At 37.7% G+C, this 72,089-nt stretch overlaps 3 protein-coding genes, 1 non-coding gene and 1 pseudogene across 5 annotated transcripts; 3 read left to right on the top strand and 2 right to left on the bottom strand.

Annotated features, from left to right (window-relative positions):
- Positions 1-15,428: 15,428 nt before the first annotated feature.
- Positions 15,429-17,345, top strand: LOC140880402 (3-ketoacyl-CoA synthase 6-like). The gene has a single exon (XM_073284800.1). The coding sequence runs from the start codon at positions 15,751-15,753 to the stop codon at positions 17,239-17,241; it is 1,491 nt and encodes a 496-aa protein (XP_073140901.1). The 5' UTR covers positions 15,429-15,750; the 3' UTR covers positions 17,242-17,345.
- Positions 17,346-20,494: 3,149 nt separating this feature from the next.
- Positions 20,495-22,383, top strand: LOC140884641 (tetraketide alpha-pyrone reductase 2-like). 2 transcript variants are annotated; one of them, XM_073291458.1, is made up of 6 exons: positions 20,495-20,627; positions 20,721-20,893; positions 21,010-21,198; positions 21,309-21,471; positions 21,595-21,784; positions 22,020-22,383. In XM_073291458.1, the coding sequence occupies exons 1-6, from the start codon at positions 20,522-20,524 to the stop codon at positions 22,159-22,161; spliced, it is 963 nt and encodes a 320-aa protein (XP_073147559.1). In that variant the 5' UTR covers positions 20,495-20,521; the 3' UTR covers positions 22,162-22,383. The 2 variants fall into 2 exon arrangements, with proteins under 2 accessions (XP_073147559.1, XP_073147560.1); XM_073291459.1 differs by lacking the exon at positions 20,495-20,627 and having other exon boundaries at positions 20,729-20,897.
- A 226-nt stretch (positions 22,384-22,609) lies between these two features.
- On the bottom strand, positions 22,610-23,654 carry LOC140884309 (ethylene-responsive transcription factor ERF118-like; annotated as a pseudogene).
- A 19,511-nt stretch (positions 23,655-43,165) lies between these two features.
- LOC140885817 (small nucleolar RNA R71) lies at positions 43,166-43,272 on the bottom strand. Its single transcript, XR_012151232.1, has one exon. It is a non-coding gene; the product is annotated as a small nucleolar RNA R71 (small nucleolar RNA).
- A 130-nt stretch (positions 43,273-43,402) lies between these two features.
- LOC140878250 (uncharacterized) lies at positions 43,403-47,779 on the top strand. Its single transcript, XM_073281852.1, has 4 exons — positions 43,403-45,711; positions 45,835-46,464; positions 46,549-46,644; positions 47,434-47,779. The coding sequence occupies exons 1-4, from the start codon at positions 43,403-43,405 to the stop codon at positions 47,777-47,779; spliced, it is 3,381 nt and encodes a 1,126-aa protein (XP_073137953.1).
- Positions 47,780-72,089: the final 24,310 nt, after the last annotated feature.

Genomic DNA, 72,089 nt, shown 5'->3' with positions numbered 1-72,089 from the left:
CTTAACTGTCGCCTGATTCAGTTGGCGGTAGTCAATGCAGAGACGCATCGAGCCATCTTTTTTTCTAACAAACAGGACAGGAGAACCCCAAGGCGATATAATGGGTCGAATGTATCCCTTGGAAATCAAGTCTTCCAACTGCTCCTTCAGATCCTTCAATTCGATCGGAGCCATTCGGTACGGAGCTTTTGAAATTGGCTGAGTACCTGTCGTCAAGTCAATGCTAAATTCCATCTCCCTAATCGGCGGCAATCTCGGAATTTCATCTGCAAACACATCAGGAAATTTTCTAACCACTGGTATATCGTTCAACTCAGGGCTAGACTTCAGAATATCGATCGCATAAACAAGAAATCCTTCGGCTCCTCTCTGTAATAATCTAGTCATAGATAAGACAGATATCAAAAGAATTTTAGAACGAGAACCCTTACCAAAGAATCTCCACTCCTCTGACATCTCTGGTCTGAAACGGACTATCTTCTGAAAACAATCTACTGAAGCCCTGTACTTAGTCAAAACATCTATGCCAACTATGCAGTCAAAGTCAGACAAAACCAAGTACAATACAGTCAAACTCGATCAAATTTCCTTCAAAACTCAATCCACAATTTCTAACAAAATTCTTTGAAACAATTCCTCCACCCAAAGGTGAAGTAACAGCAACTACATCAGGTAAAGGCTCAAAAGGCAAGGCATGCATCGACACAAATTTCTCAGATATGAAAGAGTGAGAAGCACCTGTATCTATCAGAATATTAGCAAGATAATCAAAGATCATAAAATTACCTGCAATAACATCATCAGGTGCAGCCTGAGCCTGATCCTCATTCAGAACATAAACTCTCGCCTGCTGTCTAGGAGGTTGGTTCAAACTTTGATTACCTCCCTGACGGTTCTGTTGCTGAGGTTGGAATGAGTGAACTGCAGTAGCCTGTCTCCCAGGCTGAGATGACTGTCGAGAGGTATTCCCACTCTGAGTCTGGTCAGAAGCTTTCTGTGGACACTGTCTGGCATAATGCCCTGTCTGCTGGCAGATGTAACAGTTCCCAAAGATTCCTCTGCATTGCTCACTGGAGTGTCGTCCTCCACACTTGCTACACAAAGCTCCAGATGATCCTGAACCCTGTCCAGAACTGAACTGTCTCGAGCCACTCGAGCTCGAAGAAGTGCTTCCCGACTTCTTGAACTGTTTTTCTTTGGGACAAAAATAGTTCTTCTTGCTACCACCACTGCTACTACCCTCATTCATCGGCAGTTGATTCTGATACTGCCTCCGCTGTTGCTGTTGAGGCTGGTACTGATTCTCCCTCTTCCTCATCAGTCCCACTTCTGCTCCCTTTGCCTGATCCATCGCATCAGAAAAGTTATCTGTCCTCCCAGTATTCACCAGAATAAAGATGTCAGGGTGCAAACCGTTAATGAACTGGTCTGCTTTTGCCTCCTCATTGTCGGAAATATGCGGAGCGAACCTCAATAAACTGTCAAACTTCGCAACGTAGTCCTCGATACTCATACTACCTTGCCTCAAATTTGCAAACTCGGCACCTTTATCCTTTCGATAGGAAACTGGAAAGAATCTCTTATAGAACTCTGCTCTAAAAAGTGCCCAAGTAATTGCCGTACCTTTATTCTCTTTGGCTCTTTTGGTAGTCATCCACCAACTCTTTGCCACTCCCTGAAGTTGATGCATAATCAATCTAACCCTACGGTCGTCAGAGTAGTCAAGCGACTCAAAGAGCTGATCAATATCTTCCAACCAACTCTCGCAATCGACAGGATTTTCCTTTCCATTCAAATACGGCGGCCTAAAAGATTGGAACCTCTTCAGTAAGGCTTCCATAGGCGTGATCGTGTCATCCATCTGTACCACCGGAGGAGTCATAACCGGAGGAGTTTCCGTCGTAGGAATAATCGGTGGAGTATTCATGTCTAGCCTTCTTCGAGTACCCATCTAAATTGACAGGGGTTAGAACATGGATAATACAATACACACTCACCATTACAGTGTCACGAACCTCAGATCATCTTCCCAAATCGATAGATGGAACTCAGATCAATGCATGAATACAGTTCATATTTCAATCAAGTCATGCTTTATTAATTTGAATCATCAAGTCACGTAATTCAAATAAATTTTCAATTCATAAAGCATGCTCGCATATTCTGTAATCATAGAATTAATCAATCACATGCGAGAATTTAAGGTCAAGCGGACTCGATCTACCCCGCTCACTTCTAGAACAAATTCCAGAAACTTATCGCTTTGATACAACTTAATGTGAGACCTCGGTTCTAAATATCAATTAAAGGAGTAATTAAAATAAGCAAGCATTAAAAGCCAACACATTTTTTTTTAAAAAACAGGGCCTGCGCGGGCGCGCACGGCGCCCTGGCTCATGCATGGCCGCGCCCTTTCGAGGCGTGGGCGCGCATGACGCCCTGCCCGAAAAGGGGCGCAGGCGCGCGGGCACGCCTCCCTGGCTGCTTTGGTGCTAGAATCGCCAAAAACAAGAACATCAAGCCATACAATACTCCGAAACATAAACATGCGTTACAAACTTGATTCCTCCATTAAAAACAGGAGTTCTGGAGTTCAACAACCAAACCTAAGTCAAGAACATGCAACAACAATATAAAGATGAAGTTCGATAACTAAACATGTTCTAACATAAACTAGATTGACATGCTGGAATCGACTTCTAGACCGAGTCTCACTTCTACATCTTTCCCTCGAAGCTAACCATGCCTCTTCTGACTTGGTCCTGTCCCACCTGTTGCCAAGTACACATACAAACAAAGACAACAGCCGGATAAATCGATGAGAATAATATTCCCAGTAAAAGAGACTAACATGCAATCGAATAAACATATCAAATCATACTATGAATTCATTCCTCATATTATCAATTAATCTATTCAAGTACTGAATTAAAATGATATGCATGTCTTTAAAACTTCTGGATTATCAGACTCAGATAATCAATTGGAATTCTTCTTTCTTTCTTTGGTTTGGGATCCCGACGTTAAAACATCCTACAATCACACCGACTTCCCTCTCGAGGTGGATGTGGCATGCTTTAATCCTCTAGACTCAAGAGCATTATAGTGAGCTACTCGACAAGGTAGTAAATCACCTACCAAGCTACTCGACTACAATCCCTAGATCGTCTAATTCAATCTGAATAAATCAAGTCTCAATATAAATGCATGTGTAATCTCATGCACTCAATATAAATTCAATCATATAATCAAATAAGCAGTCAAAACATGCAGTATGTGATTTCTTCTAGGACACTCGAATCAATCCGGATTCGAGTTAATCGTCCTATTCCATTCCAAAGTCATCTTATACCTCTTCTTTGACGTTCCAAAACTTCAATCTGAAAACAACAATTCCTCAATCAATATCCAAGTCAAGTTAAATCAATCGATAAAGAAGGACATCGATACTATACCGGCTCAACTCTTCCAAACTGATCAAGAATGCAAAACTCGCAATTCCAAAGACTTCAAATCAATCTATTAGAAGAAGTCATAGCGATCAAAATCGATATCAAAACTCATACTAAGCTCGGTATAACTCAAAACATTGAAATGATATCCAAAACTCAAACTGACGGCATAACGGCTGTAAACTGACCAAACCGAAAATGCATACAGCAAAACAACAACTCAACAAACTCATTCCAATCCTCAAACATCAAACCCAACACAAAATCAACACATCTCAAAATCAAGATTTTCGAAAATGACAAGAAAAATCATAACAATTCCGATCGTCGTTAGATTTTCGAACCGTCTTAGATATACGATCACTGCTAACTCATAATCATCCTCTCTGAATATAAACAAATTCTGACAACATCGATAAATTCAAACTTCTCAGAATTAAGATAAACTTACTTCCAAACGAAGCACTCGTCGCTGTGATCGTAGATATCAAGTCAGAAATCAATTCTATCGGACGGATCGAGCTCGAACTGAAATCACAAAAGCTTGGAATGCTATGAGGCATCTTCAATGGAGGGAAACCGAGTTGGAGGGGATGAAGAAGCAATGAGAAAGACTTAGTCAAAGTCCAATAATATAACAAATCCCATATTTGCATTTCAGTCCCTGAAAATTCCAAAAATTGTAAATTAGACCCTGTTCCCTAAAAAGTCGGCTCTTGAATTCTGAAATCACTGTTTATCTCAAATAACATCAATTACGATAAAAACGGGGCGTTACAGCATATATAGAAAATTGAGGGGCTGGAACTACTTGCGAAGTCAGAAGACGAAGGCTTGAGTGGCTGCAGGCAAGATCGTGGGGTATTATATGACTTATTTGCTTATATACTTTTATAATTTATCAAGAGAGTGAATTGTCCTAAAATCCCTAATACCCTTCCTAACTTTATTATAACTCCCTAGGCAAAAGATTCTTTACTATAACTTCCTAGGACCACCAAACTTGAATATTTTAATATTTAATTCTTGTGCTGGATTTATGCTAATCTATGCTTGAAATATATAGGTTCTATGCTTAACTTGTAAAGGTTTTATGCTTGCATCTGGAGATTTTGTGCTCATTTGCAGTATAAAGAATTATGCGGAAAAATGGTATCAAAGCCTTAGGTTAATTATTCAGACATAATATTATTCGTTAATTCATGTTTTTCTTTGTTGAGGAGAAGATTTTACAAAAAGATGACTTCAAACGAAGGTTTGAATTAAGAGGATTTTATTCATACGAAATCCTATAAACAAGTTAATCTATTCATAATAGATTACTTACAACAGGTTGCGACTAATGCTCTCAAATTTGAAGAGATAAAGAAAAATGATTTTTAACTCTAAATTTTTAGAGATTACCCCAGATTCCTCTAAACTCTCTAGAGATCTTAGAGAAATTCAAAAGACGATACAATATTACAGCACTCAGTTGTATGAAATACCTCGGAAAATTGAAGAATCCTTAAGAAACAAGAATAAATTCTTGGAACTCTAAAGGATCTTCAAAATAAAATCCTAAACCTAGAACATACGTCTGGTTCTAGAAAAGAAAATACAAGAGGAAGGTTACCACTCTTGTTTGGTACCGAACCTTTGTTACATCAGAAAGGTAAAACCAAAATGATTCAAAAACCTTTAACTAATGATGAAATGGTGATTAATCTTATAAAAGCAGTATCAGAGAAAAACACTATCTGATGACTACTTTAGAAAGATTAAATCTCGAGGATCTACAAGATCTTGCGGATTCTTTTGCGAATCTCAAAGTTGTAGATCTAAAAATGAATTCCCCTGAGGGTGAACAACCCATGGGAAATCCCCCAAGATATGTGGTAAAAACAGAAGAACCACATAGTGAGTTCCATGTGGGAGAAAATTCACATCCAGCAGGAACCAGATCAAGAAGGAGTAAAATACCACTACATCAAACTCCTTATGGAAAAACTGTTTTAGACCCGGTACATCCTTATGGGGTTATGTTAAACCTTGATGTTTTGGACTTCAAAAACAGAGAAGATCTTATAGATGATTGGACGTCAGCTATGAGAATTGCAGCAGGGACATTAGATCTTAATAAAAAAGGATTCATTAAACTTCTAGAAATGAGTCTAATGGGATCTGTCAAGATCGCATGGGAGATGACTATGCCAGATACGAAGGAATCAATCTTAGCAGGAGAATCCCTCAGCGAGATTGGAGAAAGAATGACCACCCTATTTAAAGCACAATTCATAGGAGTAGACTATTTCAATAATCAAGATACAGAGAAAAAGAGAAGATATACTCAAGCTTTGTATAACCTCGAGTTACATGATATTTGTTTAGTTGATGAATACATTATGTTATTCATTAAATACAGATGGAATTCGGGAGTCGAGAAAAATGTAGCTATTCAGCTATTTTTCGCAAAAATGCCAAGTCCCTGGAGAGAAATGCTGATTAAAGAATACGTTCCAGGTAATCTTGATACATTGGCAAGACGCGCGTTCTTTTTAAAAAGAAAATTGGCAGAATGGTGTCATATGGCAGCATTACAAAAGAACTACAAGAAAATAAGGGGTATAGATAAGCGTACACCTTTGTGTTGTAGAGAAAATGATCTTCCAACGATCATTGAAAACAAAACACAGGGATTTAAAAGGAAGAAATTCAGAAATAATCCCTATAATAAAAGAAATGAAGAGTTCTTGGAAACCAAGAACATTTTGGTCCAAACAAAAAGCCAGATCCTATAGATCAGGTAGAATAAGTGGACCTACAAGAACGTCCTCAGCAACAGGCTCATCACAAAGCAGGGGAAGAACACCATCAAGAAGAACTTTCAGAAGAACTCATACAAGGGCAAGTGAAAGTTTCAAGGATTGCAACTGCTGGACATATGGAGCAAAAGGACATATATCTAAAAATTGTCTAGAAAACGAGAAAAAAGGAGTCAAACTCTTTGAATCAACACCAGATATGGATGATGCGGTTTTCTTTCAAGATCTAGTCCAAGTATATTAATTTGAGGATATCCCTCATATGAAAGCATATACGAAGAAGAGATATTATTTAGTCAAGAAGTTTCTGAGGATGAATCAGAATCAGAATCAGAGTAAAGAGGAGGTGTTTCGACATGAAACACATGAAAGTTTGGCTGGGTTCTTTAGTCAAACCACGATATCTCATAATATGGTTCAAAGGATTATGAGAGAAAATCCAACACTACAGAAGTATCAAGGATTTTCGGCAGGACAAGTTGAAAGAGTTTTAGGAAACCTAGGGCTAAGACAAAGAAGACATAATTTGATTTATAGGGTATCCAGAAGGGAAATGGCGATTCCTATGGAATTGACCAGTAATCAAATTGAGATGCAGTTTATTCCCTTTGAAGAAATTCGAAAGGAATTACAGAAATTAAAAGCAGAAGTAGCAAAGACAATGTCTTGGATTCATATTGGAGCAATCCAGATTATGATCAAAGCTACTTTTAAAGAAGGAATAGATTCACCCATAGATATCGTAGTATGCGATAAAAGAATGGGGAATATACAAGATGCGGTTCTAGGAACTATCTCAGGAAATTTGTGCGCAGGAAAAATTGTGGGAGTTATTTATCCAAGAATAGCCTACAATTTAGCTGATAGAGATTTCAGTCGAGCCTTGACGTTGCATCAAAACTTCAAGGAAAAAAGACTAATGAAGGAAGGTAATAGGTCATATTCTATTACATATCAAATTTCATATGCTCTTTCTAATACTCACCATTCTGAATTATTTATTAGAAATGAGTTCATTGAAATTCCAGAGATATTTGGGAAAGTTGCTCATGCAATATACTCGAAAAGAATCGAGTTTCCTTTAATTCAGGAAACAGACATTCAAATTCAAGACAGACCTGTTCTATACAGAGACCATAAAATAGAACCCCGAAGGTTATCTTTCCAAGGAGACCGAATGACAAGTAGGAGATGAGACAAATCTCCTATTCAAGAAATATTGAAGAATTGAAAGTTCAAATCTGTGGAATTCCAGAAAAAGAAATGGATCAGCTCATTCTTGGCCTAGAATTTTTGGAGGACCATAAACCATGGAAACGCCTTGAAAAAAGAATAGAGTTTATGGCAAAAGAGAAGACTTGGAGGATTCAATAAAAATTCTACGAGATGGAAAACCAAGAGAATTGGATAAGGGACAATCCCTTAAACAGATTCGAAAACTCTGTTTACAAACAGAGGAAGAAGCAACTATTGAAATTAGTAAGTCATGAACATGATTTACTAGGACGCATCGAAGAAGTAGAGAGAAGTAACCATACTCTACCTTCTGAAGCCTTAGGAAAACTAAAGGTGAAAAGTCTTAATCGGATTACTGAGTTGCAACACAGTCTGTTAAAAATGGCAGAACCATTTAGTAATCCCTTTAAAAAATGACAACAAGTCCTTTCTCCATATACATTCCAATAGGAATGTTGTATGAACAATATAAGGCTGAATACTTTGCAGCTTATATTGACTCGAGAGCAGAAATTTGTACAGCAAAAAAAGGAGTCTTCCCTGAAAAATGTGAAGAAGAATTGCCAAAAATTGCTGGACGAGATTTCTCTAGAAGAATTTTAATTCTTTGCAAAGGAATAAAACAAGCAGAAATCCTCATGGGAGGAGCAGGTCAAACACCTTGGTACAAGGTAAAGACACCATCAATCTATTTCCATGATACAGGAGCTGATATCCTGTTAGGAAATAACTTCTTACAAATGTTTAAGAAGTACACACAAGACAATGAGTCAAGAAGACTTATGTTCACTACAATTTGTGATCATAAAATTATCGTTCAAAGACTCAAAGTTGCTTTTTATCGACAATTGCCGATAATATTTCGCAGCCAACATGGTGATAAAGAACAATTTTTTCATCCAAAAATGAAAGATCCAAGAAGGTTTGGAAAAACCATGTTGAAAATAACAACAGAACAAGAACTCCAAACATAGGATATGGAGCTTCTCAAGGTAACTCTAAATCACAGAGATATAAAGTTAGAAAATAAGGTATCCCTTGAAGATGTCAAAAAGAGGCTCAAAGAAAGTTACAACGAGCATCCTTTGGCATGGTGGGATAGAAATCAACTCAAAGCTAGTCTTAATCTAAAGGAAGGCAAAGAGTATTAATTCGTCAGATATAAGCCTATCCCGATGAACATAACAGATCAAAGGGATATGAGAATAATTATCAAGGAACATTTGGACCTTGTTCTAATCAAAAAAGGAGTTTCACCATATATCAGCCCAGGATTTCTGGTCAGAAATCATGGTGAAATAAAAATAGGAAAACCCAGGTTAGTTATTAACTACCAAGGTATTAATAAAATTATGGAGTTTGATGGGTACTTCATACCGAGTAGAGAACACCTAATTAGCTGTGTACGAAATGCTAGAGTGTTCTCAAAATTTGATTGTAAGTCTGGATTTTATCAGATTCGAATGGAAGAAGGCATAAGAAATTCACAGCATTCTCTACTCCACAAGGACATTATATTTGGAAAGTTATGCCTATGTGATTGGCTAATGCACCCCAGATATTTCAAAGAAAGATGGATAACCTTTTTAAAGATTATTTCAACTTTATATTTGTTTATATTGATTATATTCTTATAGCATCAAAAAATATAGACGAACACGTTAAACACTAAGAGATTTTCTCTAAAATTTGTAAACAAGAGAGACTGGTCTTATCTGAAAAGAAAGCAGTCATAGCAACAAGAAAAATTGAATTCCTTGGTATTGAGATTGATGAAACTGGAATAATTCTACAAACCCATATTGTGGAAAAGGTAAAGAATTTTCCAGATAAACTCAAAGACATAAAACAACTCCAGAGTTTTCTTGGAGTAGTTAATTTCGCAGGGATGTTCATTAACAACCTAGCAATGTACAAAAAAGTGTTCAGTCATTTGTTAAAAAAGGATGCTAGGTTTATATGGACTGAAGACCATACTCAAGGGGTAAACCAATTAAAGGAGATATGTAAGAATCTCCCAAAAATGGCTATACCCAAAGATGAAGATGATCTGGTTTTATTTACGGATACTAGTAATGATTGGTGGGCAGCAGTCCTTACCAAGATCACTCCGGATGGAGAAATACCATTCAGATACTGTAGCGGTCTTTTTTCAGAATCAGAGGCCATCAAATGGCATATCAACGAAAAGGAATTTTATGCAGTTAAAAGGGCTTTCGAAAAATGACCATTATTTTTACTTGCTAAAAAATTCACGCTAAAGGTTGATAACACCCAGGTAAAAGCTTTCTTAAAAAATAAGATAAGATTGAATCTAAACCTGAGAAAGCTAGGTTATTAAGATGACAAGCATTATGTCAAAATTATATTTTTGATATTGTTATTATTAAATCTCATGAAAATATTCTTGCAGATTTTTTAACAAGAGATGGAAGGCAGTGACGTAGATTCCATCATGAAAATGCAGAGGCATCTCAGGGAACACCTTGGGTTGCTTCAAACCGAGTTCAACAAGTTAGTCATTAATGCAAAAATGGCCGGCAGGTTATAACAAGCTGATTGGATCAAAGTATCTAATCGAATTATAGGATGTATGCAAGCTCAAACACAACTATGAGATGTTATTCAAGGACCAATTGTGAAGGCCATAGAGAAATCATTGGTTTCTCATAAACAAGATATGCTAAAACCATTCGTTTTACAAAAACAAGAAATACAACCACTGGTTGAAAAACAAGATGTTGAGGAAGCTAAAACTCAAGAAACAAATGCTAATCTATCATCAACTTTTGATGATCTAGATGAAGCAACAATTGATGAGGATTCCTCATCAAGTAAACCCTCCGCCTCTGGGATAAAAGAGAAAGAGATCAATATTAGGCCCAACACTGACAAGGGAAAATCTAAGATCGATACTAATCCAGATATTATTTCTTCATTTCAGGTTTATCAACAAAGTTGGGAGAAATTAAGTACAAGAAGTGAAATTAACCCTAACACTTGCAGGGTTGATGCTGCAGGGATATATCCAAGGGTATGGCTAAAAAACAACGTCAATCCTAAGGATGTAAAGCTTTGGTATGAATTTGGAGCCTTGGCCTCAGTTTTTACAACGTCACCAAGCTTTCCGGAGATATCACAGTTACCCAAATGGATTCAGGAAGCAGTCCAAGAAACATGGGCAAATAACGACCATTTGTCAAGAGGAGATGTGCTTGAATTATATTTCTTTAGTGCAGTTCCAGAACCAACAGGGAAAGGATCATACGAACTCTTTCATTTAATCAAGCTAAGGAGACCTGACATGAATAATCAAAGATTCATTAAGGACCCTATTCCTGAGGAAATACCTTTAGTGTCAACTTTTGGAGAAAATGAAATCTCAACCAGAAGGGCATGGGGTATTTGGGTTTGTCTCACCGAGATGGACAAGGTCAAGTTTTCGTTCAAATTTTATCATAATTCTGTGAACGGATCATTCTTGTTAAACACAATGACAGGAAAAACTACGGCTTTTGTGGAAGAACTCTTCGAAAAGAAGAGAAACTTTTTATGGAACAACAAGCTGCCAGGGAGTAAAGAGACTCGCCGAAAATTTTGTAACATGACTCATATCGAAAGATGGTCAGAGAACATCTGCCCAGAGTGTCCTAACCAAAAAGAGCCAGAATTCGGAAAAAACTTCAGACCCGAACGGATCGAAAAGATTTTTCCGAGATAAGCAAAGGTGGACAAGGACCACCAAAGATGCATTTTCACAGGGGCCTACTTCAAAAGCAAAAGATGCCCCGACAACAATAAAGCAGGCATGTGAGGAGAATAAAGCAAAAAGAAAGTGGCAGACATGTGATTCCTCCACTAGTAAAAGATGTCATCAATAATGACATAAAAAATATAAGACAACTGCCTCCTCCACTAGTAAAAGATGACATCAATAATGACATAAAGAAATAAAAGATAGCTGTAAGATTCCCTGAAAGTTTTTCGGTAAAACGAGTGGAACCTCAGCTATAAATACTTGCGTTCAAGGAAGCTGAAGACATCGATCATTCCCTTAAGTTTTCTTACAAATAAATTGTTGTAATATTTCTCTCTCTATTGTATTAAGTTTTCTTTATGTATTACAAGAACAAAGCTACTATGAGTAGCTAAACAAGTTGTCTTCTCCTCTTCAAAGGTGTTGATTTATGTAATAATATCATGTCTGAATAATTTCTTTAAAGCCTCTTGTTCTTTCATGCTCATATTTTATAATTAAATTTATATACCATACGCCTTAAGGTAGAAAACGAATTAAGGCTGTGCTGGGTGTCGTTGAAGGTGCTTGTGCAGAAACCGTTGCACGTGGTTGGAGTGTGAGGAGCACTTCGTAAAACTCGGCAGGTATGACCCGACGACATTTGGTCAAAGAGGTATTTAAATTTATTTCATCTTACGGAAGCATGTTGGACCCTAATTCGGAGTATATCGACTGGAAACCTTGCATAACTGATAGTCTTGCATGGCCGGGACTGGTTCGATAGGTTAACAATGTCACGTACAAAGGATTAGTTGCTAAATAATATTTAATTGATCAAAAATGAGGACCACTAGGGAGTTGAAATAAAGAAAATTGTGGTTAAGGAGTTAAGATAAAGTTTGAAGGGTTGATAGGGATTTTTAAATCATTTACCCTTATCAAGAAAGGTATCTTTAGATTTTACGGGGAAAAAAAATGTTTTTACTGATTGAAATGATTGACACTCCCTCTTCGTACATTTCATTCGTCGTAATAATAATACAATATTTTTCATATTTAATATTGTCTTACCTATTGTTTTACCGATTTATCTTAATAACATTGACTACTTTCAATAAGTTTTTTTTCTTTCCAAAAACCGTCTGTTATGACGGGGGGTTTGGCAGGCCCCTACCTATTTATTAGAATAAAAAGAAAGTACAAGAGAGGAGGGCAAAACCAAAGCCTCTCAATAAATTTCAAATTATATAAAAGCAATTAAACCAAAACCGTCTTAACTCTAATATAAGGTAGACTAGACTTGTCTAATCTAAAAATTCCTCTAAACTTCTCAGCAATATCTGCCGGGTGCAATATAGCCGATCCCGAAACCACTCCAAGATTAGCCAATTCATCGGCCGCTCCATTAGCTTCCCTAAAAATGCGATATTTCCGCACCGAAGAAGTCTTAAGAATACTCTGAATTTTAGTGACGATCCCCATAAGCTCCCAAGAAGAAAAGTCAGCATCCAAGATAGCCAAAGTCGCCAAAGAGTCCACTTCAAACCAAAGAAAAAACAAGTTATAATTATTGCAGACCTGTAGTTCTCGAAGGATAGCAAGTAACTCCGTTCTCATATTTGAGCCAATACCAATATAATCGTGGAAAGAAATAACCGAGGAGCCAGAATGATCCCGGATAATGCCTCCAATACCAGATTCTCCTCCAAACTTCGAACACCCATCAATAAGGTTTTTTTTAATCCTACTAAAACTCATTAAATGTGGGTAAATTTTTAAATTTTTTATAAAACTTCTTTTAATAAAATTTTTAAGGAAAATGGTATGCACACGTAGCGTTACGCATGTGTTGCGTATTCGATTTGAAATTATAAAATTATTCCTACACTTTATTTGAAAAAAGTCTTCAAAAAATGCAAGTAGGATAATTATGTAATTTCAAGTGCAATGTGTAATCCAATATGTAACCTTCTATATACATGTAGCATAAACCAAAGTTTAATTTGTGTAAAAACAAATACACATCTAAATGAGACGAAAAGAGTATGAGTTAAATGCTTATTTTTATGTCTTTTTTATGTATATTAAACGAAACTAAAAATGAGAAAACTTAGGTAGTGTTTGCAACCTCTAAAAATAAGTGATTATGGAGATTCTGTTAACAAATTTGTTAAGAAAATCTCCATAATCACTTATTTTTAAAAGTTGCAAACACTACCTTAATTATATAAAATGAATGACTAACTCGAGACACTTGAAATAACGAAAGACTCAATCAAAATAATGCAATAAAATGGAGGACTATATATATAAGGAATTATCATTGAGTCATATGCTTATTTTTCCGTCATTTTTAACCGTGCAACTAACAGGAGCTAAATCGGGAAGAAAAAAAATGTAAAAGAAATGCGTAATTAATTCGGGACCATTGAAAAACGAGAGACTGAAATTACAAATTTTTCGTAATTTTAATATACTACATAAAAAATTTATTATTTATGTGTAACTCACTCTTTTATTTTATTCGGATATTTTTATAATATAATATAGTAATCCTTTTTTACCGGAGATTATAGGTGTCATATTGGGCCAAAAGTGATGACCTAGCAAAATTATACCCAGTAAAACTTGCGGTCCAGGCCCAAGATTGTGAGGGACGACCCAAAATATGGTCACCTTCTCTTTCTTTAAGTTATTTTAAATTTTACGACGATATCTGCCATTTACTTACATTTATGGAATGTGCAGTGGTGGTGAGCAGTGTTTACTGGTTTAAATCAAATAAATGTAAAATGAAATGCCTACCAGCAAGGTACCCCCAAATAATAATAATGCCATAACAATTAACTTGCACCATTTGGATTCAGGACACCCTTTTTTAGTGTCAACTTAACTTTTAAAATGTAGAAATTTTTATCCATAAACATAGATTTTGAAAACGAGTAAAATTCATGTGAAATGATTAACAATTTATATGCATAAGACGAATAGATCCGTGAGTCTGAATAAGAAACTCATGATTTTCGATCACATAAGCAACCATCATGGACAACTATGTGAGCAACAACTGACGTGTCACCTTGTACATCTAATGAGTGATTGTCACGTTAGTATTTGTTCACGTAGTTGCCATGATAATTGACCATGTGATCGAAACTCAAAAACCCACTTCATAAAATTAACTCATAACACCGTCTGACGTTTGAAAATTACACCTCGTGTGCGTATTCGGAATGGTCATGTGGAGTACGTCGGCTAGTTGCAATTTAAAATTTTAAATAAATTAACAAATTTAAGAAAATCCGTATACAATTTGAATGCCCAACATCCAACGCTCAGCGGTTATTGCTGGGAGACGCATCGTAATAACTATACACAGTCAAGTCAACTACAACAATTGGGCCAATAAGCCACTCTTTTTCCCTTAAATAAAACTTCGTAAATATTACAATTCTTTTTTTTTTTCCCCTTTCGGAGCACTCGTCTTTACTCTATATTCTTTTTTAAAAAATACTAATTACTTATATAAGGATTGTTAACTTTATTATTAATTTCGTAAAATAAATGAAATAATGAATAAAATTGGCCCAAAAAAAACTTTTTGATAGAAAGTAAATTGGACTTGGTGTTGACTTATCACTCTGACGAAAGTTGCATTGACCAGACACAAAGTTAAGATCAATAAATGAATGAATCGGCCTTTTCTTACACTTATCATGTTTACCCAGTCCAAACTTATTTATGATTCCCAACCGAAAATCGTGAGAGGGCCGCTGGCAAGTTTATGTACAATCAATTCATTCATATATAAACGTACACACATACATATATATACCTATGTTTTTAATTTAATTTACAACTCAAAAACTTATATAAAAGAAACATTAATGAAACTAAACATGAGTATAATCCATCATTATGGAAATTGTAAACGACACACTTTTAATGCATCCAACCACACATATAAAGAAACACGTACTACAAATATTTAATAGAGGCGAGCCCCATGGGATCGAATTTATAATAATGTTAATATATTAAAATAAAATTAAGGAAAAACTGAAATTTTGGTCTTTTATGTTTGTCACTTTGCGATTTTGGTCTTCTATGCTTTCATATTTCAGTTTTAATCCTGCAAGTTTCGATTTTTGGTGATTTCAATTTTTTTTATTCGAAAATGCTTACGTAACACTATACACGTCAACTCCACATCAGCACTGCATTGGTGCCACATCAGCGCCACATCAGAAAAAAAGACTAAAATTGCCAACAAAATAAAGATAACGGACTAAAACTGAAATTTGAAAATATAGAGGAACAAATCCCAAAAATGACAAAACATATCAAACTAAAAAAACAATTTTTCTTAAAATTAAAATAGACAACCAAAGGTGGATATATGTTTTAAATGCCCCATACCTTCCTTCCTCAAAGAGCTGGCTGCACTCTTCTTCTTCTCCTACAAAAACATAACCCTAAATTTGTTGTTTCCCTGCAAGAACATAAAACCAATTAATCAATGGCACCAAAACTCCCGGATTTCTCTCAGTCAGTGAAGCTGAAATATGTGAAACTCGGGTACCAATACCTCGTCAACAATCTACTCGCCTTCTTCTTGATCCCGATAATCATCGCCCTCTTCCTCGAATCCCTGCGTTTGAGCCCAGAAGAGATCATCCAATTCTGGGACTCAATGCATTTAACCTCACTCCACATCATATGCTCTTTGTTCCTTATCATCTACTCCGCCACTTTCTTCTTCATGTCGCGGCCGCGCACGGTGTACCTGATCGACTACGCTCTTTTCAAGCCTCCGCAGAGCTTGAGGGTGTCGTTCGCCGGGTTCATGGAGCACGCGCACATAGTGCTGCACGATGAACCCAAGAGCGTGCATTTTCAGATGAAGATTCTCGAAAGATCCGGGCTTGGAGAGGAGACTTGTTTCCCACCTGCCATGTGTTTTATCCCACCTTCTCCGAGTATGCGTCGCTCTAGAGAAGAAGCCGAGCTTGTAATCTTTTCTTGCATGGATTCACTTTTCAAGAAAACGGGGATGAGGCCAAGAGATGTAGATATATTGATTGTCAACTGCAGTCTTTTCTCCCCTACGCCTTCTTTAACAGCCATGGTGATTAACAAGTACAAAATGAGAAGCAATATCAAAAGCTTCAATCTTTCCGGGATGGGGTGTAGTGCGGGTTTAATCTCCATAGATTTAGCTAAAGATCTTCTCCAACAACATCCAAACTCCAACGCTGTTGTTATCAGTACAGAAATCCTCACTCCCAATTGCTACTTAGGCAAAGAAAGAGCCATGCTCCTCCCCAACTGCCTCTTCAGAATGGGTGGCGCCGCCGTCCTCTTGTCCAACCGGTGGTCCGAGCGCCGCCGCGCAAAGTACGTCCTTTCCCACGTGGTGAGAACCCACAAGGGAGCGGACGACAAATCCTACAACTGCATACAACAACAAGAAGACCCAGAAGGACACGTGGGGATCAAGCTGAACATAGATCTGATGGCCATAGCCGGAGAAGCTCTGAAATCCAACATAACCACCATCGGCCCCCTGGTTCTTCCTGCTTCGGAGCAGATCCTCTTCGCCTTTTCCCTCCTCAGAAGGAAAATCTTCCACTCCAAGCTGAAGCCCTACATTCCAGACTTCAAACAGGCTTTCGAGCACTTCTGCATCCACGCCGGGGGAAGGGCGGTGATCGACGAGCTGCAGAAGAACCTCCAGCTCACGGCGGAGCAAGTGGAGGCTTCGAGAATGACGCTGCACAGATTCGGAAACACTTCTTCTTCTTCGCTATGGTATGAGCTGTCTTACATAGAATCCAAGGGGAGGATGAGGAAAGGTGACAGGGTGTGGCAGATCGGATTCGGGAGTGGATTTAAGTGTAACAGTGCCGTTTGGAAGTGCAACCGGGACATCGCCACGCCGGTGGAGGGACCGTGGGCCGATTGCATCGACCGGTATCCGGTTCATATCCCGGAAATTGTCAAGCTCTAGAGGATTAATTACTATTGTTTGATCATCAATGTTTCTTGTATTAATTATCTATTGTTATTGGCAGATCAAGATCGAATATATGAGAAATAATCATTCGTTTTCTAGGCTGGTATTTATTGTTTTTTTAATAGTGTGATATGAAGTACTCTAAAATTAATAATATAATAATTAAGTAGGGTTGGGATACAGTAGTGAAATATCGAATTTTCGGCGTATCGTATTGAAAATATTTTGATATATAGATATTTTTTCGATATAACGAATTTTTTTTTGGTATTTGTACGGTATTAGTATGGATTTTTTTTATATCAAAATTTTAAAATTTCGGTATCGACACCGGTATGAATTTTTTCATACCGATATTTTAGATATGATATATCAAAAACCCACCCCTAATAATAAGCTAATTTCTATTGAAAAATATTCTCATACCCAATCCTCTCATTTAACCTAACATGTAAGTGGTCACATAGCATAAATTTCAAAATTATTCACTTCTACATTTACTTCAACATGATCACAAACTTTTGGCAAAGTTGGTGCCTTTACCCTCGCATATTGGTGTGTAAGATAGCATGTGCAAGAAAAATGAAATTTCGATTTCAATATCCAAATCAGTCAATAAATCAGCCATAATTGCATTCACAATTTAAAAGTACTGTTCCAGCTAGACGTACGTATATGTGTTAATTTCCGAACAAACTAATATTTTTTTTCCTATTTTTATTTGCTTCATTTAATGAATTTTTGAAAATTTTATGTATTGAATTTGAAATTTCTTTCATACATTGGGTCCATCTGGACTAATGTATTAATTAGGAGTGGTGCTGCATGCACATGTACATGGATAATTATGCATTATGTTACATATTGTATTTGAAATTATTTAATCATTTTTAATATATTTTTGAAAGAGTTTTCTCAAATAAAATGGAAGTCGGATGATTTTGTAATTTCAAATATAATGTATAATCCTTCATGCACACGTAACATTTTTCATTAATTAGAACGAACAAGAAGCTATAATGCATTAGGTAGGAGTGGTGAAATATGCATGCACACACACAAAAAAAAAAAAAAAAAAAAAGAGTCAAATGTGTTTTTCGTAACACTTTATAAATATTTTGGTTATTGTACTTGTTTTTAATGAAAAAAAAAAAAGTTAAATGTGTTTCTCGTATCTTTATAAATAATTTGATAATTTTACTTATTTTTCATTACTTGGGATCACGCATATTCATTTTCTTAAAATTGAAGCTTTAATTTCCATTTTTCTATATTAAAAATTAGCATCCGTTTTGTATGGAAAATGAGAAAAAGATTTGGAAGGTAGCAACAAGAGTACCCTGTCTACAATATTTAAGTTTGGTACGTAGATAGTCAAAGTAGGCACATCATAAATGATTTTTTAGAAAACTTTGACTTTACTTCTTCATATTTGTTCTTTTTAATTATTATTTTGATATATCAACTATATTGATAACTTCCCTAAAAAAAAAAAAAAAAAACTATATTGATAACTTCGGTCTCCTTATTTTTATATTTTTCGTACTTTTGGTATTTTTCCGAATGCGACGCTCAAGTGTGCAATATAGTATAAGTATTCTGGATGAAAAATAACAAAAATTAACTCAAAAATTTTGACTAGATAAATATATAACCAAAATTTGCAAATAAGCAAACATTCATGATCAGAATTGTAATTTTCCCATGATTAATTTTTCCAAGTTCTTTTCCTGAACTTGGAGCTTTTTAACATAATGGTTTTTATCGTATATCTATAGTATATATAAAGCAAGAACATCTTAGTGGTTTCTTGTATGATCACTTTTTTTCATTTAATTTAAAAAACCCCCACATAATTATCAAATTATAAAAATAAAAAATAAAATAAAATATTTGAAAAAAATAAATTTATATTATATACATAAAAAACATAATATTTGTATATAACATTACACATGAGCTAGTATTAATTAAGCCAATTGACCAAATGTTTTTTGGTGTGTGAACAACGCCCATATCTTCTATATATTATCGGCAAAGTATTCATGGACTATAATATTTGGCAAAAAGAAGAAGAAATATTACCCCCAAATCGAGAAAAAAAATTTGAACAAAAAACTTTCCGTGAATTTGAGATCAATTGTTTTTTTTTTTTTTTATTTACCCTTTCAACACCAAAAAGGACATGCAGGGTCATTGCTTTTATGGGAACCATGTGAAGTACCAACCACCATTATCCTCAGTTATTGCAAGATATCCATATGCTTTTCTTCCCGCTATGTAAATTGAATCCAGCCCTGGATTGTCATAATTAATGTTGGACTAAAGGAAATAAATTATTTGCCAATTTAATGTATATATAATATTTGATTTGATACCAAGAGTTTCACTATTCTATTATAAAAATGTATGATCCAAAAAAATATCATTCTCTTAACGATAAAAATATATTATATATATATATATATGTTGAAATTGTCTCTAAAAGTTGGATAAAAATCAATCAAAAAATGATTGTTGGAAGCAACCAAAGGGTATTCAACCGGATGCTACTGGGAGTTAGAAGGCAGCTAGTATGGTTATTGGTTATTCATGCATGTTGGGAGCTAAAGTCAGCTGGTACTCTTGGAGAGATGCGTGTGACTGGAAACTGAGAGTAATAACTGGAACGGAATTAAGCAGTTATATATATACTAGGGAACTCCTTCGAGAGGCATAAGAAAATCAATTCAAAGGAAATTCAAGAGAAAAAAATCATATTTGAGAGTTGAGAGGGATCTTAGCATTTTCTGTGATTTGTTCTTGAATAAAAGCTTTGTAATTGAACACTTGTTTAATCAATAAAGTTGCTGCATGCCTAACCACGTAAACGAAGAGTGTTCATGATTTGTTATTTTTTTGCTCTTATTCTTAGTGAGTTATTGAATAATCGATTGATCATTTTTCTGCTTGAGTGTTGTTCTTGTGGATTGGTATATATATATATATATATATAGATTCGCAATTTTGTCTCGTTTGCCATTAATTAGGCCAAATTAACATTTTCAATATTGGGCAATTTTGTCTAGTTTGAAACAAAGCCGATCGATTCTATACCAAAAACAAATTAAACATTTGTACGTATATTAGAATTTAGTTTAACAATCAATGCAAAGGGGATTAGAATGAAAGTTGGCATGACGCACCAAACTTACACCTAACGTGAGATTGCCAACTTTATTAATTACACAAGATTATATATCATGGACGAATTTGATCCATCCAAGAAAAATCAATGGGCAAGTACTGTGTGACAGGGGGCACTGGATTCATCGCGGCACATCTCATCAAGTCGTTGCTCGGGAAGGGTCACACCGTCGTCACCACCGCACGCAATCCAGGTTAAAAAATTTTAAATCAATTTTGAAAACATTAATTATAATTAGTTTGCAGTTTGCACTCAATGTTTATAGGTTTGTTTTTAATTACATCAGAAAATGTAGACCAAATAAGCTATCTATGGGATCTAAATGGATCCAAGGAGAGGCTTCATATTGTAAAAGCTGATTTGTTGGCGGAGGGAAGCTTCGACGAAGCCGTGGCTGGAGTCGACGGCGTTTTCCACACCGCGTCACCGGTGCTTGTGGCATACGATGCTAATGTCAAGGCAGGTTAATTTAAGGAAAGTAGACTGAATATTTTTGTCGATACATACCACTAGTGAATATAATGAACATTCATATACCTGAATTTAGTGTAACATTCATCTAATGAACATTGCAGGAAAATTTGATTGATCCATGCATAAGAGGGACCTTAAATGTGCTCGACTCCTGCAAGAAAACATGCAGTGTGAAAAGGGTCATATTAACCTCGTCATGTTCTTCCATAAGATACCGATACGACGTCAGTACAGTATCATCTCTCAACGAATCTCACTGGAGTGATTCAGAATATTGCCAACGATACAATGTAACCAAATCCTATTCTAACTTATTTCCCTTTTATGCAAACACCACCACACATTGCACAAAAATTCGATATAGATATTTATTCAAAATTGATCTCGATCCTTTGTGTAGATGTGGTATGCTTATGCGAAGACCATAGCAGAGAAAGAAGCATGGAAAATGGCCGAGGAAAGTGGGATAGATCTAGTTGTCGTGAACCCTTCATTTGTAGTTGGCCCACTACTTGCACCTCAGCCAACTAGTACTTTGGTCATTATACTGTCCATTGTCAAAGGTTGTATTTTAATTCTCCTTTTGATTCAAGAGAACACATTTATTCTAACATTTTCTCTCTGTTTTCTATTTCGGGTTCGTTTTGGGTCCATGATTTTGGGTGTTGATCTGCTACTTTTTTTAGGCCTTATTGAAGAATACCCCAATACAACGGTAGGCTTCGTGCACATAGAAGACGTAGTGAATGCACATATATTGGCCATGGAAGAAAGCAAAGCATCCGGCAGGCTTATATGTTCAAGCTCCGTTGCACACTGGTCAGAAATTATTGATATTTTAAGGTCCAGATATCCAAGTTATCCTTACGTAACCAAGTGAGTCCCTATGATATAAACATTGAGCCTTATTGGTGTTAAAAGATGGATAGCTTTGTCTACGCTACACCAAAAGTGCTACTCTTGGTGTGGTCTTAATTCGTAAAATGTTCATATGTACAAATTTCGACCGCTTTGTTTTGATGCAACTACAGTTAGTGTAGCACTCTTGGTGTAGTATAGACAAAACCAACATGGATTGATATGCAAAAAGTTTGCTCATTTTCTTTTTCAGATGTAGCGATAAAGAAGGAGATAGCAACCAGCATAGCATGAATTGCAGCAAGATTCTCGAATTGGGTCTCCCAGCTTTCAAAACGATAGATCAAATGTTTGATGATTGCATAAAAAGTTTCCAACACAAGGGATTCCTTTAAAACTTAGGAATTGTGACCATATTTAATTTGTTATAATTCAAAGTCACTCCACATTAGATAAATAAATGAATTATTCGGTGAGAAACTTCAAGTTTCCTAGTCTCCATTGTAATAGAATTATACCCGTAAAGCAGTTATTACTGTTAGATCTAGGCCTCCTCGTATGGTTCTGTATGAATCAACCTGATTTAACGAGAAATTAATGGAATGTTATCATATATCACATGCATATCGAAACTTTGTTTGAACAATATTTTAGTATCGTACGTACTCAGAGCTAGGAAGGCTGTGAGAAATCACGAAATCTTTTATATGTGATCAAACCTCTTAATTATGAAATCTATTTAAGTATTAATTCCAACAAAAAATTACATATCAGTGCTACAAATTAATAGAATCTGCGTTTGGATGATAATCAAGTCATCACAAAACTGCGAAACGTCGGGGAATTAATGGCTACGACCATTTAACAATCAACTTCCCCCTCGAACAAACTAACAAATAGACTCTTTTATTACAACAAAATGTCGCATGAGTTTAGTTTTGTCAAAAATTGATGTATATATAACTAGTACCGCTACTAATTTTACTACTTCAAAATTAAGGACAAGCTACATTAAGGGGAATTCCACTTCTAAGAGGTGGTGCTTCATCTATCCAAGAAAATGTTTCACCGTAAGCATCGAAATCAAAGTCGAAGTCAAAATCCGGCAACTCACAAGGCTGATCACCATCCTTGAAACCACTAATCGGAAGATCATCAAAACCAAATTGGGAGACGTCCACTGGTATCCCAAAAACATTGTCACATATGGGGAGTGAATCGAGATCCAAGTCCAGGTTCAGTTCTTGATCAATTTTCGCTAAAGACAGTTGCTCCTCATCCATTAGCCCACTAGCCCCTACAAAAACTTCATCAGTTTTCTCATTCTCAGACTTGAACTCTATAACCGGAGCCGCGACAAAAGAATTCAACCACCAAAGATGGAGATACGCGAGAAGTAGGCGACACAACGCTGAGACTCGCTTCCTCGGGCACATCAAGATTAATTTGCTTCTGATTCTCTATAATAACGACAGAAGAGGAGGATTTCTTGTGAGCATCATTTGAATTTTTCGTAGAATTAGAGATGATGCTATTAGCCAATGCCTCAAACTCCATTCGTTTTGTTTCGTAAGCCTTCGATCGATGCCTCCTCAGGGCTATTGAAAGTCCCCAACCATACCCTTTTTTGCTGGACCGGATCACGTATTTCTGCTGCCCATTTTCCCCATTTCCGTTGGCGAATGCCTTTGTATTTCTTTGGACTGACCGTTGGCCTGCTGTGGTCCGTGGGTTCAAGTACAAAACTCTTGTTTTTGAGATTCGTATCATCATTGTTGCTACCCCGGACCAAAATCTCTGTTTTGGGGGCATTAGCTGCTCTGCTCAGAGCATGAATTGGTAAACAAATTTCCCAGACATTCCTTTTCTTTTCATTTCTGGGGATCCTTCATCAGCAGAAGAATCAGTAGCATCCGGATCGTCACAAACAAGTCGCAATTTCCTTGTGGGTCTGGACAATTGAAACTTATTTTTCTGGCGTCTGCTTGCACGTTGTTCTTGATTCATCGAGACAAATTTATGAGGCTTGGACGAATTTTCTTGCTTCACCACGTCACAAAGCCTCATTGCAAGCAAGGGTATCCCCAAAATAGTATTGCAAACAAAACAAACCAAATGACTGCGAATTTTTACCCCCAAAATTCACGGGATTCAAAAAATCAGCGAGTGTTTTCAGTACGAGGTTCTCTGAAGAACAAGAAAATATTAAGCAATCGATTTATGTGATATCCCCAGAAATAAACAACGCCAGAGCAACTCCTGCAATCAAAACAGAAGAAAAGAAAAAACAAAACAAAACAAACAAAACAGTAATTAACAACTCCTCTTTTAAGATCAACAGAGAAAGCGCCAAAAAAAACACGCCAATCAAATCCAAAAACCCTTAAGAGGGTTTAAGGGAATGAAAGGAACTGCTTACCTTTTGGGCCTAAAACGCATCGAAACGGTAGATAAGAAAGAGCTGACACTCTGCTCGATCACAAGGCAAAGACATTTTGGCATGCATTCAGCAGGAATCGATAAAAAACAGAGCTTCAACACAGCCCCAAAGTGTAAAGCCAGATTAAAACTTTCCGACATAAAATCTATTGCTTTCTCTTCTCAAAACTTCAACAAAGATAAAATAACACCACCGAAAAGAAACACACAAAAATCTGGTCAGTACAAACAAGAAATGTTTCGCAGGAGAAAAAGAAAAGCCCACAAACTATTCAAAGAAAAGGTCACGATTTTGCCAGAATAACAACGAAAACAAAACCCAGGGCACGAATCACCGACGAACTTGCAGAAAGAAGAAAGATTTCTCCTTTTGTTCATGTAATACCAACAATTGACTGACCAAGAATGGCGAAAAACACAGGATCAATAAAAATATCATTCCTTACCCTCTGATATTAAAAAAATCGAGGAATAATCTATGTCAACTCATACGTATATTGTATGTATGTATTGTTTTACACACATTTATTCATTCATCTTGTGGTGATGATAGTGATGTATGTTGGGTTGCTGAATCGAAATTGAATTTGTGCTTTATATACAAATTTTTGAGTGCATATTTGGATAAAGGTAATTAAATGCATGATGTGTTGGCATCTGCTCGACATGGCTTGGTTGGTGAAGGATTCTTTGACTTGTTGCATGTTACCATGGACCAATCAGAATTGGGTTTTTGTAGAGAGTGGCTTTCACGCGAAAGGATGAGGCGTGTATTTATAGTTATATGGTAAATAAGACAGAATTCCTCAAATCTGATTTCCGCAGCCATTTTTTGTTATTGTAGGTTTTGGGTCTTGAGGTTTTACATATTTACTGTTATGCCACTGATATAATTGATCATCAAGTCATTGACTCATTGGAAGTCTTTCGCGCTTTTTTCCCTTAATAAAAATAAACTTAGAATCCTCATTTTCATTTTAATTACAATTAGACCTCTAGTAAATAGTAAGCAGTACATATAAACTTATATATCTATGTGGCGTCATACATATATTTAGCCAGATGATTAAGAAAATTTGAAAGATTATCATCACACGAAGATAGTAAATAAATAACGATGTTTAACAATGATAAAAAAAAAAATTCTCATTGTAAATTTTGCACTACAATAATTATATCTTTGCATTCTATGGATTACTAAAAACAATATTGTGCAGCTAAACTTATTATGATATGGACAATAAAAATGTGTAAAGATAATATTTATAAAAGGAATGACTATCGTATTCGATGAGTCGATATAAAAATTAATAACATTAAAGTTTTTATAATATGAGTGGTAAATTAATATTATTTAAGTCGATATGTGGGGACCTCGGGTTGCTAATTTAATCTTATAGGGCGATTAATAACAAGAAATCTTCAATCAGAATAATAGTCTGCTTATAAATCAAATAAATCATACAGGACATTTGGCGACGCAAAACCATACATTTGGCGACGCTAAAACACGTTGCGAAAAAAATAATTTTTTTTTAATCACCCACACGTACCTAGGTCCGGACCCTGCACGGACCAAGGCACGGGGTCCGTGTCTCTTCTGGACCTGGGTCGTGCCCAAGGCAGAATTCGAAAATGAAGAAGTTGCAGAACAATGGGCTACACGGACCTTGGCACATGGCATGCACGGGGTCCGTGCCTTCTTTATTCTAAACCTGTTCAGAAACAATAGGGTACACGGAACCTTACCCAAAATCTGCACGGGGTCCGTGCCCTGCTATAAAAATTCAGAATATTACATTTCAAGGTTTACAGCAAAGCATAAAACTCTTGTTCACATCTCAAACCTCATAAACATGCATTTAAACTGTTCTAGTCATCTAAAATACATGCAATCATAAACATAAACGAGTATTCTACAAGTTTCACATATACAAAGGTTCTTGTTTGAATTTTAACATGTTTAACAACTCAAAAGACATGTTCTCTTGCTTAAAACCCGAGTCCTCACAGGCTAAAACTCTCTCTCTCGCTATCCACGTCGAGTCTGACCAGCTCCTGCCCCACCTATTGCCATGCACACATACAAAACACAGCAATAGCCGGATAACTCCGGTGAGAATAAAATCCCAGTATAAACAACAAAACATGCAATATAATAAACATGAATGCAATGCATGTTTCAAATGAAGGCTATCAAGTCTGATATCAATCAAATATTGGTTCTTGGGATCCCGAGGAAATAAAATCTTCAACAAACACCAACTCACCCAATCGAGGTGAAGTCAAATACTTTATTTCCTCTGACTTTGGTGCAACTATAGTGAGTCTTCTGGCTCTGGAAGTAATTCTACATTTCGTGCCACTCAAATACAGTCCTCCAAACGTCATATGCACTCTAGGCCTTTCAACCCTCTGTGCTTTTCAGGCTGGAGTTCAAGATGAATGCAACATAATCTGTATGCATTAAAGACTGTAAAACATCTTGAACATCTAAGCACATAAGCAAGGAAATCATCAAATCATCTAATCACATAAAAACACAAAATCAAACAAGTATGTGATTAACAAGGGAATACTCGAGAATAATAGCTATTCGGAGCGTTCTATCCCCTCTGGATTAGCTGTCATGTATACCTTTCGATGTCGAGTCTGCAAATACTTCAAATCTGAAAACATAACATGATGAACATGAATCAAAATCTGTTCGAAGTCATTGCAATTCAATCAATCAAACTACTGCAAACCTCAAGCTTTTCTATTCCGATTCGAAAGTGAAATTCCCAAGTTCGAACACTTCAAAACAATCTGAAATGAAGTACCATCAGCTCAAAGATCAACTAATTATGCAATCTAAAGCATAGCTAATTCAATAGGCTTGAACGTATATCAAAATCTTGATAATTCTTGAACCGACGCCATAACGGCTAAAAATCGATAGCCGAAACCATATCAAATCAATCCAACAATCAATATAACTCATAATCTCCCACAAAACAGCAATATACATATACTTTCAGCAATATATCAGAAAGGGTAACTTTCGAATTTTACTTTTAAATTCATATAAATTCCGAACGATAGTCTTTTTCCGAACCGTCAGCGGATACACAATCGGTACAGCTTATATATGCATATATCTAAAAATCATGAATTTCCATCTTCAACATAAAAATAAAATCTGAGAAAAGTGAATGAAACTTGTACCAAAACGTAGCTATCGGAGCGGTGATCGCATATATATATTTATCTCGAATTTCTGACGGCTGGATCACAAGATATCGAAGCTTTCACGAGACCAAAAATGGTGTTTCTTGTGTTTTCAGATTTCTCACTTTTGCTTCTGCCCTTACACGTGAAGATGCTGAATAATAAGTAAAATTTTAGATATGTATTGCATATTTGCAGTTTAGTCCCTGAACTTTCAGCTATTTGCACTTCAGTCCCCGAAAAAGCGATTTAATTCAATTTCAATCCTTATTCATTTAAGAATATTAGAATTTAATTCTAAACTCTAAATATTCCCAAAGTAAATATTCTCGGATTAAAATTAAATAATTTCGGGCCTTACATTTCTCCCCCCACTAAGGCATGAGTTCGTCCTCGAAATCATAAGCAAGCTGTATATGCAATCTGTATACATATAAGAGAATGAAATAACATAAAACAGAATAAGAACTCACATCAATGAAACAACTCTGGAAATCTCTGTCTCATATCTGACTCAGTCTCCCAAGTCGCTTCTTCTGTGCCATGTCGACTCCACTGAACTTTGACTAATTGAATTGTTTTGTTTCTGAGCTGTTTATCTTTGCGATCAAGAATCTGAATAGGTTGCTCAAAATAACTGAGAGTCTCGTCAAGTTCAGCTTCATCAGGTTGAAGAATATGGGAAGGATCAGGCTGATACTTCCGCAGCATAAAGACATGGAATATATCATGAATACCAGACAAAGATGGAGGAAGAGTGAGTCGATAAGCAAGATCGCCTATCTTCTCGATAATCTCATATGGACCAATAAAACGCGAAGATAATTTTTCTCTCTTGCCAAATCTGACTGTACCTCTAAATGGAGAAATCTTCAAAAAAAACTCTGTCTCCCTGATCAAAAGATAGAGGTCATCGTCTGATATTCGCATACTTTGCTTGTCTGTCCTGAGATGTTTTCATTCTTTTCTGTATAAGCTTCACCTTTTCAGTCATTTCTCGGATCATATCCAGCCCAACATCTCGTACGTCTGAGATATCATCCCAATATAATTGTGATCTACATTTCTTTCCGTACAGTGCTTCAAAAGGAGCCATCTCAATGCTATTCTGATAGCTGTTATTATAAGAAAATTCTGCAAGTGGTAATGAATCTTGTCATTTAGTACCAAAATCTAGTACTACAGCTCTCAACATATCCTCAAGTGTCTGGATAGTCTGCTCTGACTGTCCTTCTATTTGAGAATGATAAGCTGTACTCAGATGCAATTGAGTACCAAGAGCTTGTTGTAAGCTATGCCAAAAGTGTGATGTAAATCTAGGGTCTCGATCTGAAACGATAGATTTAGGCACACCATGTAATCTTACCACTTATTCGACGTAGATCTCTGCCATCTGATCATGTCTGTACGTCATCTTGTACGGAATGAAACATGCTGATTTCTTCAAACGATCAATAATCACCCAAATGGCATCGCACCCTCTGGATGAACGTGGTAGCTGTGTGACAAAATCCATGGAAATATGATCCCATTTTCACTCTGGAATGGATAAACTATGTAATAGACCACCTGACTTCTTTCGTTCAGCTTTTACCTGTTGGCAATTCAAACATCTGGATACAAATTTAGTCACATCTAACTTCATCTGTTTCCACCAATACTGCATTTTCAGATCATTATACATTTTTCTGCCACCAGGATGAATACTGAATCTACTATTATGAGCCTCTTTCAATATCTGCTGTTTCAAGCCTGAAACATCTGGAACAACAATTCTGTTATTCACATATAAAACATCATCAGCACTGACCTGATATTCAGATTGATGCCCAGATCTGACCATATCAATCGATTTCTGAATATTCGGATCTACTTTCTGTGCTTCTTTGATCCTCATCAAAAGTTATGGTTCAGATTTTATGGCACAAACACGAATAGGTTGTATATCTGTTTCAAATACTAATCCAGTAATACAGCAATCTTCCACCAAATGAGACACACCTATTGTAGATAAGGATAATGAACATACCTTTCTAATCAAGGCATCTGCAGCTGCATTGGATTTTTCTGGATAATATTTGATCCCGCAATCGAAATCTTTCAGTAAATCAAGCCATCTACGTTGTCTCATATTCAATTCTGATTGCAAAAACAGATATTTCAAACTTTTGTGATCAGAAAAGATTTCAAACTTCTCACCATAAAGATAATGTCGCCATATCTTCAATGCAAAGACAATAACGGCAAGCTCCAAATCATGGATAGGATACCAAGTCTCGTGTGGCTTTAATTGTCTCGATGCATAAGCGATAACGTGTCCTCACTGCATAAGCAGAAAACCCAGACCCTTGTGAGAAGCATCACAATAGACAACAAAATCACCCGTACATGATGGAATCGTCAAGACAGGTGCACTTGTAAGCCTTTTCTTCAATTCCAAGAAACTAGTTTCACAAGCTTCAGTCCATACATACAACATATTTTTCTGAGTCAATTGCATAATAGGATTCGCAATGCTGGAAAAATCTCTGATAAAGCGTCTATAATAACCTGCCAAACCCATAAAACTTCGTATTTCTGGCACTGATGTAGGTCTCGGCCAATTCAGTACAGCCTCTACCTTGCTTGGATCCACCGAAATTCCATCACTTGAAATAATATGCCCAAGAAACACAACTTTCTGCAACCAAAACTCACATTTCGATAACTTGGCATATAATTTCTCATTTCTCAAAGTCTGTAAGATGATTCTGAGATGTTCAGCATGATCGTGTAAAGTCTTGGAATATATCAAGATATCATCAATAAATATAATGACAAAGTCATCCAAGTATTTCTGAAATACCCGATTCATCAATCCCATAAATATTGCAGGAGCATTGGTTAAACCAAAAGGCATGACAATAAATTCATAATGTCCGTACCTTGTTCTGAAAGCATTTTTAGGAATATATTCATCTCTTACCCTTAGCTGATGATATCCAGATCATAAATCAATCTTTGAATAGATAGCTGAACCCTGTAGCTGATCAAACAAATCATCGATTCTAGGCAATGAATATTTATTCTTTATGGTTACCTTGTTCAGTTGCCGATAATCGATACATAATCGCATTGAACCATCTTTCTTTCGTACAAATAGTACCGGAGCGCCCCAAGGTGAAACGCTCGGCCTAATGTACACTTTGGCCAACAAATCTTCCAATTGATCCTTCAACTCCTTCAATTCAATAGGTGTCATTCTGTAAGGAGCTTTGGATATTGGTTGCGTACCTGGCATTAACTCAATACCGAAATCTATTTTCCGAACTGGAGGCAAACCAGGAATTTCATCAGGAAATACATCAGCAAATTCATGCACCACTGGAATATCTGTTACTACTGGACTGGATTTCAATACATCAACTGCATAAATTAGAAATCCTTCTGCACCTTTCTGCAATAAACGGGTCATAGATAACATAGATATCAAAGGGATCTTGGCTCTGGAACCCGTACCGTAGAATTTCCATTCAGATGCCATTTCTGGTCTAAATTTGACCACTTTCTGGAAACAATCTGCAGTCGCCATGTACTTGGTTAACATGTCTATACCGATAATACAATCGAAATCTGATAATCCAAGTACTATACAATCTATATCAATCACATTCCCGTCATATTGCAAAGCACAATTTCGAATAATTTGAACAGAGACAATACCTTCACCCAAAGGTGAAGAAATAGCAACAACAGTAGGCAATGGCTCAAACGATAAAGAATGCATCATAACAAATTTTTCAAATATGAATGTATGTGATGCACCTGTATCTATCAAAACATAGGCAGGATAACCATAAATAGAGCAGTTACATGCTATGACATCGTCAGGTGCTGCTTGTGTCTGCTCCTCCGTCAATGCAAACACTCGTTCCTGTTGTCTAGGAGGTTGAGTCACAGTCTGGCTTCCTCCTGCTCTGGTCTGTTGCTGAGGCTGAAATGAATGCACCGATTGCCTTTCTGCTTGAGGTGCAGGTTGAGAAGAACTTGCACCAGTTGTTCTTTGAGGACACACCTTGGCATAGTGACCTGGTTGACGACAAATATTACAATTCCCTGACACACCTCTACACTGATCAATAGCATGTCGTCCACCACACTTACCACAAAACACTCCTGAATCACTGGACCTCTGTCCTGCACCATACTGTCTCTGTCCACTAGAACTGGAATAACTACTGTCTGCCCTCTTGAATTGCTTCCCTTTAGGCCTGAATCTAGAATTCTTTCTGCCACTGCTTCCTCCCTCAAATCTGGGAGATGGTTGCTGAAACTGTGGCGGATTCTGTGGAACTGATGCTGATACAAGCTGTGGAGATGGCTGTGGAAGAAATGGTGCTCCTCTTTGTCGCAATAAACCTGCTTCTGATCCCTTAGCTTTATTCAGTGCATCAGCAAAGGTATTGGGTCGTCCACTGTGTTAGAACCTAATGGGGGGGATTTAGGTTCTATTGGCAACTTTAGCAATTTAAAGCAATTATGCTAGTATGCAAGCGAAAGACTTAAGGCAATTAATAATAAGTGCGGTAAATAAATGCGTAATGTAGATAAAGCAATAAAAAGGATAAGAGATATTTATGAAAGTTCGACGATAAAGCGTCTACGTCTCCCCTTCTTGGTTAAGATCGATTAACCAAGGATTCACTAGCACTTCAACGTCTTGGCCTTGATGGCTCCAAGGATAGCCGTACAACTCAACACGATCACCGCGCCGATACAACTCAACACTTGGCCTTAAGGGCTCCAAGGATAGCCACAACACTCGTATAATACACTTGGCTTCACACACAAGTGTTTACAACAATCGAGTAACCAACTCACAAAATATTACACACAACCCTCGATTTTTTTTAAAACGCTCAACTATCACTTGAATACTTTGAAGGAGAAGATGTTGCTTGCAATGAGAGATGGGAGTGAATTGGTGAGTTCAAATGACTTCAAATGACATGTATTTATAGCTGAAAATTCGGGCAGGTTCGTTGCGTCCGTTCGGGCCATCGTTGCGTCCGTTCGGCGCACATTAAATTCTTTCGGCGTTGGTGACGAACGTTGCGTCCGTTCATAGGTTTGTTGTGTCCGTTCGGCGCATTGCGGATTTTGTCGAATGAATTTTTTCCTTAAAAATTGGATCGTGCTCTTGACAAGGAACGTTGCGTCCGTTCATAGGTTCGTTACATCCGTTCGGCATAATTCAGACTGCGCAACAAACTTCAAAAATTCATATCTCATAATCCGTCCGTCGGATCGACTTGAAATTTGGACAGTAGCTTTAGAACATTATGAATTTTATTGTGAACGGTGAGATCGGATTTTGATGCTTTAAATGATTCCAGTATTTTTCTGAAGTTACTTTATCATATTTTTGCTTCATGTTCTTCGTGGCACTTTTGAAAAATTCATAACTCCAAATCTGTCCGTTGGATTGAGCTGAGATTTGAACCTTAGCTTTTGAGCATCCTAAAATTTAATATGACTGGTGGAGATCGAAATTGGATGAATCAAACATGCTCAGTAATTTTCGCAATGTTCTTCTCCATAATAATGTTTATAATAATCTAATCTGCAAAGTCTCACTTTAAACGATTAGAAATAATAACCTAGTTTTGTAATTATCAAAACAAGGTAAGTTATCGCATTAAAAACATTAATCTCATTTAAGAGATTTGTATGCGTTTAAGGCGTAACAATCTCCTCCTTTTTGATAATCACAAAACTTGGTTAAACAGGAGATATAAAGTTTAATTGAAATACATATAAAAAGCTCCCCCTTAAAGTAACAATAATTTAACCAAATTGTTTATCACATAATCAATTTATATTTAGCCAATTTGAATATTTAACCAAATTAATTCTCCCCTTTTTTGTGATAATTAAAAAGGTAACAAATATGATAAATAAATAACACAATAAATAAAAAGCATATTTCATTAATAGAGAATTTACAAAATACATCAAAATATAAAACTAAGAGTCATCATCCGAAGGCTGTTCAAGAAGTTTTGCTTCCATCAAATTGAGTCGGTCATGGACAGATTTAAAAGATCCTCGCATCTCTAAGGTCAAGCCCGTGATCGATGTCTGGATAGACTGAATAACGGAGTAGTTGCGATCCATGTTGATCTCAAGCCGCTAAAGATACTCAAGGAGTCGATCGGAAGATGGAGCCGGAGTAGGTGGAGGCTGAGGCATCAAAGGAGGGGAAAAAGGTAGATCGCCATAATCAAACGTAGAAGAAGATGGAGGAATCGTAGAAGAGGAAGGAATATCGGTGTCAGTGAAACCAACAGGAAATCCTTGCTCTTGAATGGAAGAAGGAATAAGAGAAAAAGGAATGTGAAAGTGGGTTACAGGATGATAGCGGGTGAAAATATGAGCTGGATCATGCACCCATCGAGATAATACAGGATTCCATGACAACTCCATTTTAGTGATGGAGGCATGGTCAAGAGTATAAGTCTCAGTGATAGGCATCTTCTCCAAATCATCAAAGATAATGTCAAAGTGAGTAAGAATTCGGTTAATAAACCGAGCAAAAGGAAGAATGACTTTCTTTGAGTTTTTGGCAGTGTGATGTATGACCTGAATGATAAACCTAGGAAGGTTAAAAGGTCGCTGAGTAATAATGTGAAAAAGGATATAAAGGTCTAGATATTTGCACTTGGATTGGTCTCCAGCGCGCGGAATGATGGAAGAAGTGATCAGCTTTTGGATAATTTGAAAATCAGGACAAAGCATCTTAAGAGATGGTCGATCATTACCAGCGTGAGGTGGTCGACCGAGAATGGCAGAAAGGGCCTCGAAGAGGTTAAACTCGGGACTATCATCAGGCCATTTAAATGCAAAGAACTCGCTGGGTCCATTTCTAGGAAGAGAGAACCAAGCAGCGAGATCACCTGAAGAGAAACGAATGTACCAATTTTGAACAATTGTAACAGCATATATATCATCGCTGCACAATTCGAGTTCAAAATTGGCATAAAACTCATGGATAAGGGAAGAATAAATGAAATCTGGATCAGAGGGTTGGAAAAATGCACCCCATTGTTGGAAATCAATAAGATCCAACAAACGAAAATGAGAGGTCGCCAAGTAAGAGCGATCAAGAATACGGCCTGGAAAAATCTGCATATCCCTATAGTCGGCAGGAATAGGTCGTGAGATAGCAGGTTGGTTAAGGTTGTGGACAAAAGGTTGGGTACGAGCACGAGTGCGTCGCCTCGGATTGGAGGGATCAACTTGGCGTCTAGAAGCCATTTTGGAGAGATATTTTCGTGCAAAGGAAAGAAAGAAGAATGATTTTGGTGTGCAAAAATCTAAAAGTTTCGGCCTCAATATATAGGCAAGGGACGGAACGGAAGCAACGCTGCACGAACGGAAGCAACGTTCTTCTTGGCGGGAAAAATTCGCGGGTAAAAGGTACGAACGGAAGCAACATTCCACCAACGGATGCAACGTTAGGTCTTTTTGGCGGTAAGAGTTCGCGGTTAATTTTGAAATAGAGGCGGGAATTGCAATGAACGGAAGCAACGTTCCACCATCGGACGCAACGTTCGTGCTATTGGCGGTAAATTTTCGCGGTTAAAAGTTTAAAATGAGGCGGGAATAAGAAGCAACGGAAGCAACGATGGATGACCGAAAGCAACGTTCTTGTCCTCCAACGGAAGCAACGTTATGTGGGACGGAAGCAACGTTCGGAAATTTGAAGAAATTTTTGGATTTTTCTTCTTAGAATTATATTTTTGAAAATTTTATACCAAATAATACACATAAAATGTGAGCTTATAATTATGAATAAATACAATTAATTTGTATTATTCAACATTAATTTGCTCGAATTTTAATATTAAGATCCCCCTTAATATGACATTAAATTTGAACTTATGTCTACAAGCGATTACAACTCAATCATGCCAAGTCACCATGCAAACGAATAAAAGTATTTTCATCTTGTGGTTTTGTAAAAATATCGGCAATTTGATTTGACGTGTCAACATATTGAAGTTCAACTTCATTTCGTTCGATGTGGTCACGAATAAAATGATGACGAATATCAATATGTTTGGTGCGCGAATGTTGAATCGGATTCTTTGTAAGACATATGGCGCTAGTGTTGTCACAGAAAATAGGAATTTTTGAAAAATATACACCATAGTCGAGCAATTGATGCTTCATCCAAAGAATTTGCGTACAACAACTATCGGCGGCCATATATTCAGCTTCGGTCATTGACAGCGCAACACAATTTTGCTTTTTGGAAAACCAAGAAACTAAATAGTTTCCTAAAAAGAAACAAGTTTCACTAGTGCTTTTCCTGTCCACCTTATATCCACCAAAGTCGGCATCACAGTAAGCTTTTAAATCAAAGAAAGAATTTTTCGAATACCACAAGCCGAGATTTGGAGTATTTGAAAGATATTTAAAAATGCGTTTTAAGGCGAACAAATGTGATTCCTTTGGACATGATTGAAATCGTGCACACAAGCAAACACTAAACATAATGTCCAGCCTACTAGCAGTAGCATAAAGTAAGGAGCCAATCATAATACGAAAGGAAGATTGATCTACAGATTTACCATTTTCATCCTTGTCAAGTCTGATTGCTGTGCTCATCGGTGTGGATAATGATTTTGTGTTCTTCATCCCAAACTTCTTTAGAATCTCCTTGATGTATTTGCTTTGGTTCACAAAGAACCCATCCTTGTACTGTTTGATTTGCAATCCGAGGAAATAGTTAAGTTTCCTCATCATGCTCATCTCAAAGTGTTCCTGCATAAGCTTGGAGAAATCTTGACAGAGAGTTTCGTTAGTAGAACAAAAAATTATGTCATCAACATAAATTTGCACAATCAATAAATCATCTTTGACATTTTTGGTAAATAAAGTAATGTCAATCTTTCCTCTCGAAAAATCATTTGAAAGAAGGAAAGTTGATAATTTTTCATACCAAGCTCGAGGAGCTTGTTTCAAACCATACAATGCTTTGTTTAGTCTATACACATGATCAGGCAATAATGCATCAACAAATCCATCAGGTTATTCAATGTAAACTTCCTCTTTTAGTTCACCATTCAAGAATGCACTCTTAACATCCATTTGAAATAACTTAAAATTTCTAGAGCAGGCAAAAGCAAGTAGCATGCGAATAGATTCTAGTCTAGCAACGAGCACATAAGTTTCATCATAATCTATGCCTTCTTCTTGACTATATCCTTTTGCTACAAGTCTAGCTTTATTTCTAGTGATAGTACCATGCTCGTCAAGTTTATTCCTAAAGATCCATTTAGTACCAATAATAAATCTATCATGCGGCCTAGAAACAAGACACCAAACATCATTGCGCTTGAATTCATTTAATTCATCTTGCATAGCAATAATCCATGAATCATCTAATAAAGCATCATCAATGCACTTAGGTTCAACATGCAAAACAAAAGCAAAATGATTGCAGGTACTATTAAGTGAAGAGCGAGTGGTTACTCCCTTCGAAGGACTTCCAATGATAAGATCTATAGGATGATCTTTGTGAAGAGTCCAACCCTTCGAAAGTGGTGTTTCCTCAACAGAAACATCTATTTCATTTAAGCTTGAGGAGGCCATCTCTTATTCGAGTAATTCTACATCATCGTTAGTATTACGAGAAACTATAGACATAGATTCATCAAATACAACATACATTGATTCTTCAACAAGTAAAGTGCGTTTATTAAATACTCTAAAAGTCTTACTCGTAGTAGAATACCTAAGAAAAATACATTTGTCAGATTTTGCATCAATTTGCCAAGGTTGTCCTTACCATTATTATGAATGAAGCATTTTGATCCAAAAGTCCGAAAGTATGAAATGTTAGGCTTTCTCCCTCTCCATAATTCATATGGAGTTTTCTTGATAATTGACCTTATTGATACACGATTGATAATGTAACAGGCAGTGTTCATTGCTTCAGCCCAAAAATATTTTGGTAGAGAATGCTCACATATCATGGTCCTCGCAATCTCCACAAGTGTCCTATTTTTCCTCTCAACGACCCCGTTTTGTTGAGGAGTCCTAGGACAAGAAAAATTGTGACCGATGCCTTTCTCTTCACAAAAATTTGTAAAACTCTCATTTTGAAATTCAGTTCCGTGGTCACTACGGATCTGTTTGATAGAAATATTTTTCTCATTCTCAACACGTTTGACAAAAGTTTTAAAATAATCAAAGACATCATTTTTGTGGGCTAAAAACAATGTCCATGTGTAACGTGAGAAATCATCCACAATGACAAATGCATAAAGCTTCCCTCCTAGGCTAGCGTTCCTCGAGGGACCACATAGATCTAGGTGAAGAAGTTCAAGGGGCATAGAAGTTGATACAAAATTTTTGATTTTAAAAGATTCTCTTGTGTGTTTGCCAAGTTGACACGCATCACAAACAGAATCTAATTTTAAATTGAGTTTTGGCATACCAACAACTAAGTCAAGTTTAAAAAGTTTTTCTATGGTATTAGGACCAACATGACCTAGTCGTCTATGCCAAAGAATGTTGTCATCAACATTCAAGGATACAAGGCTTTTGATATTTGATAAAGATAAATTATTTAAAGAAACCTTGTATACATTTTCACTTCTATATCCTTTGAAATTTATAGATTTGTCGGATGTGAGTGATATAGTGCAGTGTTGGGGAGTGAACTTGACTTCATAACCTCTATCGCACAATTGACTTATGATTAGTAGATTATGCTTAAGTCATTTCACTAGGATTACATCATCAATCAAGCAGGATTTAGAAATACCTATTGAGTCGATTCCTTCGATAACTCCTTTGCTGTTGTCTCCAAAGGTGACAGATACCTTCTTCTTTGGTTTGATCGATTGGAGTAGCTCCTTGTTCCCCGTCATATGTCTAGAACATCCACTGTCTAGATACCATATGCTAGGAAGAACAGTTTTCCTATTTTCCTACAAGAATTTGATTTTGGTACCTTTTAGTTCTTTTGGGTCCACAGTGTTAGAAAAGAGAGATACAAAATAGACTTCTAAGAGTTCAGTCTCTCATAGCAACATCATCGCCACTTTCTAAGAGTGCTCCCAGTAGTAGGTAGGGCTATGGCCTCTTTAAAAACCTATTTCCTTGGACAGAGCAGCGTTCATCAGGAAGACCAGTCGCAAGTCAAGACAGTTTAAACCGGTCTATAATGATCCCTTAGATCATGATCTCATAATGCCAACTAATGAGTTGTTAAGTACTCTTAGGCCTCCATTTCATATAGCTCTTTTGATCATATTGAAATCTTAAAGATCTACATTTATGTCTGGCATGACCTATTTTACAACAATAAGAACATGTAGGGGTGATCTCATTTTTGCTTTAGCAATCAGGCTAGTAAAGTCTATTGATTTCTTACCGTACCCTATTCCACCCTTATCAAAACTACATTTCAGCATGCTAAGTAGATTATTCAATTTATTACTACTAACATTGAACTTATCAAAAGATTTTTCTAAGTGAGCTATGTCATCCTTTAATCTTAGGTTTTCATGCTACTTAGTTTCTAATTCAAGTTTGAGGTTTCTATTTTCCTTTCTAAGTGATTTAACCATATCAAACATATGTTTATATGCATGCAATAATTCATCATAGGAAGGTACCTCGTCATCATCGTCAGAGACGATGTCATCACTCCTAGCCATGAGGCAGATGTTGGTTTCCTCCTCGTCATCATCGCTATCGCTCCAAGTGGCTATGAGTGCTTTCTTCTTTCCCTTGTAAACTTTCTTCTTGAGAGGACACTCATTTTCATAGTGGCCTTTTTGTTGACAGTTGTAGCATGTTACTTATTTTTCCGTCTTATTTTTGAATTTGTTTCCTCGCATAAATCTTTTGAATTTTCTTGCGAAGAGTGTCATATCATCATCTTCATCTTCTTCTTTGGATTGGCTAGATAGAGCAATCCCCTTTGCCTTGATATCTTCTTTCTTTATTTCCTTCCTTGTAGACAATTCCAACTCATGGGTTTTTAGAGTCCCATGGAGTTGATCAAGGTCATAGGAAGCGGTGTCGCCTTTGTTGGATTCTATGATGGTCGTCCTCTTTGCATCCCACTCCTTGGGTAAGGCGCGTAGAGCTCACCTCGACACTTGCTTGATTGGATATTGTTCTCCAAGTTGGGCTAGCTCATTGATGATTTCAGAGAGCCTTCGGAACATGGTATCAACATCCTCACTAGCCTCCATCTCAAATGTCTCGTATTTGAGTTGAAGTAGATCGATTTTTGTCTCCTTGCTTGATTGGTTCCTTCGTGGCATATCTCCAATTTGTCCCAAATCTCTTTTGCGGATGAGCACATCAAGATCCGGTTGTACTCGTTCATATCTAAGGACAATGAAGAATATTCATAGCTTTAGCATTTTGAGATATCAATTTCATATCCTCCTTTGAAAAGTCGTCCATTCCCTTAGGAATTTTGACTCTCTCAACCTCTTTCGTAGGTATGTAGGGACCTTTCACATTTACTTTCCAAAGGTCATAATCTATGGATTGGATATATAGGGACATTCGATTTTTTCAGTATCCATAGTTTATGCCGTTGAAAAGAGGAGGACGATTGGTTGATTGCCCTTGAGCATAATCGCTAGCTAGATTTGCCATAGAGCCTTTTTTGAAAATATTTTGTAAAAAGGTGGCTCTGATACCACTTGTTATAACCTAATGGGGGGGGGGTGGGATTTAGGTTCTATTGGCAACTTTAGCAATTTAAAGCAATTATGCTAGTACGCAAGCGGAAGACTTAAGGCAATTAATAATAAGTGCGGTAAATAAATGCGTAATGTAGATAAAACAGTAAAAGGGATAAGAGATGTTTATGGAAGTTCGACGATAAATCGTCTACGTCTCCCCTTCTTGGTTAAGATCGATTAACCAATGATCCACTAGCACTTCAACGTCTTGGCCTTGATGGCTCCAAGGATAACCGTACAATTCAACACGATCACCGCGCCGATATAACTCAACACTTGGCCTTAAGGGCTCCAAGGATAGCCACAATACTCGTATAATATACTTGGCTTCACACACAAGTGTTTACAACAATCGAGTAACCAACTCACAAAATATTACACACAACCCTCGATTTTGAATAAAACGCTCAACTATCACTTGAATACTTTGAAGGAGAAGATGTTGCTTGCAATGAGAGATGAGAGAGAATTGGTGAGTTCAAATGACTTCAAATGTCATGTATTTATAGCTGAAAATTCGGGCAGGTTCGTTGCGTCCATTCGGGCCATCGTTGCGTCCGTTCGGCGCACATTAAATTCTTCCGGCGTTGGTGACGAACGTTGCGTCCGTTCGTAGGTTCGTTGCGTCCGTTCGGCGCATTGCGGCTTTTGTCGAATTACTTTTTTCCTTAAAAATTGGATCGTGTTCTTGACAAGGAACGTTGCGTCCGTTCGGCATAATTCAGACTGCGCGACAAACTTCAAAAATTCATATCACATAATCCGTCTGTCGAATCGACTTGAAATTTGGACAGTAGCTTTAGAACATCTTGAATTCATTGTGAATGGTAAAGATTGGATTTGGATGTCTCAAACGATTCCAGAATTTTTCTGAAGTTACTTCGTCATATTTTTGCTTCATGTTCTTCGTGGCACTTTTGAAAAATTCATAACTCCAAATCCGTCCGTTGGATTGAGCTGAGATTTGAACCGTAGCTTTTGAGCATCCTAAACTTTAATATGACTGGTGGAGATCGAAATTGGATGATTCAAACATGCTCAGTAATTTTCGCAATGTTCTTCTCCATAATAATGTTTATAATAATCTAATCTACAAAGTCTCACTTTAAACGATTAGAAATAATAACCTAGTTTTGTAATTATCAAAACAAGATAAGTTATCGCATTAAAAACATTAATCTCATTTAAGAGATTTGTATGCGTTTAAGGCGTAACACATTGTTCACCAGAGTAAACACATCTGGATTGAGGCCATTGATAAACTGGTCTGCCATGGCTTCATCAGTCGTTGCTATATGTGGAGCAAACTTCAAAAGACTTGAAAATTTGGCCACATATTCTTCGATATTCAAGTTGCCTTGCCTCAGATTGGGAAATTCAGCAACCTTATTCTTCCTGTAGGAGACTGGAAAGAAACGTTGATAGAATTCAGTTTTAAAGACAGTCCAAGTGATAGTCGTACCTCGCTGTTCCAACGCCCGTTTTGCCGTAATCCACAAAATGTTGGCAACTTCGTGAAGTTGATGTATTACCAGTCTGATACGACAATCATCGGTATAATCAAGTGACTCAAACAACTGTTCAATGTCTTCTAACCAATTCTCACAGTCTACTGAATTTTCTGTTCCTTTCAGTTTTGGCGGTTTGAACGATTGAAATCGTTTCAACAGTGTCTCCATCAGAGTAGCAGTAGCATCCATAGAATCAGCAGATGTACTACCCTATGCATTCTGAGGTTCAGCAACTGGCGGTGGTACATTCGGCTGTTCGGGCTGAGGAATAGCCACTGTCTGTCGAATCACCGGTGCTTTACGGGGAGGCATATCTGATTGTCAAACAGATTAGTGCATAAACAATATCATATTCTGCAATTTATTCCATCCTTTTCTGATTAGTATTCTCATGCGTTCTCATAAGAAATCAGGTTCTGATCAAGGACTGGAATACGATTGTAGATAGAGCATGCAGTGGCAATGAAAGCATATAATAATGCAATCATATAATCTTTGCAAAAATAAAACATGCTTACACATAATGCACATAATCATATACAACATGAAATCTCATGCAGTATAAAGCAATAAGACAGACTCAATCTACCCCGCTCATCAACTTCTAGCTAAGCACAAAAACTTCTAGCTAAGTACAGAAACTTACGCTCTGAGTTCTTAGTGTTAAATGTTAGATAGAATCCAAAATCAAATTTTCGATACTTTGTGTAGTTAAAAATCAAAGAAACAAATTATTATTGTTTGGTCCCTGAGGACGATACTCGTACTCAGTACATCTTATTATAACTTGAATCGTGCACTTGCGATTATTTTGACTGGAATTGAGAGATTTTTAGAGCAAATTTAAGTGTTAGTATTCCGTCGATCAAGTTTTTGGCGCCGTTGCCGGGGACTATTGAGATTTTAATTTGTTTTATTTGGTTTTTCTCTATTACAATTTTAATCACTCTTTTCCATCTGTGAACTGCAGGATTCTCTTGAAGTGCATGCGACACTCATCTGAAGAACTAGTGCCTTTTGATCCAGAAATCGAGAGAACTTTTCACAGAAGAAGAAGAAGGCAACAACAAGAAGAAATGGAATAAGAACAAGAACAAGAACAACCAGTTTACAGATCCATGATGGATCTCGCCTTACCAAACATCAAAAGTTCTAGACCAAGCATCATCAGGCCAACTGTAGCGGCAAATCACTTTGAGATAAAACCTACTATTCTTCAAATGATTCAGAACACACTTCAATTTGGCGGGACTGTCATTGATGAACCCTATGTGCACCTCACAAATTTTCTGGAAATTTGTGATACATTCAAGATACAGGGAGTTTCTGATGACGCTATTCATTTGCGTTTATTCCCTTTTTCACTACGAGATAAGGCGAAAGCATGGCTGACAAATTTACCTGCAGGTTCCATCATGACTTGGGATGATCTGGAGAAATCTTTCCTCATCAAATACTTTCCACCATCTAAGTAAATGAAACTAAGAACTGACATCACAACTTTTTCCCAAGGAGAACAGGAAACATTTTATGAAGCATGGGAGCTCTACAAAGATCTACTAAGGAGATGTCCACACCACCAATTACCAGACGGTCTTGTGGTACAAACTTTTTATTATGGTCTTTCTCACTCTAATCGTACCATGTTAGATGCAGCTGCAGGTGGAAATTTACTGCGAAAATTGTCAGAGGATGGTTATTAAATAATTGAGGAAATGGCATCTAGTAGCTATCACCCTTTATCTGAAAGGAGTGCAGCCCGGAAATCTAATGGGATTCATCAGGTTGATGCATTCACATCAGTGGCCGCTCAACTTGAAGTCATGAACAAGAGAATTGAGGAACTGAGTATAGGAAACTCTGTGATGCGAGTTCAAGAAGTATGGTGTGAAAAATGTGGTGCAGAACATTTCACGAAAGACTGTCAAACATTTTCTCAACCAGAGGGAGTTATGGCAAGTCACATGGGGAATCAAAATCGCCCAAGGAATGACCCATTCTCGAACTCCTATAATCCAGGGTGGAGACAGCATCCAAATTTCTCGTGGAGTGGACATAACAATAAGCCATATGGGAATCAGAACTACGGCAGACAGCCTCAAGAAGGGAAATCGAGTTTAGAGCAGATGATGCAGCAATTCATATCATCTACTGAAACCCGAATGCAGAATCAAGATGCTTCGATAAAGAATCTGGAGAATCAGATAGGGCAATTGGCCAAAACAATTTCTAGCAGAGATCAGGGTACCTTGCCGAGTGACACGGAGAAGAATCCGAAGGAGCAGGTAAAAGCAATTGAACTGAGGAGTGGGAAGACAGTAGAGCCTGCATTACAGGTCGAGAAAGAGCCAGAATTGTCTACATCAACAAGAATTGCAGGTAAGTCATCTATCCCAACACTTTCACCCACTTCACAAGCAAAAATTGTTGTGCCACCACCTTTTCCTGCAGCCCTGAAGAAGGCAAAACTAGATTCTCAGTTTGGAAAATTCCTAGAAGTATTCAAGAAATTGAATATTAATATTCCCTTTGCCGATGCACTGATGCAAATGCCAAGTTATGCAAAGTTCTTGAAAGAGATCCTCTCCAACAAGAGGAAACTGGAGGAGCATGCAATGATTAGTCTGACTGAGAATTGCTCAGCACTGGTGCAAAATAAAATCCCATTAAAGCAAAAAGATCCGGGGAGTTTCTCTATCCCTTGTGTGATTAATGATATTCAATTTCATAAAGCTTTATGTGATTTGGGTGCTAGTTTAAATCTAATGTCTTACTCTGTGTTCAGGAAATTGAGCTTGGGAGAACCAAAGTCCACCATAATGTCGTTACAACTGGCAGACAGGTCCATCAAATATCCACGGGGGATAATCGAGGACGTGCTTGTAAAAGTGGACAAATTCATCTTCCCCGTGGACTTCGTGGTGTTAGATATGGAAGAGGATTTGGACATGCCACTCATATTGGGTAGACCCTTCCTGGCGACAGGAAAGGCATTAATAGATGTCCAGAAGGGGGAGTTGCTGTTAAGAGTGGGAGAAGAGAAAATTTCGTTTGACGTTTTTAATGCTTTAAAATTTTCTCAGAATAATGAAGAATGTTTTCAACTGGATGTAGTGGACTCACTGTTATTTGATTATGTGCAGGATACTTTTCAGAAACCATTAGAAGCTGCACTTATCTCTGAGCAAGTGGACGTTCTCAGTGATGGAATTGAAGAGATGACCGCATATTTGAATGACAACCAGTCATGGAGAAGAGGTGGAAAGATTAGACTTGAAGACCTTGGTGACCGGAAGGATTTAGTTCTCCAGAAACCAAGCCTTGAGGAACCACCTATTGTGGAATTGAAACCATTACCTGTCCATCTCAAATACATGTTTTTAGGTGAAAATGATAAGTTACCTGTTATAATATCTTCCTTTTTGATAGGTGAGATGGAGGCCAGACTAATGGAGGTGCTCAAGAAACACAAGAGTGTGTTTGCCTGGAAAGTGGCGGATATCAAAGGAATCAATCCATCCTTATGCATGCACAAGATTTTAATGGAAGAGAACATCAACCCATTGGTCCAACCACAAAGGAGATTGAATCCAAAAATGCAGGAAGTTGTAAAAGCTGAAACGATCAAACTTCTGGATGCAGGTATCATTTATCCTATATATGATAGTCCATGGGTGAGTCCGGTGCAGTGTGTACCAAAGAAGGGGGGAATTACTGTCATACAGAATGAGAAAAATGAACTGATACCCACTAGGACAGTTACAGGTTGGCGTGTGTGCATAGACTATAGAAAACTAAATGACGGAACCCGTAAGGATCATTTTCCCCTCCCCTTCATTGATCAAATGCTAGAGAGACTGGCTGGGTATGAGTTTTACTGTTTTTTAGATGGGTATTCAGGATACAATCAAATAGTGATTGCACCTGAAGACCAGGATAAAACGACTTTCACTTGCCCATATGGTACGTTTGCCTATAGACGTATGCCTTTCGGGTTATGTAAAGCTCTTGCTACTTTTCAGAGGTGCATGACTGCCATTTTTTATGATATGGTCGAAATTTTTTTAGAAATTTTCATGGATGATTTCTCTATTTTCGGTAAATCTTTTGATGCATGTCTGCATAACTTGAATTCTGTTTTAATGAGATGCGAGGAGACAAATTTGGTACTAAACTGGGAGAAGTGCCATTTCATGGTGACAGAAGGTATAGTATTGGGTCACCGAATTTCTGAGCAGGGGATCAAGGTGGACAAAGCCAAGGTGCACGTTATTCAAAATTTGCCTCCACCTACGACAGTCAAGGGAGTCAGAAGTTTCCTGGGCCATGCCGGCTTCTATCGGCGGTTTATTAAGGATTTTTCAAAAATTTCCAAACCTCTTTCTTCTTTGCTAATGAAAGATGCCCCTTTTGACTTTGATTCAAATTGTTTGCAGGCCTTTGAAGTGTTGAGAGAAAGACTGGTGACTGCACCAATACTTACATCACCGAACTGGGATCTTCCATTTGAAGTCATGTGCGATGCAAGTGACTCTGTTGTTGGCGCAGTGCTTGGCCAACGAATAGACAAGGTATTCAAAACTATTTACTACGCTAGCAAGACTCTTAATGAAGCTCAGATAAATTATGCCACCATTGAAAAAGAGTTGTTAGCTGTAGTATTTGCACTGGATAAATTTCATTCATACCTTGTACTCTCAAAAATCACAGTATACACAGATTACTCTGCTATTAAGCACTTGCTGGCAAAGAAAGATGCGAAACCTAGACTGATTAGGTGGATCTTACTTTTGCAATAATTTGATTTAGAGATCAGGGATAAGAAAGGTGTTGAAAATGTAGTAGCTGATCATCTATCTAGATTAGAATGCATTGCTGATGGTGCAACAAATGAGATAGATGACATAGATGATTGGTTTCTTGATGAAAAACTTTTTGCCATAGAAAGTTCACCATGGTATGCTAATTTTGCGAATTATCTAGTCACAAGCACACTCCCACATAATCTGTCTTTCCATAAGAAGAAAAAAAATTTATCAGATGTCAAGCATTATTTTTGGGAGGAACCGTTTTTGTTTAAAATATGTGCTGACTCAATGATCCGGAGATGTGTGGCAGAAGGAGAAATGCAAAGCATCCTCAGTCATTGTCATGATCGTGAGGTAAGTGGCCATGCTGGGCCAGTCAAAACAGCAGCAAAAGTACTTGAATGTGGGTTCTATTGGCCCAATCTCTTTAAGGATGCGCACTTGTTTGTATTATCTTCTGATAGATGTCAACGGACAGGTAATATCTCAAACCGAAATGAAATGCCTTTAAATAATATCATTGAGTGTGAGATATTTGATGTATGGGAAATCGACTTCATGGGACCATTTCCAATTTCTATGACAAAAAAATACATTCTGGTCGCAGTCGATTATGTTTCAAAATGGGTAGAGGCTGAAGCTTATGCGACAAATGATGCACAGGTTGTACTGAAATTTTTGAAGAAAAATATTTTTAATCGGTTTGGTACACCCTGTGCAATAATTAGTGATGGTGGCACCCATTTTTGCAATAAACTTTTTGACAAACTCTTAAAAAAATATGGTGTCAAGCATAAAGTCTCTACCCCATATCACCCCCAGACCAGTGGCCAAGTGGAAGTGTCCAATCAAGAAATCAAACAGATTTTGGAGAAAAGTGTGAGTACTAATCGAAAAGATTGGGCACTTTGACTTGATGATGCCTTATGGGCCTATAGGACCGCGTTTAAAACACCTATAGGCACTTCCCCTTATAGACTGTTATTTGGAAAGGAATGCCATTTACCTGTTGAGTTAGAACATAGAGCATATTGGGCTACTAAGACCCTAAACTTTGAATTTGCTGCTGCAGGTGAAAAGAGATTGTTGGAGCTTAATCAACTGGAGGAATTCCGTGATAGTGCATATGATATGGCGGTTTCGTACAAGGAACGAACCAAGAGAATACATGACAGGCGCATTCGTCAGCGGGAATTCAAGGAAGGAGATGCTGTCTTGCTATTCAACTCCCGGTTGAGGCTGTTTCCCGGGAAACTGAAGTCTAGGTGGTCAGGCCCCCTATAAAATCATCACAGGTATCCATCGGGGGCCATTGCGAACAAAGATGCCAGAAACGAGTCTTTTACGGTCAATGCTCAAAGGCTTAAGCACTACGGGGGGGGGGGGGGGGTGACATTGATTACATGACGGTCATCACCACATTGACTGACCAAGACTAGTTTGGGGAGGAAGAAAATTCAAGCTCTCGACTTTAAATTGAGAACTACATTCTACTTTCTCTTTTATTTAATTTTGTTTTTGTTCGTTTCAGTTTTAGTTTAAAAAAAAAAAATTGGATACGCTGGGACGGTTGTTTTTCGCCGCCCGGGCGCATCCCTTCTGTTTTCATGTTTTTTTTCAAAAAAGGGGGGTGCGCCCGAGCGGCTATTTTCTGTCGCCCAGGCACATCCCTTCTGTCCAGTGTTTTAAAAAAAAAAAGGGGGTGCGCCCGAGCGGCTGTTTTCTACCGCTCGGGCGCATCGCGCAGACTCAGAAAAAATAAAACCCGATCCCCCTTTCATTCTTTTACAATTCCCTTTCTAATTCCTCTTCCTAACCCTAATCTCTCTCGCCGTCTCTCTCTCTCACTCCATAATTCTCTTTGTTCTCTCCAATTCACATGTCCATCAATTGATTCTTCAAGTTTCGTACACCATGGCGCCAAAGAAACAAATTATTATTGTTTGGTCCTTGAGGACGATACTCGTACTCAGTACATCTAATAGGAATCCAATTGCAGAGAGGGGATTCAATCTCTCCGAAGAATGCACCGCCTCCCTTGGAATCGTGGCTCGATGATGGACCAAATTTTGCCGACAACCTCTAGCGGCGATTGTCCCCTTGGTACGAGAGTTCTACGCCAATGCCGTCGAGCGTACAGATAGCACGGTTTTCGTGCGGGGTAAGATGGTTTCTTTCACTCCTGCCGCTATTAATGATTTTTTGGAAACTCCGGATGTGGATGATAGCCAATTTCAAGCATTTAAGGCTAACCCGGATTATAATGAAATTACTAATGTTCTGTGCTATGATGGAAACGTTTGGAAAGACTCAGTGAAATTTGTGTCTTTTAAAGAAAAATATTTGCGGTTGGAACCGACCTTGTGGTATACTTTTCTGACTCACAGATTAATGCCGGTATCCCACACCAATGAGGTGGTGATGAGCAGGGCGGTGCTGCTATATGCCCTGCACAAGCAATGTCCGCTCAATGTCGGACGGATTATCAACCGAGAGTTGTACACGTCCATTCGCACTTCCAACATTGCGATATTCTTTCCGACCATTGTTTCTGCACTTTGTGTGCGAGCTGGTGTCCCAACCAGGGACGACGAAGAATGGTTGCACCCAACGCAGGAGGTGGATGACACTATTTTGAGGGCAAAAAAGTCGTTCCGACTCAGGGAGTTTACATTTGATGGTCGGGCACATTCTGGACCCGGTCAATCATCGAGGAATGTGCTTAAGCCACCCCCTGCTCGACGCACCACGAATGAGACACTGAGAGAAATTTCTGCCTGGGTGCAACACATGGATAAATGCCAGGAGGTGAACGCAGCCCACAAAGAATCTATCAATGCCATGATGCGAGGGCTGGTCGCAAATGCTGGGATGGACCATGCAGCTTATCCAGTTCCACCGTCGTATCCTCCGCCCTTCCCATTCCAATATGCTCCGCTGCTTCGGGATCTGCCCGAAGACCTCGATGAGGAGGATTCTGATTCAGACCAGGGGAGTGATTAGTGTTTTTTGTTTTTATGTTTCTTTTTGTGTTTTTAGATTTGGTGGTGTCAAGTAGCATCGGGGACAATGCTCGTCTTTAGTTTGGGGAGGTTGTGTCTTTTGTGTTTTCATTCTGTTTTCATGCTTTTTGTTCGTTCGAGTCGTTTGTACTGTTGTTGCAAGTGTTGTGAATGAAACCAAAAAGCCAATGATAAAAAAAAAAAAATTAGTTTTGAATCCATGATCATCTTCTTTGCTTGACAAATAGTTTTGAACTAGTACAACCAAGTCGATGAATAGATCTCTAAACACTCTGTGAGGTATACTTGAATCTGAAGTTGAAACATACAAACTTGGATATGATTGAGGCAATTTGTTTGATATTTGGGCTTAAAATTTTTCGTGAACTATCCTTAGATGCCCAGTTGAGCCTTCACGTTTATATGAGCACGAGAGGTGCATAATCTGAAGCTTGTTTTGGTGTAATTATCGCTTACTACTGATGATTCTCTGTTCTGCACTGATTGAGATCTGTATGAGTTAACTGTGAATTGAAATTTGTCTAGAACAAGTTCAAACATCCCTTGAGGCGCAATACGGGTATACTGTAATTTAGGAGTGATATAGGCAATTCTTTCTGAATTATGTTTGTGCCTTTCAAACCACCCTTGACTTAATGTGTCCCTAGTGCCTAATTTGAGCTTAATAAAAAATGAATGGCATGCGTGAAAACGTGTGGTAAACCCCCATTCGACTTTGTTCAATATCCTATAACTTCTACCCATAGCTTAAACACTCATTCCTACCTTGTGGGGAGTAAATTGAATGTAGTTTATTTTTGTTTATGCTCCGAATGAAAAATTGAATTGGAATGGTGTGTTGGTTGTGTTCAGTACAAAAGAAAGAAAAAAAAAAGTGGTGGAAAATAAAGAAAGAAAAGAATGTTGGCAGAAGGCAAGTGAAAGAAAAGAAAAATTTGGAAATCAATGAATGAGAAGAGGTGCGAATTTGTGAGTAAAAAGGAGTAGACTGTAGAGAATGATCATCATTTACTCCCTCTTTGAATTCTTGTCCTTCATTTGGAGCCATTAACCTAGTATGGCATTCTAAGCCGAATAAGACCTATTGACCGAGTTACAGTTGCCCAATATACTAGTGGAGAGGGGTTGTAGGAATTTTGCTGATGGACTGTTGATAGACACGGTTAATGAATATGGATTCTTGACCAAAACATGCACACACTATTTTTCGTTGAGTTATACCAGTCATGAGTGTGTGTATCATTGAATGTTTCTAAATCTTGATCTCAGTATAACTGAAAAAGTCCTTATGATCTTAGAATGTGTGAATTGAATTCGGAGTAGAATATTCCAAAAACGGAGTTGTGAGATTCTTAAGTTTGCAAGGTTTGCTAGTTATTGTTAAAAAAAAAAATTGTTTTAAAAGGTCAGCATGTTGATATGATTGGATTGGTTTCTGTTGGAAAAAGTTTTGAGGCTTGAGAAGGTTGATTTTACCTACTTGTGTCATCTTTTTGTTGTTTCTGCATGTTAGAATTGTCACCTATTTTGCTCGAGGGCGAGCAAAAGGTTAGTTTGGGGAGGTTGATAGGAGTCGTTTTTGTGCGTTATTTTGCATGTTTTGTGTTTGTTTTGCATTCGTTTCGGTTACGTTGTGTCTGTTCCTTACCATTTTTTTGTTTTATTGTGTTTGTAGTCACTCCTCTGGTTTATTTATTTGTACTGCAGAAAATCACTAAGAAATGCTGATTTATAGTGAGAAGGCGTTGCACGTATGCGGCCGTGAGGAAAGCAAGAGAAGGACTTTGTATTTCTGGAAAAAGACAAGGTGTTCGGGCGGCACTTTTCTACCGCCCGCGCGCACTCTCGTTTGAAGAAAAACCCTCGAGGCAGAGCTCAGGCACCCGGGCGGCTCTTTTCTACCGCTCGGGCGCCTGCACGTAATTTTGGGAAATATTTTATTTCGGGTAATTGGTTTGACGAGGACTCTTGTGCCATATAAATAGGATGTTATTAAACAGTTTTGAGGGTTGGACACACGCACAGACACAGGAGGAGGCGGCTCTGAATATTGAAGATTTCTCATCTCCGTTGGGAGTTTTTCTCTTCATCTTTTCTGAATTTTTATGTTAAGCATTGTTTTTAGATTGAATTTTGTAATGACGTTCAGTAGCTAAACTTATATTTTGTTGGAATCAAGGGGATCCGAACCCCGAAACACTGTAATGACGTATTGAGATTTGATTTATGTTTATAATTGATTTTATCATGTGTTTTTCTCTATGTTGATGATTAGCTACCCTCAACATAGATTCGTAAATTGTGAATTGCTGTCGAGAGATAGGTTCATAATTAGGACGAATGATAGAATCCATGGACTTAAAATATGCATAGAGATATGGTATTTAGTACATGTTGATAGCCATAGACCACCAGGTTGAAAGCTGTAGAATTCATAGAACGCAAAGAAATCGGTCGTGATAAATAATTAGAGAGATTTAATTGTTTCACTGATTTGATTAGTTTGGCATAACCTCGAGAGAGAGTGTCAATGTTACAGGAATTTCTGTCAAACTTATGCGCATTAATTAAGTTCCAATCGTCCAGTTCAATTAGGGGGAAGGTGAACCGAAATTCCAACAAAATACTTTCAAATTGTTATTTCTTTTAGTGGTGCAAATTGGTTTCGTGATTGTGAAATTTAGAATTATTTACATTGAGTTCTTAGTGTTAAATGTTAGATAGAATCCAAAATCAAATTTTTGATACTTTGTGTAGTTAAAAATCAAATAAACAAATTATTATTGTTTGGTCCCTGAGGACGATACTCGTACTCAGTACATCTTATTATAACTTGAATCGTGCACTTGCGATTATTTCGAATGGAATTGAGAGATTTTTAGAGCAAATTTAAGTGTTAGTATTCCGTCGATCACATACATTTGGCGACGCGAAAACACGTCGCGAAAAGAATAAATTTTTTTTTAATCACCCACACGAACCTAGGTCCGAACCCTGCACGGACCAAGGCACGGGGTCCGTGCCTCTTCTGGAGATGGGTCCGTGCCCAAGGCAGAATTCAAAAATGAAGAAGTTGCAGAACAGTGGGCTACACGGACCTTGGCACATGGCATGCACGGGGTCCGTGCCTTCTTTATTCTAAACCTGTTCAGAAACAGTAGGGTACACAGACCCTTACCCAAAATCTGCACGGGGTCCGTGCCCTACTATAAAAATTCAGAATATTACATTTCAAGGTTTACAGCAAAGCATAAAACTCTTGTTCATATCTCAAACCTCATAAACATGCATTTAAACTGTTCTAGTCATCTGAAATACATGCAATCATAAACATAAACGAGTATTCTACAAGTTTCACATATACAAAGGTTCTTGTTTGAATTCTAACATGTTTAATAACTCAAAAGACACGTTCTCTTGCTTAAAACCCGAGTCCTCACAGGCTAAAACTCTCTCTCGAGCTATCCACGTCGAGTCTGACCAGCTCCTGCCCCACCTATTGTCATGCACATATACAAACACAGCAATAGCCGGATAACTCCGGTAAGAATAAAATCCCAGTATAAACAACAAAACATGCAATATAATAAACATGAATGCAATGCATGTTTCAAATGAAGGCTATCAAGTCTGATATCAATCGAATATTGGTTCTTGGGATCCCGAGGAAATAAAATCTTCAACAAAAACCAACTCACCCAATCAAGGTGAAGTCAAATACTTTATTTCCTCTGACTTTGGTGCAAATATAGTGAGTCTTCTGGCTCTGGAAGTAAGTCTACATTCTGTGCCACTCAACTACAGTCCTCCAAATGTCATATGCACTCTAGGCCTTCCAACCCTCTGTGCTTTTCAGGCTGGAGTTCAAGATGAATGCAACATAATCTGTATGCATTAAAGACTGTAAAACATCTTGAACATCTAAGCACATAAGCAAGGAAATCATCAAATCATCTAATCACATAAAAACACAAAATCAAACACGTATGTGATTAACAAGGGAATACTCGAGAATAATAGCTCTTTCGAGTGTTCTATCCCCTCTGGATTAGCTGTCATTTATACCTTTCGATGTCGAGTCTGCAAATACTTCAAATCTGAAAACATAAGATGATGAACATGCATCAAAATCTGTTCGAAGTCTTTGCAATTCAATCAATCAAACTACTGCAAACCTCAAGCTTTTCTATTCCGATTCGAAAGTGAAATTCCCGAGTTCGAACACTTCAAAACAATCTGAAATGAAGTACCATCAGCTCAAAGATCAACTAATTATGCAATCTAAAGCATAGCTAATTCAATAGGCTTGAACGTATATCAAAATCTTGATAATTCTTGAACCGACGGCATAACGGCTAAAAATCGATAGCCGAAACCATATCAAATCAATCCAACAATCAATATAACTCATAATCTCCCACAAAACATCAATATACATATACTTTCACCAACATATCAGAAAGGGTAACTTTCGAATTTTACTTCTAAATTCATATAAATTCCGAACGATAGTCTTTTTCCGAACCGTCAGCGGATACACAATCGGTACAGCTCATATATGCATATATCTAAAAATCATGAATTTTCATCTTCAACATAAAAATAAAATCTGAGAAAAGTGAATGAAACTTGTACCAAAACGTAGCTCTCGGAGCGGTGATCGCAGATATTCATTTATCTCGAATTTTCTGACGGCCGGATCACAAGATATCGAAGCTTTCACGAGACCAAAAATGGCGTTTCTTGTGTTTTCAGATTTCTCACTTTTTCTTCTGCCCTTACACGTGAAGATGCTGAATAATAAGTAAAATTTTAGATATGTATTGCATATTTGCAGTTTAGTCCCTGAACTTTTGGCTATTTGCAATTTAGTCCCTGGAAAAGAGATTTAATTCAATTTCAATCCTTATTCATTTAAGAATATTAGAATTTAATTCTAAACTCTAAATATTTCCAAAGTAAATATTCTCGGATTAAAATAAAATAAAATCCGGGCCTTACACGATATGTACTTTTTAGACGTATTAAAATAAGTGTAACGAGTTATTTTTCATACGCGGATTTGATTCGTCGCATTTATTGTCTATTTGAAGTTTCGAATATATCTTTCTGTCGTCGACATAATCGATAAAGATTTATAACATCGATATTTACTAAATTTATAACAATAGAATGGAAAAACTTAGTTATTAACACAAGAGATGCACATTGACGTGGGGAGATTATGATATTGTTAATTAAGGCATTTCGACCATATTTTAGTAAAACTCATTTAAAAAATTTGAGAGGGAAATGCCAGAATTCTAATTTATAATTTAGTACACATTCTTTACATGTTATGCAATTGAGAACCCCGAACGTGATAAGACTCCCACGATGGCAGAATAATAGATATTTTTACTTCTAAGTGTGATTTGATATGTTGATTAAAAATCGAATAATATTTTACAATCCAATCGAATGAAAACTCTAAAATCCAAAACTAGCAAACTGATACAGAAAAGATCAAAAACCACGGAACCACTGCAGCTCAACGACCGCTATCTCCGGATCCGTCTAACCTAAGCCATGCCCCATAAAATAGGGTGTCCAACACAAAATACTATGGATGTGAGCATAAAATGCTCAGTACAGAAGTACGAATATACATATACCATGCATGCATATGTAATATGATATGTACTGGAAAAACCTATCCAAAAGACTGCTCAGTCAAGGCGCCATGTATGTAGCCCCTTGGCCCGTCGCATCAGGAGGTGGCTTCAATTCCATAAAACCATGAATATATCCGGACTCAAATCCATGGAATCCATTCACTAAAAATATGTGATTGAGCGACCCCCTACTACGTACGACTATTCAAATCAATACATAATTTGTATCCTTAGCAGTCTTGATTCTTGGACTGGATATGTGAACAGTCAGTCTTTTTCAACTGGTCTTGAACTGTTTCACTATAATGTCTGACTGGACTGCATGCGTCTTGACTGCTTGCGAAATATTTCTTTATGTTTTGTCAAATACCAATACTTTATCCCAACAACTTCTCTCTTTTTGGTCTTTGACTAAACTAAGCAGTTTTTTATGCCTTAGAAATTTTTTCTGTGAATAAATGTGAGAACCCTTGTGCACAAGAAACAAATAAATATATAGATAAAGGATCTCCTTGTCTTAACCCTCTCTTTGGCATAATCGAGCCGAAGGTGGTGTGATTAATATTAAAATAAAAAGAAACATTAGAGACACACCTCATAATCAAAGTCACCCAAGCCTCTGCAAAACCCAGTTCGAGCATCAATTTTTTAGAAAGTGTCACTCCACTCTATCGTAGGTTTTACTCATGTCCAAATTGATCACCACAAATCCTGAACTATCCTTACGATGATTACGAAGGGAATGCACTCAATCCCACAATCACATTATCAAATATTAATCTTCATGGAATGAATGCACTTTGGAAAGAATTGACAATCTTGTTAAGGATCAGTCTGAACCTGTTAGTAAACGTACAGGACACGATTTTATAACACGTGTTGCAAAGGCTAATCGGTCTGAAATTCTTCAAGTAATAAGAGTGATGATAGTGGCACATTCCATTCGACAGGATAATGTTGTGTAAGGACCGAGATTAATTAAAAATTAATCTGAATTTAATTTGATTTTAATCCAAGTATATTTAATTTGGAAATATTTAGAGTTTCGATTTAAATTCTAATATTCTTAAATTATTTAGGATTGAAATTGAATTAAAATAAGGGCTGAGGACCAAATTGCAAATATTGAATAATTGAGGGGCTAGCAATTAGGATTGAACTTATCAGATTTTTAGTTATTACTCAGCTTTCAACGTGTAATATATAGAATTATTTTAGAATTGAGGAACAGAGAGCCGAAGTTCTTCCATTCTCTTTGGTTTTATGATTTTCGATTTGCCGTAACTTTTGCTCCGGTTATCCGATTTCGATTCCGTAAATTGTTCTGGAATACTTACAACAAGGGCTTCGATTTTGTGTAAGTTTTATGTTGTGTTTGTTGGATTTCGAAATCAAGATATGGCAGAGATCATATTTTGAGTTTGTAATCATGTTAATCAACATATATGTGATTCTATACCGAAACCGGATTGATGAGTTTGTATTACATGTATCCAATCTTGATTCCAGCATGTTAATCGATATGTATAGCTATTGAGATGAGGATTTGAATGATTTATCAGCTGGTTATTGACTTGACTATACGTATGATTGGGTTTTGAAGTTAGAAGTGGTTTCGGGATTACGTCGGTTACCGATTTTCAATTGCTACGCCGTCGATTCGAGTTTTTGGATCGTTTTGATAGCCTATATCTGAGCTGAAGTTGTTATCTTGATGATGTGAATGTTATAGCATTTTTATTCTTCAATTTCAATTGAGTTTGAAGGCTAAACAACACAAGACGTCGACTTGAACGAACGAAGAAAGAGTTGAGGTTTGAAATGCGATTGATTGATGAATTCTTGATGGTTTTGACTCGTTTATGAAATGATAGATTGAAATGAAGTTTGATATATGTATTTTGGTTGTATCTTTCAGATTTGAAGAGTTCAGAACCGAGATAAATGAAGGTATAATGACGACATCGCGAAGTAGGGACTTTGAAACTCAAGAACAATTATCTTGGAGTTGGCCCGCAAAAACCACATACTTGTTTATGTTTTTGATTTGATTGTGATGTTGTCGATCCATCACAGGTAGTGGATCTTTATATTCGAGTTGATATGATGCTATATTGAATTGATTCTATGCCAAGGTTGCTGTTAACCTTATTTGCGAGTCGGTTACGAACTCGTTAGATGGATATACATGTCAAGATCAGTTATGAATCTTGATGGCTTTGAAGTTATATGAATCAATTCGTTCGTAAAGCGTTTACGTAATCTATTTGTTGAGTCGAGTTTAAATAGAGTCAAGATGATTTATTTAACGCTTACTATATGTTGGTTATACTGAGAATTGTTTCTCACCGAAGTTTATCCAGCTGTTGTCTTGTTTTGTATGTGTGCATGAAAACAGAAGGGGCAGGAGCTAGTCATCGACGTCATTGACAGCTGGGAGAGAGTCTAGCACGTGAGGACTCGGGTTGTAGATGATGTCTTGAACTTTAGAAGCACTAAACCTTAGTTATGTTGGTTTTGGAATACATGTATGAAACTTGATATAGTTATGTCGTTTATCAATCTTTAGCGACTTGTTCGATGTAATAAAATGCATGTATAGATGCTTGAGACCTTGGTTATGTTTATATGCATAATTTGGAATTGATATATCATGTATTGGATCATGTTTTGATGATTTAGGTTGGAAGGAATCGGATTAACAGCAAAATGTGATCTGCAGATTTTCTGGAATTTGAAGCCCGCTCGATCCGCAGAAGTTGACGGATCGAGCGAGCCCTGTATTTTGCAAAACAGAGATTTTAATTTTTGGCTCGCTCGATCCACAGAATTTGACGGATCGAGCGAGGCCAAATTATGTTCCATCCGAGAGTTGAGCAATTGTGCTCGCTCGATCGGGTTTTTTTTACCGATCGAGCGAGGCACTGATTTTATAAAAAAAAAAATTACTTGGCTCTTGGTTTATTAATTGATGTTTAATGAATGTTAATTGTTCATTAATTGCCCTAAGATGAGATTAGCAACCCGAGGTCCCCACAACAGGTGGTATCAGAGCCTAAGTTTCTTGGATTGAGATTAGATGAGCGGGGTAGATCGAGTCTTCTATTCTGATTTATTTATTGCTTTCATAATTGTATGGTATATGATTGATTGATTACAGATATTAAATTGTCACATGATGCTGTGATAATTTGCGAAGAATATGCTATACAATGGTTTGAATTACATGCTATCTGGTTATTTGATTGAAGTACTAGCATGTATTATGAGGATGAATCGAAACTCGATATTTTATGAAGGCAATGTGGATTGTAACAGATTGTTGTAATTGAGATTGAACTGTACATTAATCTGTTTGATTATCAGATATGCCTCCCCGACCAGCACCGAGAGTTAGACAGACGTTGGCTACGAATCAGCCTAAACAAACAAATGCTGCACAGGTCCCAGTGACAGTGTCTGAACATGGACAGGGTAGTACATCTACTGATGAGTTTAGTGATGCTAATCCGATGGAGAAACTTTTGAAACGGTTCCAGTCATTCCAACCACCGAAGTTGCAAGGAACTGAGAATGCTGTGGAGTGTGAGAACTGGCTGGAAGATATTGAGCAGTTATTCGAGTCCATTGATTATTCAGATGATCGTCGTGTGAGACTGATTATTCATCAACTGCATGGCCTTGCCAAGAGTTGGTGGATAGCGACGAAGAAAGCATTGGAGAACCAAGGTACTGTTATTACCTGGTCTATATTTCAAACTTCTTTCTATCAGCATTTCTTTCCTGTGTCTTATCGCAAGGACAAAGGAGCAGAGTTTGCAAGTCTGCAACAGGGGCAGTTGAATATTGAAGAATATGTTGCCAAAGTCACTAGTTTGTTGAAGTTTGCTCCACATATCGCTGTTAGTGATGAAGCTCAAGCCGATCAATTCATCAATGGCTTGAATCCTGATGTATTTACACTTGTGAATTAGGGAAGACCGAATACCTTTGCTGATGCTCTGAATCGAGCAAAGGGTGCAGAAGTAGGAATATTGAAACAACGAGGAGCATCGTTTGTGCCACAGCCAGTGAGACAATCCCAAGAACAGTCACAGATTCCACCGCCACCTCGATTTGAAGCTGGAGGTAGCAGTAGTGGAAAGAAGAATTTCTTCAAGGGCAAGAGCAAACAATTCAAGAGATCTAGTGGTAGTAGCTCTTCGAGTTCAGGTAGTTCCCGACAGTCTAGGGCTGGACAGAAGTCTGATGTGTATTGCACCAAGTGTGGTGGTCGCCATACCAATGAACAATGCCGAGGTGTATTTGGAAGCTGCCACATTTGCAACAAGATGGGATATTTTGCACGAGTGTGTCCACAACGAGGTTCTGAAGGTGCACAGGGCGCAGGATCATCAAGACCAGTAGGTCAATCTACATATTCTGTTCACTCTTTTCAACCACAGCCTACAGCAACGAGTAGAGGAGGAGGTCAGACAGTGAATCAACCTTCCAGGCAACAAGCACGAGTGTTTGCATTGACAGAAGAGCAAGCACAAGCAGCACCGGACGATGTGATTGCAGGTAACTGTTTTCTTTTTGGTTATCCTGCGTATGTCTTATTCGATACTGGTGTGTCGCATACCTTCATATCTGAACAATTTGTTGCGTTATATTCATTGCCTGTTGAGTCATTAGCTACTGTAGTGTCTATATCTTCACCGCTGGGAAAATGTATAGTATCAGTGAAGTCTGTAAGAAATTGTGTACTACAGTATGAAGGTAATGAATTTGAGCTTGACTGTATCGTTCTTGGTTTATCTGATTTTGATTTCATAATCGGTATCGATATGCTAACCAAGTACAGAGCCACAGTGGACTGTTTTCAGAAGATTGTAAAGTTCAGACCTGATATGACTGATGAGTGGAAATTCTATGGTAAGGGATCACGAGCCAGAATTCCTTTGATATCTGTTCTTTCTATGACTGACTTGTTACGGAAAGGGGCGGAAGGATTCCTTATTTATGCAGTCGATATACTGAAGACTAGTCCGACATTGACTGATATATCGGTGGTGAGCGAGTTTGCAGATGTATTCCCTGACGAGATTCCAGGATTGCCACCGTACAGAGAGGTAGATTTCGGTATTGAATTGATGCCAGATACACAACCGATATCGAAAGAACCGTACCGAATGACACCAATTGAACTGAAAGAATTGAAGGACCAACTTGAAGATTTGTTGTCCAAGGGATATATTAGACCGAGTGTATCCCCATGGGGTGCTCCGGTATTATTTGTTCGAAAGAAAGACGGATCGATGAGATTATGTATTGACTACCGGCAATTGAACAAAGCAACGGTAAATAATCGCTATCTTTTACCTCGTATCGATGATTTATTTGATCAATTGCAGGGATCGTCGATATATTCAAAGATTGATCTACGATCCGGATATCATCAACTGAGGGTTATTGACGAAGACATTCCTAAGACTGCATTTAGAACCAGGTATGGCCATTATGAATTCATAGTCATGCCTTTTGGTCTAACGAATGCACCGACAGTTTTTATGGGATTGATGAATAGAGTATTTCAAAGATATTTAGATGACTTTGTGATTATCTTTATCGATGATATTTTGATATACTCTAAGAGTCTGTGTGAACATGCTGATCATCTCCGAACTGTATTGAGAATATTAAGAGAAGAGAAATTATATGCCAAGTTATCCAAATGTGAGTTTTGGTTGCAGCGAGTTGTTTTTCTTGGTCATATAATTTCAGGAGATGGCATTTCAGTTGATCCGAGTAAGGTTAAAGCTGTGATCAGTTGGCAGAGACCGATATCTGTGCCAGAAATTCGAAGTTTTATGGGCTTATCAGGTTATTACCGTCGTTTCATTCGAGATTTTTCATCTATAGCGAAGCCTGTTACACAGCTTACACAGAATAATGCACCATTTATTTGGTCTGAGGCTTGTGAAAGGAGTTTTATCGAGCTAAAGAAGAGATTGACTACAGCGCCTGTTCTAATAATCCCTACAGGTACTGGTGACTTTGTTGTTTATTGTGATGCTTCTCACCAGGGTTTGGGATGTATTTTAATGCAGAAAGGACATGTTGTCGCTTATGCTTCTCGACAACTGAAACCACATGAAGTCAGGTATCCGATTCATGATCTTGAATTGGCTGCAATCGTCTTTGCATTGAAAATCTGGAGACATTACTTATATGGCGAGAAGTTTGAAATCTTTTCTGATCACAAAAGTCTGAAGTATCTGTTCTCACAATCTAAATTGAATATGAGACAACGACGATGGCTTGATTTGTTGAAGGATTTCGATTGTGAAATCAAATACTATCCGGGAAAATCTAACGCAGCAGCAGATGCCCTAAGTAGAAAGGTATGTGCTTTATCCTTGTCTACGATAGGTGTATCTAATTTGATTGAAGATTGTTGTAGTTCTGGATATGTATTTGAGACAGATAAAAGGCCGATGAGAGTTTATGCAATCAGTGCTAAGCCAGAATTATTGATTCATATCAAAGAATCACAAAAAGCCGATCAGAATGTGCAGAAATCGATTGAAATGATTCGATCAGGACATCAGTATGAGTACAATTGTTCCCAATATTGCAGACTTGAGACAGAATATTTTGAAAGAAGCCCATTGTAGTCGCTTCAGTGTTCACCCTGGAGGCAGAAAGATGTACAACGACTTGAAGAGTCAGTACTGGTGGAAACAAATGAAGTCTGATGTGATTGAATTTGTATCTAAATGTTTGAATTGCCAACAGGTAAAAGCTGAAAGAAAGAAACCGGGTGGCTTATTATAGAATTTATCGATTCCTGAATAGAAATGGGATCACATTTTCATGGACTTTGTAACGAAGTTGCCACGATCATCTCGAGGATGCGATGCTGTTTGGGTGATCATCGACAGATTGAAGAATCTGCATGCTTTCTTCCCTACCGAATGACTTATCGTCATGATCAAATGGCGGATCTCAATATTCGAGAAGTGGTAAGACTACACGGTGTGCCAAAGTCGATTGTATCTGACCGAGATCCGAGGTTTACTTCGCACATTTGGCATAGCCTACAGGAAGCTCTAGGTACGCGTTTACATTTGAGTACTGCTTATCATCCTCAAACTGACGGTCAATCTGAACGAACTATTCAGACGCTTGAGGATATGCTTAGAGCTGTATTACTTGATTTTGGTGTTACATGGCAAAATTCTATACCACTCGTGGAATTTTCTTATAACAACAGTTATCAGACGAGTATAGAGATTGCACCATTCGAAGCATTATATGGAAAGAAGTGTCGATCGCCTTTGTATTGGGATGATGTGTCTGAGGTACCTGAGTTAGGGCCAGATATGATCAGACAGATGACTGAAAAGGTGAAACTGATACAGCAAAGAATGAGAACAGCACAACACAGATAGACCAGATATGCAAATGTACGACGACGGCTGTTATCTTTTGATCAGGGAGATAGAGTGTTTCTGAAGATTTCACCGTTCAGGGGCATAGTTCGATTTGGCAAACGAGGAAAATTATCTCCGAGGTATATTGGGCCGTATGAGATTCTCGAGAAGATAGGCAATCTTGCTTATCGACTCGCTCTTCCTATGTCTTTATCTGGAATACATGATGTTTTTCATGTATCGATGTTGAGGAAGTACATATCTGATGCATCTCATGTGATTCGCTCTGATGAAGCTGAGTTGGATGACACTCTTAGCTATTTCGAATGACCTATTCAGATAGGAAGACGAAGCAACTCCGAACGAAGACAATTCCATTGGTGAAGATTCAATGGAATAGACACGGAGTTGAAGAAGCAACTTGGGAAGTCGAAGAAGATATGAAGCAACGATTTCCTTATCTATTTCACTGATGTGAGTTCTTATTCAGTTTTTAGTTATTCTTTATTCTTATGAGCATGCGGACTGCATATCTATACTGTTTATGAATTCGAGGACGAACTCATGTCTTAGTGGGGGAGAAATGTAAGGCCCGAGATTAATTTAAAATTAATCCGAATTTAATTTGATTTTAATCCGAGTATATTTAATTTGGGAATATTTAGAGTTTCGATTTAAATTCTAATATTCTTAAATTATTTAGGATTGAAATTGAATTAAAATAAGGGCTGAGGACCAAATTGCAAATATTGAAGAATTGAGGGGCTAAATTGCAATTAGGATTGAACTTATCAGATTTTTAGTTATTACTCAGCTTTCAACGTGTAAGATATAGAATTATTTCAGAATTGAGGAACAGAGAGCCGAAGTTCTTCCATTCTCTTTGGTTTTATTATTTTCGATTTGCCGTAACTTTTGCTCCGGTTATCCGATTTCGATTCCGTAAATTGTTCTGGAATCCTTACGACGAGGGCTTCGATTTCGTGTAAGTTTTATGTTGTGTTTGTTGGATTTCGAAATCAAGATATGGCAGAGATCATATTTTGAGTTTGTAATCATGTTAATCAACATATATGTGATTCTATATCGAAACCGGATTGATGAGTTTGTATTACATGTATCCAATCTTGATTCTGAAAGAGTGGGTGCCCAGTGAGCCAACTTGTGGCTATGAGGCTTTGATGACTCTTTGTACAAACGATCTTTTGTTTAATGTAATTTACACTTTTATTAATGGCAATGACTTTATCTTTCTTCATATTGTTATATTGTGATATACTATTGTTGTTTTGATAAAGACCTTGAATATACTATAGTGTATGTAAGATGTGGTAGAACATGGGGATGTCTATCATGAAATACATCTTATAGTCACTGTATATTCTAAACTGTTCCTAGTCGATTGAGCCGTCCGATAATAAGGATAAGGATCGCTCGAGTTTGAGACTAGCATTTGCGATGCGGAGTACCACGTTTCATTGGTAGGGAACATGGAGATGTTCGAAGCATGCAAATGGATATTCATAGGATGAATAATCGAACTACCCTATCCGGACTTTCCAAGTGGTTATCACTTATCGAGTGGATAAAGTCCGCGGTTTTGGTTGTACACCATTAGTCCTTACTACTTGAAACATCATGGAGACTCTATATGCTAGTACTGTGCTTTGACTCGTTTACCGACTCTATGGGGGTCATCAGGTGTTGGGATTGGGTACAGTTACAACACATATAGGAGTCGATGCATTGTTGTCAAGGATTCACCACATACTTGCGAGTGTGGATATCATATGCGATCTGAGGAGATATTAGTGTGACGAATCTCTGGCCAGAGTACTTGATGTGATTTAAGAAATGGTTTCTTAGTAGCACATGCGATGTCACTAATTTGATCTTCAAGATGTATTGCATAGTTATCGAATCTTGAGCGACTCTCGATATACCAATGGTTGTTGATTCGATCGGGATATATGGATGAAGGGACCGTACTGTACGCTAACCAAAATCTACTGGTTCTTGTAGGCACTATCAGTGATACCTAGGGAATCATGGGGCGATGTTGCTAGGCGCTTTACCATGATTCGTTGGGCAAGTCGGAAATCGTTGTTCCGAGTCACAAGGAGTTGTGAGCCCACGGCTAGCTGTATCCCTGAACCATTGAGGGTCACACAGTGTAATGGAGTTTTAATCCCCGTTGAGATAGTTAAATTTAAAGAGTTAAATTTAATGAATAAAGAAGTTGGACTTCTTAAATAAGAGTAAGGGAGTAGGATTTCCTAAAATGACATAGGGATGTACATTTTTGGAAACCACTGAATTCGGATTCAGGAAAATTTATCTTGACTTTAAAATGTGCAGAAATGGTTTCTGTGCACATTGGTAAAATCGGTTTATCAATCGGAGTCACGATGAATTTTATATTAATTTCTGAACATGCGGGCTTTGCTTGTCGGGCCTCAACTTATGACTAATGGGCCCTAAGGTGTTAGTGGCCTGCATTATAAATAAGTTATTGCAGTACAGAAATTACACACAACAGGTCATAATTTTGAGAGAAAAATTTCGAAACCCTAGCCTCTCTCTCAAATATTTCGGCCGAACACCCTCCCTCTCTCTGTCTGAGAAATTCCGGTCTGTGATTTTGAATTGCAGTCTGGAATAGCGAATCAAATTCGTTTATTCTCTTCGCAGAAAACTTATGATAGATTTTCTAGTGCAATCTATCAGAGGGATTAAACCTCCATTCGTGGACCTGATTGAAGGAGTTCATCAGTTCCTGGGAGAGACAACAAGAGCAGAGAAATCTGTTGGAGTCCAATAATCTCGCTTCGAGATTGAAGGTAAAATTTAATAATTGTTATTTAATTTTACACACACTTATAATTTAATCGTTAAACGGTTGATACCCACACTATGGAATTGTTCCATAATAAAATTTTTAAACTTCCGCTGCACCGGGTATCAATCGTGATTGATCTGAACGCCAGTTTTCCAACAGTGGTATCAGAGCCAGGTTGCTCAGATCAAACGATTAAATTAATCGATTGTACAAAAATTTTTGAGTCTTGTTTTTTTTTTAAAAAACAAAATAAATATTTTAAATAAAAAAAAAAAAATTTCGGGCAAAACCCCGGCAGCGATTGGATCGCTGCCCGGTGGGGCAGCGACGGTCGCTGCCCCGGGCGGCGCACGTCGCCGCCCAGGGGCGGCGCCAGGCGCCGCCAGGGCAGCGATTGTCGCTGCCCTAAAGGGGCAGCCGGGCTGCCCCGGCCCGTGCCCACGGGTGCGGGCCGGCCCGGGAGTGTCCCAGGCGGCCCGCGGGAAAAATTATTTTTTTATTTAAATTAATTTTAATGTGTTAAAATTTTATTTTTGGTCCGGTCAAAAATTGTTTTTGATTGGTTCACGAGGCATCGGATCGAATTGTTCGAGTCCGAAAATTTTAAAATTGATTTTTGGATAAATTTGAATTTTTGGAAAATTTTAATATTTTATCCTTAAATTGAATTTTGAAATCAATTATTTTTGGTACAATTGATGATAAGATTTGATCTTATGTATATATTAAGTAAAATATGATTTTATCTATAAAATTAGATTCTGTAGATAAAATATGATTTTATTTAATAAAAGGTAAAATATGATTTTATATGTAAAATATGATTTTATATATAAAATATGATTTTATCCTGTTTAAATTTAAATTGTCATATGCATGATATCCAATAAATTAATTTTGAATTAAATGTTATTGGATAAGGATGATCGATTGCCATGACCAATTTTGTAGGTGTATGTTAGGAATTTACATTTGTTTTATTGTTGTTGGTTTTATTAATGGGCCTGGTTTATGGCCCAATATGAATGTCATATGTAATAAAAGTGGGCTTGGTTTATGGCCCGTTCCCACCCCTAAAATGTATCCCCTACTTGTCATTGCTATTTATTGTAAATACATTAGATTTAGTGGGAGATCAAGATTTGAAGATGGTGGGCCCAGCAGACAATAAAGACGAAGAAATGTAAATTGGAAGCTAATGTAATAGGATTGCATTGCATACTGCATATTACCTAGGATTGGACTAAGACTCGTGATTGGCAACCACGAGTCAATTAGAAATGGAATCGATCATCCTATATATAATATATGATATTATGATTGTATGCATGTTTTAGACATAATTGTATGAATCCGGCAAGCATACAATAAATTGAAAAATGATGAGACAAATTTTCATAATTAAAAATCCCTCATTTTAAATATGATTTAAAATTGATATCAAGATAAATAAAGGAAATTTGAATTTGTTTAAATGTTCCTACCTTCCATCAACGGTCAATGTATGTGATGCTACCCGCGGATACGGTCCGGCTCATATTATTGGGGGGGCCCGTTCGTCGGAAAGCTGTACATTGGATCGACAAATGTTGTAAGTTGGGTGGAACTCCTATGTGATCGGCTCATATTATTGGGGGATCCACATGGCGACCGTCCATCACAACTTAATATTGATGGGTCATCTTGACATGTCACTATAAACGGCGTCATATTATTGGGCCCTTATTGGACATGAGGTAAATACATGGGGGTTGCTTTGGAAGCAATTGGGCTCTACCTTTTGAGAATTATGGTTGGCTGATATTATTCGGGACCATAAGTTTGTCAATTGGACTCCATGTTCTCACTAAGGAAAAAGTTTCCCGTTTTCACTAGAGGGTAGTGAAATCGTTAAAATAGTGGGAGTGAGATTCATAAAATTAAATTTGCCTATTTTATGTCTTAGTAAATTGCTTAAACAATCATCGATAATTGTCTGTTTCATCTCAGTAATCCACATGTTTCTATTCTCCAACAAAACAAACTTATTGGCGCAAACAATACAGAATGATTCCATAAGTTAAGATTGTCCTAAGTTCGGAAAAGATTTTCTAAAGTGTTAGAAAAGGCTTCTCCGAAAACAGCCCCGGCTGATGTAACTGCCGAAAGGTTGGCCGAACTAGAGAAATGGTTGGACCATGATCTCAAGGCCAAAAGTTACATGCAAAATTGGACAAGTCTAAACAAGTTTGCCATCACTGCAAGAAACCCGGTCATTGGAAACGTAACTGCAAGGAATACCTCAAGCAGTTGCGAACTGCAAAGGGTATGTTTTACATTAAAATGTTTTTCTTAATACTACTTCTTGGGTATTGGATACCAGATGTAGATCTCATATTTGCAATGAGTTGCAAATGATGACAAGAAGTAATAGGCTAAGGATGGGTGAGACCCAGTCAAGGCTCGGGAATGGTTCCAGAGATAAATCCAAAGCTATAGGAGACATTTTTGCAGAACAATTTTAAGTTTTTTTGAGAGATGTTTTATTTGTTCCAGATTTGATTAAAAACATTATTTCTGTTTCTATGCTTGATAGAGATAGTTATTCTTGCAATTTTGTGAATGGGATTTGCAATATTTACAAGAATGAATGTTTGATTGGAAATGGACAACTTGAAAACGATCTATACAACTTAAAACTAAAAGACGTTCCAATAAATTATGCTGATAAACCGGCAACAACAAACAAAAGGAAAATCGATAGCAAAAACCCGGCAAACCTTTGGCACGCTAGACTAGGTCATATTTCCTCAAGGAGGATGAACAAGCTAGTGGGAGAGGGCATGTTTGATATGTCTGATATTAACTCTCTACCTACTTGTGAATCCTGCCTAAAAGGGAAAATGACTAAATCTCCTTTTAAGGGGAAACCTGAGCGTAGTCAAAATCTGTTGGATTTGATCCATACAGATGTTTGTGGTCCATTTAGAGTTGGGACTCAACATGGCCACACCTACTTCATTACCTTTACTGATGATTATTCAAGGTATGGGTATTTATATTTAATGAAATATAAGTATGAAGCATTTGAAAAGTTCAAAGAATTCAAGGCTGAAGTAGAAAATAAGCTAGGTAAAAGTATTAAAGCACTTCGATCGGATCGAGGTGGAGAATACTTAAGTACCGATTTTTTGGGCTATCTAAAAGAGAATGGGATTCTCTCTCAGTGGACTCCTCCTATGACACCACAGCTTAATGGTGTATCGGAGCGTCGTAATCGAACTTTGTTGGACATGGTTCGATCCATGATGAGCTTCACTGAGCTTCCACCTTCGTTTTGGGGCTATGCGCTTGAAACGGCGGTATTGTTGTTGAACAACGTCCTCACTAAAGCAGTGGACAAAACACCATACGAGTTATGGAATGGCAAAGCTCCTAAGTATTCGTACTTAAGGATTTGGGGATGTCCTGCTTACGTGAAGCAGACAGTGGGAGATAAGTTGGATAGTCGATCCAGCTTATGTTATTTTGTAGGGTATCCGAAGAATTCAATCGGATATTATTTCTATTATCCTGCTGAAACAAAGGTGTTTGTTTCTAGGAATGCCACCTTCTTGGAGAAGGAGTTCTTATTGGATAAGAAAGGCGAGATGATGGAACTCGAAGAAGTTCGAGAAGAACCCGAAATACAAAATAACGATCCTATGCCTCAGGAACCATTACTGGACACGCCTGAACCTAGAAGATCCGAGAGGACTTCTAGACCTCCTGTTCGATATGGTCTTCTTCTTGAAGGGGATCAAGATGAACCCGACATTGGATGTGATCCAAGAAACTTCAAGGAAGCAATTTCTGATGCGGATTCAAATTTATGGCTTGAAGCTATGCAGTCTGAATTGAATTCAATGCATACAAACCAAGTTTGGTCTTTAGTAGATCCTCCTGATGGAATTGTTCCAATAGGGTGTAAATGGATCTACAAGAGAAAGCTTGGGCCTGATGGTAAGGTATTGACCTACAAGGCGCGATTGGTGGCGAAAGGTTACACTCAAAGACAAGGAGTTGACTATGATGAAACCTTTTCACCAGTTGCAATGTTCAAGTCCATAAGAATCCTTATTGCCATAGCTGCATGGTATGACTATGAGATATGGCAAATGGATGTGAAGACTGCTTTTCTTAATGGAGACATTAAGGAAGAAATCTATATGAAGCAGCCGGAGGGGTTCACATCCATGGGAAGCGAGCATAAGGTATGCAAGCTTCAGAGATCAATTTATGGTCTAAAACAAGCATCAAGAAGTTGGAACCAGAAATTTGATGAAACAATAAAAGATTTTGGTTTCATCAAGAACCCGGAGGAACCGTGCGTGTACAAGAAAGTAGTTAAGGATGCTGTGACATTCTTAGTACTTTATGTTGATGACATCCTACTCATTGGGAATGATATAGGGATGTTGCAGTCAACAAAGATATGGTTATCAGGAAGATTCTCGATGAAGGATTTGGGTGAGGCATCCTACATTCTTGGGATACAGATCTATAGAGATAGATCTAAGAGAATGATAGGACTCACTCAATCAACCTACATCGACACCATATTGAAACGGTTTTCAATGGATGGGTCCAAGAGAGGACATCTACCCATGTGTCATGGAGTTTCTTTATCCAAGTCTATGTGTCCCAAGACTGATGCAGAGATAGAGAATATGACACATGTACCATATGCGTCAGCTATAGGTAGTATCATGTATGGGATGATATCTACCAGACCGGATGTAGCATTTGCTCTGAGTGTCACGAGCAGATATCAGGCTAATCCTGGTCAAATGCATTGGAAAGCCGTGAAGGACATTCTTAAGTACTTACGAAGGACTAAGAATATGTTCATGGTATATGGAGGACGAGATCTGAAATTGGAAGGCTATACCGACTCTAGCTTCCAAAGTGACGTGGATGACTCGAAGTCAACCTCTGGATTTGTGTTCATGCTCAATGGCGGTGCTGTCTCTTGGAAGAGTTCCAAGCAGGACACCACAGCGGATTCCACCACTGAGGCTGAATACATTGCAGCATCAACTGCTGCTAAAGAGGCCGTTTGGATGAGGAAGTTCGTCCAAGAGTTGGGCGTCATTCCTGAATTTGTTGGTCCAGTCCCGGTGTACTGTGACAACACGGGTGCCGTTGCTCAAGCAAAGGAACCAAGGTCTCATCAAAGATCCAAACACGTACTGAGGAAATACCACATCATCTGGGAGATTGTGGAAAGAGGAGACATCACTGTCGAACGAGTGGCCTCTGCAGACAATATCGCTGATCCGCTTACTAAGCCCTTGCCAGGACCATTGTTTGACAAACATCGCGAAGCAATGGGTCTACGTAGTATGACTAGTTGGCTATAGGGCAAGTGGGAGATTGAAAGAGTGGGTGCCCAGTGAGCCAACTTGTGGCTATGAGGCTTTGATGACTCTTTGTACAAACGATCTTTTGTTTAATGTAATTTACACTTTTATTAATGGCAATGACTTTATCTTTCTTCATATTGTTATATTGTGATATACTATTGTTGTTTTGATAAAGACCTTGAATATACTATAGTGTATGTAAGATGTGGTAGAACATGGGGATGTCTATCATGAAATACATCTTATAGTCACTGTATATTCTAAACTGTTCCTAGTCGATTGAGCCGTCCGATAATAAGGATAAGGATCGCTCGAGTTTGAGACTAGCATTTGCGATGCGGAGTACCACGTTTCATTGGTAGGGAACATGGAGATGTTCGAAGCATGCAAATGGATATTCATAGGATGAATAATCGAACTACCCTATCCGGACTTTCCAAGTGGTTATCACTTATCGAGTGGATAAAGTCCGCGGTTTTGGTTGTACACCATTAGTCCTTACTACTTGAAACATCATGAAGACTCTATATGCTAGTACTGTGCTTTGACTCGTTTACCGACTCTATGGGGGTCATCAGGTGTCGGGATTGGGTACAGTTACAACACATATAGGAGTCGATGCATTGTTGTCAAGGATTCACCACATACTTGCGAGTGTGGATATCATATGCGATCTGAGGAGATATTAGTGTGACGAATCTCTGGCCAGAGTACTTGATGTGATTTAAGAAATGGTTTCTTAGTAGCACATGCGATGTCACTAATTTGATCTTCAAGATGTATTGCATAGTTATCGAATCTTGAGCGACTCTCGATATACCAATGGTTGTTGATTCGATCGGGATATATGGATGAAGGGACCGTACTGTACGCTAACCAAAATCTACTGGTTCTTGTAGGCACTATCAGTGATACCTAGGGAATCATGGGGCGATGTTGCTAGGCGCTTTACCATGATTCGTTGGGCAAGTCGGAAATCGTTGTTCCGAGTCACAAGGAGTTGTGAGCCCACGGCTAGCTGTATCCCTGAACCATTGAGGGTCACACAGTGTAATGGAGTTTTAATCCCCGTTGAGATAGTTAAATTTAAAGAGTTAAATTTAATGAATAAAGAAGTTGGACTTCTTAAATAAGAGTAAGGGAGTAGGATTTCCTAAAATGACATAGGGATGTACATTTTTGGAAACCACTGAATTCGGATTCAGGAAAATTTATCTTGACTTTAAAATGTGCAGAAATGGTTTCTGTGCACATTGGTAAAATCGGTTTATCAATC

This window comes from Henckelia pumila, chromosome 2, assembly GCF_033568475.1.
Source record: "Henckelia pumila isolate YLH828 chromosome 2, ASM3356847v2, whole genome shotgun sequence".
Classification (NCBI taxonomy): Eukaryota; Viridiplantae; Streptophyta; class Magnoliopsida; order Lamiales; family Gesneriaceae; genus Henckelia; species Henckelia pumila.
Note: the sequence above shows the minus strand (reverse complement) of the source record. Positions and strands in the feature narration are given on the sequence as shown.

Coding starts and splice junctions, on each gene's coding strand:
- LOC140880402 (XM_073284800.1), top strand. CDS start 15,751: ATGGCACCAAAACTCCCGGATTTCTCTCAGTCAGTGAAGCTGAAATAT.
- LOC140884641 (XM_073291458.1), top strand. CDS start 20,522: ATGGGCAAGTACTGTGTGACAGGGGGCACTGGATTCATCGCGGCACAT. Junction 20,628..20,720: donor CACCACCGCACGCAATCCAG/GTTAAAAAATTT, acceptor TAATTACATCAG/AAAATGTAGACCAAATAAGC. Junction 20,894..21,009: donor CATACGATGCTAATGTCAAG/GCAGGTTAATTT, acceptor TGAACATTGCAG/GAAAATTTGATTGATCCATG.
- LOC140878250 (XM_073281852.1), top strand. CDS start 43,403: ATGGCATCTAGTAGCTATCACCCTTTATCTGAAAGGAGTGCAGCCCGG. Junction 45,712..45,834: donor GCTCTTGCTACTTTTCAGAG/GTGCATGACTGC, acceptor TGTTTTAATGAG/ATGCGAGGAGACAAATTTGG. Junction 46,465..46,548: donor GCGAAACCTAGACTGATTAG/GTGGATCTTACT, acceptor TCATCTATCTAG/ATTAGAATGCATTGCTGATG.